This window comes from Triticum urartu, chromosome 6 (genome assembly GCF_003073215.2).
Source record: "Triticum urartu cultivar G1812 chromosome 6, Tu2.1, whole genome shotgun sequence".
Lineage (NCBI taxonomy): Eukaryota > Viridiplantae > Streptophyta > Magnoliopsida > Poales > Poaceae > Triticum > Triticum urartu.
In genome coordinates, this window is record NC_053027.1 from 5,141,100 (window position 1) to 5,205,606 (window position 64,507).

The window sequence follows — 64,507 nt, forward strand, 5'->3', positions numbered from 1 at the left end:
CCGAAACAGCATTTCCTATATATAATTTTTTACCTCCGGACCATTCCGGAACTCCTCGTGACATCCGGGATCTCATCCGGGACTCCGAACAACATTCGGGTTTCTGCTTATACATATCTTCATAACCCTAGCATCACCGAACCTTAAGTGTGTAGACCCTACGGGTTCGGGAGACAAGCAGACATGACCGAGACGATCTCCGGTCAATAACCAACAGCGGGATCTGGATACCCATGTTGGCTCCCACATGCTCCACGATGATTTCATCGGATGAACCACGATGTCGAGGATTCAATCAACCCCGTATGCAATTCCCTTTGTCAATCGATATGTTACTTGCCCGAGATTCGATCGTCGGTATCCCAATACCTCGTTCAATCTCGTTACCGGCAAGTCACTTTACTCGTACCGTAATGCATGATCCCGCGACCAGACACTTGGTCACTTTGAGCTCATTATGATGATGCATTACCGAGTGGGCCCAGTGATACCTCTCCGTCATACGGAGTGACAAATCCCAGTCTTGATCCATGTCACCCAACAGACACTTTCGGAGATACCCGTAGTAGACCTTTATAGTCACCCAGTTACGTTGTAACGTTTGGTATACCCAAAGCACTCCTACGGTATCCGGGAGTTACACGATCTCATGGTCTAAGGAAAAGATACTTTGACATTGGAAAACTCTAGCAAACGAACTATACGATCTTGTGCTATGTTTAGGATTGGGTCTTGTCCATCACATCATTCTCCTAATGATGTGATCTCGTTATCAATGACATCCAATGTCCATAATCAGGAAACCATGACTATCTGTTGATCAACGAGCTAGTCAACTAGAGGCTTACTAGGGACATGTTGGTGTCTGTTATTCACACATGTATTACGATTTCTGGATAACACAATTATAGCATGAATAAAGACAATCATCATGAACAAGGAAATATAATAATAATGCTTTTATTATTGCCTCTAGGGCATATTTCCAACACTTTCACGCAGGTCAGTGATCGTTGTGTGATGGCGTTGGACTGATACTCTGGAAGTTGGGAGCACGGACTACAGTATAGAGGAATTAATTTTGCTCGAGTGTTGACTATGGTCAAGAAAAAAAAGTGACTACAAAAGTTGCAGATGGAGTCATATGAAGTCTTTGAAGTAGCAGCGGTACTTACGGGATAAGCTCAAATCCAATGTACATGGAAGTTTGACGCACTAACGAATTCAAGGTGGTGGAGAATATTCGCCAAGATGGAGTTTGTTACAGTTGTGTCGAATATAGTGTACAAGGTAGGTTACAGTTGGACTTGTAGTTGTATTGTGTTTAGATAGGATATGGTGTCGTGTCCAATTAAGACACTTGTATCCTAGACCTCTCATATATAGCGGTGATAGACACACGATGTAACCTATGCCAACATAATAGCACCGGAACGCAGGGGAAGCCGGCGGCATGTGCCGGCGTCCAGGATGACCGGGTGCGGTATTGTAGCGGTGTCATGGGGAGGAGCACCATAGTCAGGCCCCGAAGATGTAGCCATATCGATGAACCTCGGTAGCAAATCTCGGTGTCGTGCTATTGTGATTGCTTGGTCCTTGGTAGATCGACGGAGCGCCTGTGATTTATTCTAACACTGCATGTGAGTGCCGCAGCACGCCCCTCACCTCCTTTTGCGCCGCCGCCGAGGTGGAAGGTTGACGAAGTGGACGACGCCACAGCCACTGCTCCTGCTCAGCGTCTCCATTTTCAACATCATCAATGAAGAAACTTGTCATCCAGAAGCATGTCATGCAAAACTTCACTACGAGATATCAACCAATCATCCTCACAACACCGCTGATGTACTGTCATCTCACTACTAGGAAAAGGCCTACTAATGGCGCACCAGTTTTACCTACTAATGGCGCATCACTGGTGCGCCATTAGTATCACGCCACTAGTATTTATTACTAATGGCGCACCACTGGTGCGCTATTAGTATATAACACCATGCGCCATTAGTATGTCTTCCAGGGGCCATATTTAACCATGTGCTTTGGCACACTAATGGCGCACTGCGGATGAATGCGTCATTAGTATACTTGGCATACTAATGGCGCATTGTTTGGTGATGCGCCATTAGTATACTTTGGCATACTAATGGCGCACTCTGTAGTGATGCGCCATTAGTATGAATATTAGGTTTTATTTTTTTTACTTTTATGATTTTTGCACAGGTTACAAAATATATTATTTGACAGAATATAGACAGTAGCACACAGCAACAGCAGATTCATCGAATACAATAGAAGATTAGTCTCCGAATACAATTTATCATATTAGTCTCCGAATTCAAAAGACCGAACAAAGATAAAACATTACAAGTCTCGAGACCGCGAGTATCGAGTTTGTCTTCACATTACAAGTCGATATCGATCATCTAAAATACCATCACATAGAAGAGAGCTGCGGTCATCACGATGAGCATCATCGCGATGAAACTGGTCTTCATCCGGTTCCTCCAATGCTCCCACCTCTCTCCCGCTAGATAGCGGACGTATCTAGATTCCGCCTCCGCCCTAGTGGTGTACCCTTTGTAACTGTTACCGCTGAAACGATGAACCTGTCTCCGACACTCCTTCCAGTCATCGTAGACATCAGGAACCTTACCCTTGTACACGACATACGACGGCATCTCTATGCACAAGCCAAACAACAGACAATACATACATAAGCAATATATAAGTATGCAACAAAAGGATCGGAAGAGAAAAGCAAAACATTAATAGCACGATTCATGGTCCTACTAATAAATAGCATCGATTACATCTAAGTTGAACGACTATCCAAACCAAAGAGACATACAATTCATTATAGTTTAATTACAACATGAGCCAATCAATGTTTCAGAACTACACATCACTACTTTCAACTCGACACATGGACAGGAGCGTGGATGAAGCCGCCGTCTGTCGTGATGGTCATGAAATCGCGGGCGTTGTTAGCCTGCATTTGTAGCATTCCGTCTATCTCAATGTTGGACGGTTGATATCTAAGGAAGAACTGCCCCGAGGTATGAAGGACATCTTGATGGATGATGTCCCCAAACTCCGACTGGATGCGAAAGAATTCTTGTCTGATGTCCGCGTCCTGGATTGCCGACAAGCTCGCGGCCCAATCTTTGAGATTATTTGGTAGCAGAAGGTGATGATGGTCCCTTACGATCGCCCGCATGTGATGGAGGGCGTAGTAGGCATCCTTCTGACCGCCAGGCGGCTGCTTGACGCAGCAGAACGTCGTATTGTGGGCGAACACGTGCTTGCCGTACTTACGAACTGCCCTGGTGAAGGTGCCTCCAGATTTGGCATAGCCGGGGAGAACATCATCAAGAACTTTCTTGATATTTGTGTAGTCTATCTTGGAGTTACGGTTCGGGTCGAAATACATGGCCATGGAATATTTCGGGCTTAAGAGGATGAGTGTGCAATGTGTGTCACTGCACAGAACACAGAATGTTAGAAAAAAAAGAACGATCGAACTCTAAGAAATCATATGTTACGGGGCGGTTAAGGGATGACTTACTTGGGAAACTAAGCCACAAGGAAGTTATCCTTATCTGGGTTTGCCAGAATGACGTCTTCGAGGTGTGAACTCGCGACTTTGCGGTCCCCAGCGCTGCTCAAGAGCTTGGCACGCATGTAGAAGGGGTCGACGATCACGATGTCCGGGGTCTTGTCTCTAATGATCCGCATCTCCATACTCAGCGAAAACAGCCGAACGAAGGTGTAGTGCAGCGGATGAAGGTTAAACATAGCAAAGATGTCATCAAACCGCAGGGCGATCGTACCCCTGATGTCGCCATCCACAAAGCCCTTGCCCTCTGGCACCTTGGCCACGAAAACCGGGTATGCCACATCATTCTCTCTGAGACGCCGCTTCTCCAAAGAAAGAACACTGTCATGCAGACTCCGCATAGCACCGGTTGCAGCATTGAGCATATTTGTCGGTAGCATCGCCCTACCCGCCACATGCACCCTCCTCGAGATATCCTTAGGTGAAGGTGGCTCGTCCTGAGCACGGATCGTACTCGGTGCCGGCTGGCTCGCATCGGCGGCCTTATTAGTCGTCCGTTTCCGGCCCTTCTTCTTGATCTGCTGTAATGGGACCGAGTTCTGCTCACAGACCGCCTTCTTGAGCGTGTTGGGGCTGATAATATTTGGCACCTCCGCTATATGAGGCTCGGTGAAGGCGGCAGCTGGAGGCGTCTCCTGAGAACTGAACGCCGGACGACGCCTGTTGCAATTGGGTTTCTCCGCCGTACCAGCTAGATCGCGGTCGTCTTGTTTGGGTTCTTGAGAAGGAGGCCCGCAGAACTCGTCACCGTACCCATGTTCAGCAAAGTACTTATCGACGTTGGTAAATGTACCATCCTCGTTGTCGTCGTCGTCCGGATCCTGTGCCATAGGGATGTTCGGCATGTCTGGTAGCGTTGCGGCGTTCTTGCCATGGCTTGGCGCCGGCACGACTGGCGGTCTTGTCTGTGGGGTGGTGTCCCCCGCCCCCAAACGAATCTGGCTCTTCGGCCAAAGCAGGGGCCAGCTTACGCAGGCGCTGAGGGTCATCTCATCTTCTTCGTCGGCCCCAGCGGGTCGAATCGGAGGTAACAGCTCGTCGCAGCCTGGCAGCACCCGAACCACTTCAACCCTATACATTGTGGGTGGCATCGGATTACCGTGGAACACGGGGTTGCCCGGTTGAATGATTCTGCCCTTGGCGACATCGACCAACTCGCCGCCCACGAAGTGCAGGAGAGTGCAAGGAACGTTGGCGGCGCCCTGCGAAAACATGTAGCGCGTCAGGGATGCCCAGTCAAAGGCAAGGAGATGAAGTCCTCGGCCGAGAGGCTTAGTTACCGTGATGCCGTCGAGCTCGGCTAATGTCGAGGCACCGCCGACGGCGGGCGTGCAACTGACGGAGGGGCCGCTTGCTGGCGAGGTGCCGGCCGGCGTACACCCGGGTGCATTAAGCTCCAATGCCGGCGTCGGAGACACCAATACCGCCGCCGCCGGAGACACCAATGGTGCCGCCTGCGCGTTGTGTGAGTTGCTGGCCGTGAAGCTGGGAATCGGGGGCGGCCCCTGTTGGCCACCCGCAATCCACGTCGTTATCCCATGAATCAACGTAGGCATAATGCCGGTAAGCGTCGATCCCAGTTGTTGTTGCACTTGCTCTTGGACCATCTCCGGAATCCGCGCCACTTGCGCCTTGAGTGCTTCAACCTTGCGCGACTGGCTTTCCGAGCTGGTCTTTTTCTCCTTTCGCCCACCAGCGCCATAGTATGACGACCATTTTGTGGACAAGTCTTTGCCGGCCACACGACCAGCTGACGTCAGCTTATTGAGCTTATCCCTGTTTTTCATTACGTTCAATGCCCTATTCAAAGGGGTGTCGAAAGGGGAGCTCTGAGACGACCCCGCGCTACTGCTTTCTTTGTCCTGCGGAAGGAACGTGAACCATTTAGAAATATTGGGGATTAATTAGAATGCAACCATATGGAGCTAATTACGCGGGGGTGTATTCCTTACCAGAACAAGCTCAAGCTCCTTGGTCTTCGGATCCGTGGTAAGCTCCTTTGTTACCGGGTCCTCCTTGGACCGGGCCCTGAGAAAGTTCCTGGTCTGCTTGTCACTGTATTTCTCGGAGAGGGGCGGTAGGCCTTGCTCGGCACGCTCCGCGTCCTCCTTGTCCCATACAGGCTCCGCCACTCTGTAACCGCCGGGACCGAGTTGGTGGACCCCTATGTTCAACTGCCGCATTTCTTTCCCCCACTTACTTGATTCGGAGGTTGCGGGGCTCTTGCACTTGATCTTGAACTCCTTGTAGTCATCTTCGCTCATCAAAGGATATTTCGCCTTGATCTTCTCATAACTATCACCTTTGTCAATCATTGCCTTCACCATGCTTTTCCAAGTAGACAGGGCCGTGCTCATCGTCGTGAGGGCGGCACCGTTCACTTTATTACCCGAGAGGCATGTGTTTGCGAACTCAGCGGGGAACTTGTATCGTTCGTGCAGCTTCGTGAAGAGGAGGCTGCGCAAATTCCCTCGGTCCTTATGCCTTAGGTTCTCGGTGTTGATCGAGGCGGTGCTCCGGAGAATGCACCCGAGCTGAATCGAGTACCCCTTGACTACGTGTTTGGGCGCCGTCGGATGCCCGTCGGAGTTCACTTCAGTAAATTCCTCCCTGACGGTGCCGAGCACGTTCGGGCGCCGGTCCTTCCGTTGCCTCTTCGGTTGGCTACCATCTATGCGTGCGCCGCCATCATCAGTGGTGGCATCCGTGGCGCCATCATTAGTGGTGTCATCCCCGACGTCACTAGGGGTTGTGTAGTCAGGATCGGTGTCTTCCGCGGCATCTTCATAGCGGTGAGGTTCTTCCTCCAACTCCTGGGATAGCTCCCAAAATTGCTTGCCGCCCGAACCGTCGGCCTCATCGTTGTGGGCCATGTTTCGCTCTAAATAGGAAAAAAGTTTGGTCAAAAAGTTGGTTATTGTCAAGGAACAAGATCATGGTCTCATCATTTAGGGTTTGTCGACACCGAGGCATCCTAAAATCTAAGCTTTTATCATTTAGGGTTTGTCGACGCCGAGGCACCCTAAAAGCCTAAGCGTACATCATTTAGGTTCTCATCGACACCGAGGCACCCTAAAAGCCAAGGTTTCATCATTTAGGGTTTGTCGACGCCGAGGCACCCTAAATGCTAAGTTTTCATCATTTAGGGTTTATCGATGCCGAGGCACCCTAGGTTGGGCCTAATCACTTGGCACTAATTAGTTGGCTCTATTGCCACCTATGTTGGGTTTATCATCTAGGGTTTATCGATGCTGAGGAGAATTTCTAAGTTGGGCCTAATCACTTGGCTCTATTGCCACCTATGGTTTAATGCAGCAAGAATAAAGGGGCAGTTGATCCTACTTAATTAAGTACTAAGATACCCCGGCCCATGCATTAGTAGCAAGTACCTCATATGTCCGATTTTTAGCAAAGTCATGCTAAAATTCACGGAAAATTTCAGCATAACCTTTGCTGAAAATAGGACATATGGAGTACCCGAATTTGCCGGAATGGAAGTTAATCGACATTCCGGCAAACTCAAGGGCCTCTTGGGGTACCTGCAAAATCATCACGACACGAAGGGCCTCTCAAAGGCCTCAAGCAGCAGCGGCGTCTCCCAGGACCCCATTTTTTTGCTAAATTTCTTTGAGCAACAATCGGAGCAGAAAATTCAGCATATTTCTATACAATTTTTTTGGTATATATCAGGTTTTGGCTGCATTTGCAAATGCATTCCATGTACTACAACCCTCGAGAATTCCTAGCATGAGGTTTGTCCATCACTTTTGCCTCACTTATTAATCTACTCATCCTATGTCAATATCCACATGCTATGTCATCTGATGTTCCTGAATCATTGTAGTTTAGGCACCATACAAGATTGTTAGTTCAATGTGCTTTATATCCTAGTTATACTACTGCAGGAAAGGAGGATCGTCATACACATATATATGTATAGCAATTGACAGGAGCTTCATCATTTTTAGTAACAATAATACATATATAGCAATTGGAAGCAAACAGATGTACACATAAGATAGAAATGTAGTGTTGAAAATTTAATGCTTACAAAAGACTTGCTGAAATAGTGAAAAATATGGAGTCACCAAGCTGGCTAAGAAACTCCCAAAGTCCACTAGCAAATCCAAGATCTAATCATGTTACACACATCATAACAATTTAAGATAATTAGGATAAGGATAGTAGGAAATGAAAAAGAGAGAGCTCAAAAAACAATCACAACAAAAAAATAATAAAAACCTAGTCCTAGAAGAAAATAAATCCTAAAAGAAAAGAAATCTTAAAATCTGGAGCAAGTCCTAGCAGTAGTAGTTCAACTAGATGGCCACCACTACTACTCCTATCTCTGTTTAGCATCATCAATACAGGCTTTGTACACACACGCACACAAAGTCCATATGGCTTTGTACACACACGCACACAAAGCACACTGCCATGGCCATGGCCATGACCGCCAGTAGCTGCAGCGCTAGTAACATTAGCAAGCAGCGGCCGCGGTGCAGCTAGCAATAGGCGGCGGCAATAGAGCGGCAGCGGTGACGGGCGCAGGTGACTACAGGAGGATGCGGGCGAAGCGGCCAGAGGGCGCGGGGGCGGAGTGAGCTCGGGTCAGGCGGGCAGCAGCGTCTACGGCGATGGATCCACGCGAAGGAAGAAGGGGATCGACGGATGGGCTCACAGGGGGGGCGTAGGCAAACTCGGCGAGGTCGGGGGCGGTCGAGGCGGCGCGGATTGAGGCGAAATCGACGACGGCAGAAGGAAGAAGACGATCTCGATCCCGTCGTTCGGCGGTGCCCTAGCTCGATCTGGACTTGTAGACGACGTGGAAGACGAAGGGGAAGCCGAGGGACACACTATCTTGGCGTGGGGACGACGGTGGCCGCGACAATGACGACGGCGAGCCCGGTCACCGCACGAGCCCGAGGAGGGAGGCGGCTCGATGGGGAAAGAGGGGGAATCGGGCGAGGGGTGGTCTCTCTGGAGGCGGCGGGGGTGTGGAGTCCGGCGAGGGTCGGGGCGGCAGGGGTGGGGGCGCGGGGGCGGCGGGGGGGGGGGGGGAGTCCGGTGAGAGTCGAGGCGGCAGCGTCGTGGGTCGGGGCAGCGCGCGGGTGGATCTGGTGGCGAGGGAGAGAGGGTCGAAGGGGATCTGGCGAGGGAGAGGGAGGATAGCTAGGGGGAAGCTTACTAATGGCGCACCACACCTCGGTGCGCCATTAGAAATCTTTTTTTAGATAGCAATGGCGCACCCCGCAGCGGTGTGCCATTAGAAATCTTTTTTTTAGATAGCAATGGCGCACCCCGCAGCGGTGCGCCATTAGAATGTTTTTTTATAACAGTTCGAGCACAGGTTATATTGCACCTAACCCAATCCACATTAGAACCTGCCCACTAGCCTGACTGGTCACCACGCAGCACACACACCAGGAGGTCTTGGGTTTGATTCCCAGGCTCCGCATTATTTTTTTTGCATTTTAAATGTTGTTTGATATTTATTTGTGCTTAAATATGTTCAAACTTGTTTAAATCATAACAGTAAAAAAATTATAAAAACAGTAATATTTTTTAAAAAAAATATGTTCAAATTTGTTACTTGAAAATATCATCGGCGGCGGCGGTGGAGCGGGGGAGGGTGCGGGGGGTGCCCGTTGGCGGCGGTGGAGCCCGGGAGGGTGCAGGGGGGCCGGGTGCTCGTCGGCGGCGGTGGAGGGGGATCGAGATCGAGTGTCCTCATGGATTCAAAAAGTGTCCGTGAAATTTAAAAATATTCATGATATCAAAAAGTGCCCATGAAATACAATCGAGAAATGAAGACTACGATTTAAATACAATCGATCTTAGCTAGCTATCTGTTCACAATCTTCTTGCCCTTCTTTTCGCAAATGGAGTTCTTCTATGGAACGGACGTCCTTTAGGTAGGGTGGTCCTGCTTCTTCTTGTGGTGTGTGCTGCTACTTCATCGTCGTCATCATGTTCGATCTTTGGGTCGCCGTACTTGTCGAAGTCTTGCTCATTGGCTACTCCATCCATTCCGATGATCTTCCTTTTGCCTCTCCTTACAACAACATGACTGGGCTTTGACGGGTCGGTAATGAAGAAGCATTGGTCCACTTGAGAAGCCAGTACCCATGGCTCATTTTTCACGGTGACGTTTGCGCCCGCGGTCTTGGATTTGGCTTCGGGTATAACCATGGTGGTGAAATACCGGTCTTCTTTTAGGACGCTTTTGGCCCATCTGACACGGAATATCGGGACCTTCTCTCCAGCGTAGCTCAGCTCCCAGATCTCCTCGATCCTTCCGTAGTATCTGTCCTTGTCGTTACCGGTGTAGGATTCCATCGTTACCCCAGAGTTCTGATAACCATCGCTCTTCATGTCCTTGTTCTCGGTGTAGAATGTGTAGCCGTTGATATCGTACGCCTCATAGGTCATCAGGTTGTGCTCGGCGCCCTGTGACAAGGCGAATATGAGTTGTTCTTCCACGGAAGAATCCTCATGTAAAGGGTACGACAGAAGCTTCTGCTTGAACCAACGCGTGAAACATGAGTTGTGCTCTTTGATTATATCTCCGTTCGTCCTCTGTTGGCCTCGGTCATTGTACGTCTTCTCAATAAAGGTTTTGTGCTCTACCACCCAAGGATCAACCATGTCTATGTGTTGTAGCACGACTAGGTTTGCTCTTTCAAAGTCGGCGAGTCGACCTTCGAAGTCGACATGCATTTCACGGCGACCCTCACAGTGACCCCATCCAGCGAGCCTGCCGAGGTGCCTGTTGACGGGCAGACCAACGGGGTTCTCGATGCCTAGATAATTCGTGCAGTAGGAGATGCACTCTTCGGTCAGAAAGCCCCTGGCTATACTTCCCTCTGGACGTGACATGTTGCGAACGTATCCATTGATGACACCATTCATCATTTCGAACGGCATCATGCTGTGCAGGAACGTCGGGCCGAGTTGGATGATATCCTTCACGATATGGACCAGCAGATGCACCATAACGTCGAAGAATGCGGGCGGGAAGTACATCTCAAGCTCGCATAGTATCACCACGATCTCTTCCTGTAGCCTTCTGACTTGCCTCACGCCAATCGACTTCCGAGAGATGACGTCGAAAAAGTTGCATAGGCCAAATAGCGTTTCACGGACGTGCGCGTCCATGATCCCACGGATTGCAACCGGAAGTATCTGCGTCATCAGCACGTGACAGTCATGAGACATCATCCCGCTGAACTTCTGCTTTGCTGGGTCTAGGTATCTGCTTATCTTCCCCGCGTAATCGTAAAGAAGTTTTACTCCTACGAGGCAGGTGAAAAACTGCTCGATCTCCTCCTGACTTAGAGTGAAGCACGCGGGAGGGTAGTCACTTCCGGTCTTCTTGGCCTTTTTGCCTTTGCGACGAGTTTCTGTGTCCTGCTTCGCCTCATCATCATCATCACCATCATCATTAGCGTGAAGCTCCTGCCTGATGCCCATTGATTTCAAGTCTGCCCTTGCTTTCGGCCCATCTTTGGTCCTCTCTGGCATGTTGAGCAGGGTACCAAGCAGACTCTTGCACACATTCTTCGTGATATGCATGGCATCAAGGCTGTGAGGCACACGGTGGATCTTCCAGTACGGCAAGTCCTAGAAAACAGACCTTGTTTTCCATACCTTCAGCAACGGCTCTGGCGCCTTTCGCTTTTTTCCCGGCTCTGGCGCCTTTTGCTTCTTTCCCGGCAGTGGGCAATCTTTCCAATTTTTCAACAGCTCGTCTATTTCCTCGCCGCTCCTCGTACGCGGGCGTTTTCGGGGTTCGGTTTCACCATCGAACAGATCCTTGCGTTTCCTCCACGGGTCATCATCGCGAAGCCACCTTCGATGTCCCATGAACACGGTTTTCGAAGACCCTGGATCTCTATCTAGCTGGCGATACGTTGTGTCATCCATGCACCTTACGCATCCAGAAAATCCGTGGACTACCTGCCCCGCGAGATATCCGTAACCGAGATAGTCGTGCACCGTCGTGAGCAGTGCGGCTCTCATAGGGAAATATTCTTTCTCTGCGGCGTCCCACGTATTGGCTGGCGTTTTCCACAGCGTGTCTAGCTCCTCTTTCAGCAGCCCCAGATACAGATTTATGTCGTTCCCTGGTTGTTTCGGCCCTTCAATTAGCATACTCATGTGAATGTACTTCCTCTTCATGCACAACCAGGGGGGAAGGTTGTACATCCACACAAACACAGGCCAGGTACTATGTGTGCTTCTCTGGCTGCCAAACGGATTGACTCCATCGGTGCTCGCCCCAGCACGATGTTCCTTGGATCCTTCCCAAATTCTGGGCATTCGAAGTTCAACGTTTGCCACTGGCTCGCATCCTTAGGGTGACCCAGCATCTTGTCTTTTTTATTTATCTTCGGATCATTTCCGTCATCTTCCCGCTTCTTCTCCTCCCTATCCGCGTGCCAACGCAAGAGCTTTGCTACCTTAGGGCCCGCGAAATACCACTGCAGACGAGGAGTGATCGGAAAGTACCACACCGATTTTCGAGGAGCTTTCTTCCTCTTCTTGTATCGAGTGACGCCGCACACCGGACATATGGTAGACTCCGCGTGCTCGTCCCGATAAATGATGCAATTGTTCATGCACACATGGTATTTCACGTACGATAAATCCAGAGGACACACGATTTTCTTCGCCTCCTCGAAACTGGTCGGGCACTTGTTCCCCTTGGGAAGACGTTCGTGCCAGAATGACATGTTCTCGTCGAAGCATGCGTCGGTCATTTTGTGTTTTACCTTCATCTCCAGAGCCATCAGCGTTACTTTCAGGCGGGTATCCTCGGGCCTGCATCCTTCATACAATGGAGTAACCGCGTCTATCTCCAGTTGATCCAGCTTAGCTTTCTCTCGGGCGGCAGCTCTTGCGTTATCCGTCTGCTTGAGAAGCAGCTCTTGAATATGAGGGTCCTGCACCCAGCCTCCATCGTCGTCTGCTCCGGCATCTTCATCTTCATGATCATGCCCTTCGTCTTGATCTTCCTCATCATCATGTACGACATCTTCTACATGATGACTGTGTACAGCATCACCGTCGTGATCATGTCCTGGAGATTCTTCGTCTTCTCGCCCGCCCTCGCCACGGTGGTACTTGTCTTGTTGCCCTTCCTCATTTCTTGCCCGCCCCCATGGACGACTTCATAGTCATCTTCATCACCTTGCCACCGATAGCCATCCATGAAATCACGCAAGAGCAGGTGGTCCCGCACCTGCCCGGAATCCGGGTCCGCAATAAGGCTCTTCAGCTTGCATCTTCGACACGGACATCTTATCTCCGTCTCGTTCTTTTGAAGCATCTCGGCCTTCGCGGAGCTCAAAAACCTATTCACGATGCCTTCGGTCATCGTGCGGACCATGGTCGCCTGCGGGGTAGAGCAAAACGATATTTTAGAACCAAGAAAAAATTTGGCATGACCTTCCCTAAAAATAGGACCAAAAAGAATGCATAGTTGCCAAAATTCTCGCCGAAACGAAAATGAATCAACATTCCGGCAAAATATTGGCAACTATCGCATTTCAAATACCGGTACCTGCAAACACAAACATATATGCAACACCACAAACATACATAGATCTAGCTAGGCCACAAAAAGTGCATGTGCACGTTGTTGGAGCGAGCTAGGGAGAAAAAAAGTAGATCTACATCATGAAGATAGCTTTCCCCTTACTTACCTATCAAAAAAAGGTAATTTCACCACTTAATTTTGATGAATCTATGGTGGAAATGAGGTGAGGAGGAGGCAGCCGAAAGCTTGGAGAAGGAGGTGGGGGGAATGAAGTGGGGAAAGTGAGTGGGTAGGTGTGGCTGTCCAAAATATCTTGTTGGGGTCCTAGGTTACTAATAGCGCACCACCTGCAGGTGGTGCGCCATTAGTAGTTTTGCAGAAAAGTAAAAAAAAAAAATATATATATATATATATATATACTAATGGTGCACTTTTACAGGGTGCGCCATTAGTAGTTTAAATTAGTAATGGCGCACTGTGAGGCGGTGCGTCATTAGTAGTTTTGCAAAAAAAAAATTCAGTACTGACGCACTCCATGTCTGGTGCGCCATTACTAGTTAGAACTAGTAATGACGCACTTCGGTAGGATGCGCCATTAGTATGTATGTAAAAATGAAAAAAAAATTATCAGTAGTGGCGCACCTATTTTCTGATGCGCCATTAGTGTCTTAGTATATAGTAGTGGCGCACTACTTCCCTGATGCACCATTAGTGTTAATCCTATCTATAGCCCTTTTTCTAGTAGTGTCTAGTCAATCGGATCTAAGCACTACCAGTGGACAATGGCGTGATTGGCGGCACGGCCGAAGGAGAACAGCCTATTCCCTGATTGTTCACCCTGCGGAACCCCACGTTCATCCCCATCCCTGTACCTCCACCATCCCCAGCTTCGCCAGCAATGGAAGTGTCAGCTCCGGCGAGCAGTCATCGGTGTCAGAGGATGGGTAGGTCATCTGCGGGGTCTTCAAGAGAGCGCCGGTGGCATCATGGGTTCCAAACTGGCTGGGTCCGTGACCATGGAGCACAATGTGAATGACAGCTCCGGCGAGAGCCGCCTCATGCGTGGACTGACCAAGAGAAAGCTGGGTACGGGACCTAAGTGTAAGTGAATAGAAAAATGGCCAAAGTGTCCTTCAAGCTTGAATATACTACACATTCTTGGATGTAGTATTGTTCTATCTCCATTGTTGGATCACAAAAATGAACGGACAAAAATAGTTCGATTTACTGTAAAAGGTATTTTCCTTTAACTACCATTAGAACGGACCAAAATAGTAAAGAGAGGCACGAGACATGGCATTGGCCAAAGAAATTCCTTTGATGTACGTTCGTGTAATTTATTTATGTAAATGATCCTTGGGTAAAACCTAAAACTACTTTTATTCTGAAAGGGAAAACGATGGTGGCCTTACTCGCCGCCGGTGGTGGAGTTTTAGCCAAACGAGCACATGGTTGCCGGTTCACACGTGAAATCAGCGATCACATGTGGCATCGGATCACTCCTGGTAAGGGAAGGAGGGCAGATCATAGCCATAGTCTCGGGTCCAAATCCTTCTTCAGTAGTCGAAGGTCAGATTGACGGCGTCGGCCTCTGTCCCCCTCTTCACTTCTTCTCCTCATCCGGCGCGCTCCGTCGGCATCGCCAGGAGCCCAGTTCCGCCTCCTGCTCTTGCTTCTTCTTCTTGCATCCGCCCCTCTGCCGGGGCCGCCAGTAGCCCAACTCCTCCCCCTCTTGCTACTTGTCCTTTTTTGCACCGCTCGAAGCAGGCATTGTAATTTTCCGCGTGGCGGCAGCGCAGGTGGCAGTTTGGTAGGTCTCCCAGACGCAGGCGCCATAGGCACTCGGCGTGGCAGGGTTTGTAGTCCTCCTGGCCGCTACACTGCGCCTTGCAGGAGGAGTTTGGGCTGTTCCTTGCCGCCGCTGTCGCTGGCCCGACGAGGAGCAGGGCTAGGCATATGACTGCGAACGACGCAACAAGGCTGCCGCTGCTGCTACGCTTCATCTTGGAACCCATACCCATGGCTACCTAGCTAGGTGGCTGGCTGTGTAGCTAACAATACAAGATTCTGGGTGGATGCATTGAGCAGAAGGGGATACACACTTATATAAAGAGGCAAGTAGAGCTAGCTAAAGCATGTGATGAATCTGATCCATCGTATCCTGTCGGCCACCACCACAAGGGCCACGCGAGAGTTATGGATCCAACTTCTGCTTGCGTGCATTGCATGTGCGTAGATGGATCAGATTGTACTCTTTATGGTAGCGTATGCATGTGCAATGCATGTACTATTTTCTGAAAGAAAAACATAAACAACTGGTTGCGCACATGAGACAATTAATGCGTACGATCTTCCTTGTTTGACCAGATCGCGCAATTTAAGACAATATACGTGGATCAGCGCCGACGAGCTTCTTGTTTGACCGGCTGCATGCACGCCACCTGCTCACCTTGTTTCAGAGGTGGAGCCAGGATTTCACGAAGCCTAGGGCTAAAACTAAGTACCTACAAATAACGCTAAAGAACACTAACTGGAAAAACAAAAATCTCAAAAAAAGGCCAAATACAACACATCTTGGATTTATAATTTTTTTTCTCTGTTAACAAAAGTCTACCAAAACGTCCTATATTCTGGAATGGAGATAGTAAAAATGAAAAAAAAGTTGAGGAACGTAATTCAATTTAATACCATCAATTCGTTGATTTCGTCTCATACAAAAGAACTAGGGATAATTAGTAGATACGACAAAAAGAGATTACCTGATTTACCCGTCCAACCAATCGCGGAGATGACGCAGAACAGGAGGAGAAATAGGAGGGCTGCTCCTGCTGCCAAAACATATATGAGGGCAACCCCTATGATGCGAGATGATCAAAGATCCTAAGGGAGATGATCTGGAGAGTCGTAGGTCTAGACGTTCGACCGGTCGAGTAGGGAAACACGTTGGGGCGGCATTGGAATGTTTTGATCGACCGGAGCAATGCCCTAAAAAAAGGAAAACACTAGCAGTTGATTCCTTTGGCGATTCGTGAGCCCTCGGAGCTTGGTTTGGCTGCGAAGATATGTGGGCCTTTAGTTTTTTGAAAAATAGAAGCTATGTGGGCTGAGGCATGGGGCTGGGTGAGCACGCCTATGGCTGGGCCTGTATAGGGCTACAAATCTGGGCACAATTCCAATTAGATGCACAACACTAGTTGGGCCATGCCTCAGGCCATAGCCCTAGCTGCCCCATGCCCAATTCTACCCCTGCCTTGTTTAGCCTCTCCATCCGGACGGGATTGACAGCGTGTTTGGTAACAACAGGGAGAGGGAATGAAAGTTTAGAGACAGGAGTTTGCAAGGGGTTAAAACATGGGAAATTGATTTTAAGTCCCATTCATCTGTTTGGCATGTGTCGGTAATTAGAAGTGGGAATTTAAGAGGGAGTTGACTGCCCCTGTTTGATTGGTGGGTTTAGGCAGGGAAATGCCATCCTCACGTACATGCTTAGCTAACAAAATGTCCCTCACGAACGTGCACAACCAATGAACGTTTTTCCTTTTACTAATTCCCAATCCTCAGTTCAATAAGTAGGGGTCCCCTAGGGAAGAGATCTGAGGGAGTTGGTGCTCTTAATTTCCCTTCCCCCTCCCTTCTTAATTCTCATGTCCCTGAGTCAATCAAAGGATTAATTTCCCTTCCCCCTCCCTTCTTAATTCTCATGTCCCTGAGTCAATCAAAGGATTTTAACCCCCCCCCCCCCCAACCAAACAAGCTGTGAGGGAGAGAGGGAGGGAGGGTAGAGCTTGTTTCATTCAAACGAAGCTTGTCATCACCGACCATTTCGAGTGTTTTATAGGACACGGGTAAAAGTATGTACTGCACACATATAGTGGTACAGTTATTACAATAGAGTAGCCTAATGCATGTGCAGCATTTTCTAATAAAAATAATGCCCACACACATCGTCCAGTACTTTGTACACTAGGCAGTTTGGCACGTAGGACAAATGATGATATGGATAAAACATTTAGTATATCAATAAAGTTTGATAACTCAAATAGGCAACTGAAACACGACAAAAAAGATATAGTACAACTATTTCCTCTGTCCCATAATATGACAAAAAAGATATAGTACAAATATTATGGGACGGAGGGAGTAGTTATGAATAATTTAACAACTTTTATCTTTTTTTTCTCCTGAGCAAAGTATTTATCTTGGATCTAAAATTCACCGACATAACAGATACATTGTAGTATCATTCATGCCATAACAATTCAGAAAATGAGACTGAAACATGACACTCCTTTTTTTGCGGGAAAACATCCGTTGTATTCATCTTCAATTATGGAAGTACAATGAACACCAACAATAATAAAAGTTACATCCGGATCCATAGATCACCTAGCGACGACTACAATCACTAAAACATGACAGTAACAATTAAGGATAAATAATGCTATGAGTATCTGGTTAAAATTAGGATATAAATTTGGCAAATTAACAATGTCGATGGTTATGTTACATTTTGTTCTAAAATTTTGGTGCCATCTGTCTATATTCCTCAGTGGTGAAATCAAAGTTCAGAGATACATGGGGGTGGTGTGCGCTGCAGCTAGCGCAATCTTTCATTGACACCTCGGTGTTAAGGGCATCCTTAAACGGTAGTCAAAGTATCTGCCGAAGCCGGAAAAATTCTAGGATAGATGGCTTGACAAAACAGGCGCACACACACACAAACACACAAGAGGGGTGAAGTTAGCTATATGTTCCTATGAATCTAATCAATCTAGCTTCAGATCAGATCCGGCATCTGGGAGTGTGCAATGCACGAGCTTCCATGTGATCATCCTCTGTTAGGGAGATACTGTGCTACATATCCATGTGCATAATACAATCCACATGCTTTAAAATCAACTAGCCACTATCCTACTACATCGCTAATTCATGCCTACCCTTAATTGCTGCACGATCGACGTTCCTCGGTCATATAGAGCTAGCGCACCGACCAGTCTGTGGTGGAGAACTGTTCTTACGTGTAATCTCTTTGGAAATATTAGCACCACCATGTATCCATCTAATTGCTCGATCTCCACTGCATGCAGTTCGGTCCTCAATCAACATATGCTGTTTTTCCTTTTGGTTCGGAACAATTTCCATTCACTGCATACGTGTTGGCTACAAAGGACAGTACTGCACGCATGCTGCCAGCCATGTATACATGCTGCTATGGTATATTGAAATTAAGCCAAGCTAGGTACTCCCTCTATCTATATATGACATGCATATACTGTCTAATGCGTTTTTTGAGGCTAACTTTGACCACATATTAGAGCAGTAATATATGACATGCAAGTTACACAAAAGTATACAGTCAAGTTAATACGTGAAAAGAGCTTCGAATGATATAATTTTCACATTATACATCTCATATACTATTAATCTTATCAATAGTTAAAGGTAGTCTCAAAAAACATACTAATCCTCCTACTCGCAGTGCACGGCTGTCAATCCATTTTCGTTCCATGTTTGACTGGCATGCCTCGATGCATGCATGAGCTGGTGGCATCTTGCAGATGCGTTCACCAAGTTGGATACATATATATCCACTTGCTTGCTTCCATCAACAAGCTAGCATCGGTCAACTAGAAGTTCACTCCTCTATATATCTCTTGCATGCATGCAGTTAATGCTCCGGTCAGCTAGCTTTGTCTAATCCAGTAAAAACTATCATGTTTTTGATTAATAAAGTCATGTTTTATACTAATGGTAAGTAAAAACAGGTAAACTGATCTCCATCAAATGTTCATCATATATACAGTATACACATACATTGGGTCATGAACAAGTAGACATTGCTTCATTTGTACTTCAACAACATCGGGCTCGAACGAATGAGTGGTGGCCAGGGTCAAATGTGAAAAGAGTTAATGGTATGAACATTCCAGTGTTAAGAAACTTGTATAAGGTGATAATAACACCAAGTATTTCATACAATAGCCGAAGGAAAGCATCATAAAACGGGTATCTCTAACGTGCATCAAGATGATGGGGGTCAGTAAAGATGCCCTTACTTCAAAGATTATGTGACGAATTATTACAAAGATCTTTTCGCCCCGCCGGAAACAAGTCATGTTTCCTTGGCAGAGTCGGGTAGAGATGACAATGACATCCCTAGAGATGTTGTTGACAGTACCTAGCTAGAGGTCACCTTTTTTGTTTCTCCCCCATCTCGCCTGGCTAGTAGTAAGTACTAGGAAGGTGTTGTCTTAACCAGAAGGCATTACTCTAGTTTGTTTCTGGATAAAGTTCCTTTGCCATGCCCGTACACTGAAGGTCTCTTTTTTTTAGAAAAGGAGGATGTACCTCCGGTCTCTGCATCTGGACGATGCATGCAACCATATTATTAATTATTTATAAAAATCATAGAAGGTGATATATCAATAAGCCTGAAGCCACCATCATCTTGGCAACACCGTTGCTACTCCTATCCCTTTGATGAAGGCGTGCCGAATGTCCGGGCCTAATACAAAACAGACATCACACCAAAGTCTAACATCGAAAGCCGGGTGTCCCTTCCAAGCCACTACTTGGATTGAGTCCCACACCGATCTGGCACACTCCTAGTGAGCACCGCACGCTGCAAGGGCCATCACCTTCATCATTCCTCGGTCCATCCTCAGAGCAGAACTGAAGCACCAACCTTGCCAGGCCTCTCTGCCATCAACGCCACCATGAAGCCAGACAGCTTCCTCCTCCTGCGCGTGTCCATCTCCGCGCATCAGACGCCGAATCTCCACAGCGCCACGCCACCGAGATCCGCCACCATCGATGTGTAAGATGAAGCACCGCTCCACCAAAGACGCAGTCCTCTGGTCCCTCGAGCCCATGTGCACCTCCAAAAATGACGCCCCAAGGGGAAAACGACACCAGAAAGCCGCCGTCATCCGATCTATTGATTTAGGGCTTCCCCCGGAGGTAGCAAAGAGTGGCCTTAAACTTCTCCTCGACGATGCCTTCAGGAAGGGAATGACGCGGACAGCGTCGCCATCGTCGGCCTTGGCAATAGTCAATAGCAGGTTTTCACCCAGATCTGATCGAAGACCTCCATCTCTCGTGCACGGGCGGCCGCCATCCTTGCCGGGATCTGGATGATCCAGGCCGCCGCTGCCAGATCTCAGCAAGGAGAAGTCCCCCCACCGAGACTCGCCGGCCGAGCAGGGGAGGCAAGACCGCGCCCGCAGGACCAGATCCACGATGGATCTGTGACCGCGCCGCCGCCCTGAAGCCAACCCCTCGTGCAGCTGCCACAGCCTGGCCACCCGCTCACGCCGCCGTCTGGCCGCCGCGCCGCACGACGCGCCCTCGCCGCATCAGGCAAGACTCCGCCGCGCCGCCGCATCTCGCGCTACAGCCGCACACCGGGAAGAGAAGAAGGGCCCCGCCGCCGCCGACGCGCATCGGGCTTCACCCGGCGGCGCCTTCTGGCGGCGGCAAGGGGAGGGGATGGTGTAGGAGGCGGGCGCGGGGTGGAGGCTAGGGTTCCCCCGCCACCGCCCATGAGAGCGATGCGAGGGACGAGGGTTGGGGAGGTACCAATGCATGTTAGAAGATAAAAGAAATTACATGGATTTTGTGCTGCACATACAGCTTTTCTCCGGTACTTCTTATTACAAATGGGAAAACGATGGCGGCCTGAAAAGTCCGGCACACACACAAATTTACGGTCTCACAAATGAATTGTAAGCAAAATGAAAATAACACACTAGCTAGCAATGTCAAATCCTACTGCAGATAATCATGCACTCCGAGTAAGAGGAGGAGGATGTATCGTATGCTTCGCTGCATTGCTCTTCACACCGCGAGATGGACAAGTGGATGGTGTCGATCTCTTGCTTCATCTTCTTGCTTTCTTCCCCACTAGTACTCCGATGGGCTTGCGGACGCACGCCGTCGCCGAAGCCGAAATCGCAACCAAACATGCACGCCACATAGGAATCGGTGGATGGATCAAATTGCTGCCCGCACATGGGTTCACAGGAATTGCCGATGTCGACTAGGCCCTTGGTGGTCGCCACGTCTAGGAGAAGGGCTAGTCCTAGGGCTAGACACCAGAGAACAGCGAAGCCGCCGCTATGCTTCTCGGTAGCTGGCTAGCTTGCTGCTGCTGAACTAATTTGCTATAGCTAATGATGCTGGATGTTGATGGATTGGTGTGATCGGCACACACACGTATATATAAAGAGTCTCGTGTCGCTAGCTAGTGGGCAGCTCCTCTGATGGATCCAATGCACTAGGTTCAGATCAGATCCGGCAACTACGCATCTGCAATGAGCGTGGGTGTAACCTTGTTTGACCGCACCACTTGCTCCACTTGTTTGTTGTTTGCGCTTTTGCCTAAATGGCCACTTGCTTCAACCAAGCCGAGCTCGTTGCCGTGTAGCATTTTCGTGTGTTGATTAGCATGGGGTAATTTTTTTTCCAAAAAATATCGAGTAAAATTGTTCATACCACTAGAACCGAACTTAGCATGCTCCTCATCCGCCGTCACCCCGAACCAGACCTACATAATGAACAGTATTAGCAGTACAGCACCGTCGTAGCCTACCACACCATGCCATGCCGATGTCCGGAGCAGGCCAATACCGAACCCGTAGCTTGATCACGCGAGAGAGGTATCTTCATCCATCCATCCAATCAGACAAGACCCGACCTCTGCGCATGTGCAGTGCATGGTCTTCCATGTAGGTTTGACTGCCATCAGGTGCAGGTGCAGCTTGTTTACTCCTCCATGGCCAATTCATACATAAGCTAAATTGCTTCAGTATGGCTAGATACTCCTCGGTTAGATGGATGTAGACTACAACAGTGGATCAAATGGCTCACCTGCTATGCGCATGGTTGCCTGTGGACGCACATGCAGCCAGATTATGTTAGCATTACCACTGTCTGTCCATCCAGTGCAGTTAGCGCCGCGACCCATGCATGACGTGGCCCCCTTCGTTCACTCTCTGTCCATGCTGCAGTTGGTTTCATTATATTCGAAGCTAGTGAAGCTAGTTTGCTTGATTCCTTCACATCTTGTAACCAATTTCAAAACATATTGGGAACAGTTACTGTAGATTTTGTTGTATCACGCATCCTTTTATTCAGAAAGGGAAAACAACGGTGGCCTTAAAAGCGAGGCACACGGGTTATGGGATTCAGCCATAAAATGAGAAAAGATACACGCAGAAGTGAGGATCTTCATATGATCGATTCATCGATGAAATCCAATTGGCTCTGGACTACCCGCTGCTGGTTCTGCTGCGCTAGTTTTGAAGCATGGCCACATAACTGAAGGCGTTAGGACGATTTTGTGCCGCAAATTATTGCAATTTTCTTATGTCCAAAGGAAAAAAAATGCATGCCTGCCACGACGATCCTAAAGATCCATACACACACGCACACACACGAGATGCTGAAGGGAAGGCTTATACATGTGAAATAAAAGGTGTACCAAGATAAGCAAAATGGAAACAACAAACTATAGCTAGTAATGCTAAGCCTGATAGATACGCATGCACTTCCTGAATTTGGCAGAATCTGGCTCAAATACCTCACGACAATGGTCTTCACAGGAGAATGGGTCGCCTTCGCCAGCTTCTCGCTTCATCTTGTGTTCTTCTCTTTCTGTGATCCCATCGGTCGCCAGATGCACGCCGCCATTGCCGAATACGCACACTGCCATGCACATGAAGTAGGAGTCGGAGTGTGCAATTCAGAATCAACTTGCTTCTATATGTGCATCCACTTGCTTCAGAATCAACTACTAGGCACACCTTGTCAGATTAGATTGAAGTTGTTGCGAGATGTGATGCCGCTGCTTGGTTGGTTACATGCATATAGTCACCAGCGTCGGGTCTAGTGACTCACGGTGTAGCAGGCAATTCACCCATCATGGGTGGTAGTACAGTCTTCGGATCGATCCGGCTAGCAATACGAATGTTTCATCTTCTTTCCATGACATTAATTTTAAAATTTAAAAAATTAACAAAATTCAATTAGTACAAGCATGGTTCCACACACTTGGTACCAAGTCACCACTAGGACCGAACTCAGCTAGCTCTGACCTAGCCCGATGTGATCTGATCTTACTAACCAACGCAGCAACTACTGCCAAGGGCCGTGCCATTAATTGGAGATATGGAGGTTAAAACACTTAGCATCGAAATCATAGTAGAAAATACTACGTAGTAAATGTTTAAGGCATATATACTCTATAGCCAAATGATGTTCATTATTTCACGATGCAAATGGAAATGACATATCTATTAATTTTATGTCGACTTTAGGACTATGAAGATGAAAGATCTTGATAATTTGGCTTGATGGATGGATCACGTAAGAGAGGTATCTTCATCCATCCGATCAGACCAGACCAGACCCGACATCTGCGCCCGTGCAGCGCATGGGCTTCCACGAAGTTTGACTGCCATCACGTGCATAAGCTTAACTGCTTGAGTCTGGCGAGATGCTTCTTGGTTACTTTTTTTTTATGAAATCTCGAAACTATATTCCCGTTAATTTATTTTTCAATTCTATGACCTGGTCGAACTGATATTGGATGACGAGTTACTTTTCTCCTCCTGAGGGGTGGTCAGGCCGACCTAGCGCAGCTCATAGCCGCCGCGCGCCCCTACCAGGCGTGTGGGGTTTCGAGTCATCAAAAGCGTCCGCCGGATTGCTTGCGTACCACGCTTCCAGACGGGTCTCCTTCGACACAAGCTGCGCCTCCTCTTCTCTTCTCCATCTCCTCACCCAATGCGCCCCGTCAACATCGCCAGGAGCCCAGCTGCATCCATCAACATCGGATGGATGAAGATACCTCTCTTACGTGATCCATCCATCAAGCCAAATTCTTCTCCTTACGTGATCGCCAGGAGCCCAGCTGCATCCATCAACATCGGATGGATGGATCACGTAAGAGAGGGCTGGTATTGCTTCTTCTCCTTGCTATTGGCCCTCTGCTGCCGCCATAGCCCAACTCTTCCCCCTCTTGCTTGTGGTTGTTTTTTGCACTGTTCAAAGCAGGCATCGTAGTATTTCGCGTAGCTCCAGCGCAGGTGGCAGTTTGGTAGGTCTCCCAGACGCTTATCCCACCGGCACGCGGCGTGGCAGGGTTTGTAGTCCTCCCGGCCGCTGCACTGCGCCTTGCAGGAGGAGTTTGGGCTGTTCCTAGCCACCGCCGCGGCGCCGAGGAGGAGCAGGGCTAGGCATATGACCATGCACGACTCAACAAGGCTGCCGCTGCTGCTACGCTTCATCTCGGAACCCATACCCATGGCTAGCTATCTAGGTGGCTGGCTGTGTAGCTAACAGTGTACCTTCCTGGATGGATGGATTGAGAAGTCGGGGATACACACATATATAAAGAGGCCGGTGAAGCTAGCTAAAGCCTTTGATGATCTGATCCATTGAATCCGGCCGGCCACAACCACAACGGCCACGCAAGAGTTAGCAATCCAAAATTGCTTGTGGAATGCATGTGCATCGATGGATCAGATTATATTCAACTTCCTCTTCATGTACTACTTGCTGGATTAAGAGGACGGAGTTATGCCCTTCTGAAAGAAAAACCTAAACAACTGCTTGCGCCCATGAGACAATATATGCATGCGTACAAGTACAATACGTGGATCAGCTGCATGCATGCCACCTGCTCATCTTATTTATTTGCTCGTGAGCTAGCTAGTGGGCGAATGCAGTCTAGGTTTTGTAAAACATAGGGTTTGAGAAACTGGCTCGACACCCTAAAACGGGGTGTGGCTATCTCATTATATAGATGTACCAAGAGGTACAATACAAGGCCTATACAAGACTACGTATATACAGTCTAACACCCTTCCTCAATCTTAACTATAGCCTGAAGTACAAAGTAAGTTAAGATTGCGCCTACAGCCTACAAACTGTGGTTGTGGAAGAGGCTTCGTGAAGATGTCAGCAAGTTGATCTTTTGAGGAGATGAACTTGATACAAAGTAGTCTCTGTGCAACACGTTCCCGAACAAAATGATAGTCAACCTCAATGTGTTTCATCCTAGCATGAAACACCGGATTAGATGAAAGGTATGTAGCACCAATGTTATCACACCACAGAACTGGAGGATGACCTGGAGAGATTCTCAACTCCCGCAATAAGGACTGTACCCATATGATCTCAGCGGTAGCATCAGCAACTGCTTTATACTCAGCTTTAGTACTGCTACGAGACACGGTGGCTTGCTTGCGAGCATTCCAGGCGATCAAGTTAGGACCAAAGAACACTGCATATCCCCCCGTAGATCGCCGATCATCAGGACTTCCAGCCCAATCCGCATCAGAGAAAGCCGAAAGTTCACAAGACGGTGCAGACTGAAGAAGCAGACCATACGAAGCAGTGGAAGAGACATATCGCAAGATGCGCTTAACTGCCGAGAGATGAGTGGTACGAGGTGCATGAAGGTACTGACACACACGGTTGACTGCATAAGAGACATCAGGCCTGGTGATAGTGAGATATTGTAGACCACCAACAAGACTGCGATACTCAGTGGCGTCATCAGCAGAAAGAAGATCTCCATCAAGGGCAGACATCGATCAGCATGTTTGCATTTGAGCATCCCAGCACAGCGCAACAAATCCATAGAATACTTTTTCTGAGTCAGAGTCAACCCAGTAGAGGACCGTGATACCTCCAAACCAAGGAAGTAATGAAGAGCACCCAAGTCCTTGACAGCAAACTCCTCACTCAATGCGGACACAAGGCGATCAGCAGAAGCATCAGAAGAACTGACAAGGATGATATCATCAACATAAACCAATCGATACATCGTCACCTCAGGACGCTGAAGGGGGAACAGTGATGTGTCAGCAGTGGAGGGAATATACCCAAGAGCCCGGAGAACAGAACCAAGGCGTGCATGCCACGCACGAGGCACCTGTTTAAGTCCATACAACGCCTTGACCAGACGACAGAGATGATGCGGACGTGTAGGATCAACAAAGCCTGGTGGTTGACGCATATAAACCTCTTCCTCAAGAACTCCATGGAGGAAGGCATTTTGTACGTCAAGCTGACGAAGAGACCAACCACGAGTAACAGCAAGAGACAGCAGTATACGAATAGTAGTAGGCTTGATAACTGGACTGAACGTGTCTTCATAATCAAGACCATACCTCTGCTTGAAACCCTTGGCAACCAGCCGTGCCTTATAGCGCTCAATCGAACCATCTGCATGTCGTTTTACTTTAAACACCCACTTGGAGTTAATGATGTTGAGACCAGAAACCGGAGGAACAAGTTGCCAAGTGCCATTTTTCAGCAAAGCCTGAAATTCCTGCTCCATCGCAGCACGCCAGTGAGGGATACCCAATGCGGCCTGAAAATGACGCGGCTTAGCCGTCGGATCCGCAGCAGCATGAGCAACACATGCGGCAAGCCACGCCACAGTCCCGTCTGTGCGTTCCTTGGGGCAAAAAACACCAGACCGACTGCGTGTGTGTGGTCGATGAGAGACCACAGCAGGCGGTGCCGGCAACACGGGGCTTGCCACAGGAGACGAAGGTGAGACCGATCCGGGGCTGGAGGAGCCAGAGTCATCAGACTCAGCGCCGGACGACGTGGCCGAGACGGGGCTGCCGAGCCCAGCCGACGACAAGGCCGGCTCGCGAGGATCCGAGGTGGCCGAGGCGGGGCTGGCCGGTGTAGCTGTCGTGGCCGCTGGGCCAGCGGTTGTTGGGCCACCTGCCGCTGGGCTAGGCAAGGGCGATGCCTGCGGCGTGGCGGGCAAGCCAGGCGAGCCGGGCGAGCCTGGCGGCGACGCGGGCGAGGCGGGCGCTGCCGACGCCCGCGGGTCGGCTGTGCATGCATCGGGCTGGCGGGCACGACCCGCCATGCATGGGCCATGCACCGGATCATCATGACCATCGTGAGTGTTGTTCATAGCCTCATCATCCAGGAGTTCAAGACGGGCACCACGTCCAATACCTGCAGCATGGTTAGAAAGCAACACAGGAGCATTTGCAACATCCACAAATTGATCAGGCGAAGGTGTAGAGGACTGCACAGGTGGTAAACTAATGGTAGAGTGGTTCGGAAGAGCACGAAATGGGAACACATTCTCATCAAACACAACGTCACGAGAAATGTAGACACAATTGGTGGGAACATGAAGACACTTGTACCCTTTATGGAGAGAACTGTACCCAAGAAAGACACACTTCTAAGACCGAAACTCTAACTTACGCTTGTTGTACGGCCGCAAGTGCGGCCAACACGCGCACCCAAACACTTTGAGAAACGTGTAGTCTGTGATATCATTGAGCAAGAGTTCAAGAGGGGTTTTCATTTTCAGTAGTCATGAGGGAAGCCTATTTATCAAGAAACAGGCGGTGGAAAAAGCATCACTCCAGAACCGAAACGGGACAGAGGCATGAGCTAGTAAAGTAAGTCCAGTCTCTACAAGATGACGATGCTTACGTTCAGCGGTGCCATTTTGCTGATGTGTATGAGGACAAGATACGCGATGCGAGATCCCAAGCTTGTTGAAAAACGAATTGAGGTTGTGATATTCACCCCCCCCCCCAGTCAGATTGAACATGAATAATTTTGTGCTTAAGGAGACGCTCAACATGTGCTTGGAACTGAATAAAAACATCAAACACATCAGATTTATGCTTGATAAGATATAGCCAAGTAAACCGACTGTAAGCATCAATTAAACTGACATAATAGTTGTGACCACTAACAGACGTTTGGGCATGACCCCATACATCAGAAAACACAAGCTCAAGAGGATGTTTCACAACACGACTAGACTCTGAAAAAGGTAGTTGGTGACTCTTGCCCTGCTGACAGGCATCACAAATAGTTTCAACACTTTTATTGGATACAACTGGTAGTTCATGGCGATGCAGCACATGACTAACTATAGGAGCAGCAGGGTGACGAAGGCGCGCATGCCAGTGCGTAGGCGACACACGAACACCACTGAACACCTGAGGAGAAGACGGCTTAGGAGATGCAGGTGGTGCGTCAAGTGCATATAAGCCATGGCGAAGACGACCACTAAGCAGAACGGCCCTCGTGTCCCGATCCTTGATAAAGAAACGAAAAGGGTGAAACTCAGCAAGGGCATTGTTATCACGAGTAAGTTGAGGAATAGACAACAAACTATGCGTAGCAGAGGGAACTCGAAGGACATTGGAAAGATGCAGTTTGCGAAAATTGTGTGCAAGAAGTGATGCCTGACCAACATGGGAGATGCACATACCTGCTCCATTGGCGGTGTGCACCTGATCATGTCCACGATATGGTTCCTGAGTGGAGAGCCTGCCCATCTCGCTGGTGAGATGATTCGTCGCTCCTGTATCCATATACCACGTCGGATCAAAAGAGTAGGACTGGGTGCGCCCATGCTCGTGCCCCGTCACAGCAGCTGCAGCCTGCTTATCATTCCCTTTTCCATTGTTACCAAGGCCAAGGAAGTCTTGCTTGTAGCGTCTGTGGCAGCGAGAGGCGAGGTGACGATCGATGCCACAAAGCTGACAAGCCTGAGGAGCACCGCAACTAGAACAACAAGCAATTGGGCGACTCCCTCCAGTGATGGTCGGTGCGTTGCCCCGCGAGGCCTGCGACGAGCAAGCCGGTGGTTTGCCACCTGATGCGGCCGGCTTCTAAGGTTTGCCGCGTGTGGCGGCATTGGCGGAGGCGAAGCTGGGGGAAACACGGCGCGCCTTGATGCGCTGCTCATGCCCAAGGAGGCGCGCATAGAGCTCACGACGCGGGAGCGTATCCTCTCGACCATGGACGTTCTCAATGAGATTGTCATAATCATCATCAAGCCCGTTAAGCACAAAAGTGGTGAAGTCCTCGTCCTGAAGCGGCTGACCAACAGAGGCCAAGGTGTCGGCGATGCTCGTCATCTTGTTGAAGTACTCCGTGATGCTGAGATCGCCAAGCTTGGTCTCACCCAGCTCGGTGCGTATAGAGTGTGCACGCGCCTGAGACTGAGAGGCGAAACTAGTGTGGAGGGCCGCCCACGCCTCCCTGGACGTAGCGGCGAAGATGACCATCGACGAAACACTCGCGTGAGCGAAGACTGGATAGCGGAGAGAATAGCCTGATCCTGCGCCACCCACGTGTGATATGCCGGATGGTGAGAGGGTGGACACGGGATGGATCCGTCGACGTAGCCCTCCAAGTAGCGGCTGCGGAGTAGAGGCAAGACCTGAGCACGCCATGACAGGTAGTTGTCCGGCGCGAGCTTCACCGGCAGCAGTGTGCGAGAAATAAAACGGCGGCGGCGCCGCGGTTTGAGCAGTGTACGCCTGCGCCAGTGGGCATAGGGATCCATGGACAGGCATCTCTGGACGAGGGACCATCGCATAGGCGCCAGGGGAGGAGTAGGACCCGGCAGAGGCGGCAGCCAAAGCGCCGTGCCCGGGCGCTGCAGGAGGACCGTAGGTGCCCGGCGCGGCGTAGGGGCCAGCACCCGCAGCAGCCGAAGCACCTTGGCCGGGCGCTGCAGGGGCACCGGTACGGCGAGGAGGCCACGCCCCCATAGGACGGCGACGGCGCCTGGTAGTAGTGGTGCGGTGGCGGCGGATGCGGCACCGCTGTGTAGGGTTGCGGCGGCGGCGCAGCATAGGCCGACCCCGGCCAGAAGGATGACGGGGGCGCACCATAGGATGGCGCGGGAATACCGCACCACGGATGCGGACTCGGCGGAGGAGGGCCGCCAGGGGCCGGCAGCGCCGCGGGCTCGGTCGGGACGATTGGAGCGTCCGGAGGCCCCGAAGCCTGCGGGGAAGTGGGCGGCGGCGGCACGGCACCGTACGTCGTCGCGAGGGGGCGGGAGGCCATGAAGGGCGACATCCGGGCGAGGGCCGGCGCGGCGGCTGCGGTCGAGATCGGCGTGGCGGCGGCGGGAGGTGGTGCAGCGGAAGACATCGTAACCTAAACTGATACCATGTAAAACATAGGATTTGGAAAACTGGCTCAACACCCTAAAACAGGGTGTGGCTATCTCATTATATAGATGTACCAGGAGGTACAATACAAGGTCTATACAAGATTACGTATATACAGTCTAACAGGTTTTCTGTGCTGTCTAGGTTTTCGCCCCATGACATTCGTTTCGATGGCGGGCGAATGCAGTGGGTTTCCTAGCAGTGCCCGGACTCGCTCTACTTCTTTCCCTTCTTCTGACATGTTTCTGAACTTTGTATTTCCATTCATTTGCAATGGAAAGGGGTATAGCCCGGTTCGAAAGAAAAAAAGCTAGTGGACGACTCTGATGGATCCAACAACTACGCGCGTACGTGTGGGCATTCCCTTGTTTGACCGCACCCGAAAATTCTACACTTACGGAGAGAGTGCCACGGACTGATTTTACATGGAGATGTGTCCTCTTCTCCATCACAAATTCATCCCACCTTGATTTTAGCTGACCCCATCTTTTGATTTTAACTGGGTCATGTTAGTCCGTAACTTCCTTTCCGTGCGAAATGGCCTGTAGATGTAGCAAAGCTCGACCGCACCACTAGATCCCCTTGTTTGTTGTCTGTGCTTTTGGCTTGGATCCAGCCTCCGCAGAATCACAAGCTCACCTAAATAGCCACTTGCTTCAACCAAGCCGAGCTCGTCGCCGATTACCATTTTTGTGTGTTGATTAGCACGGGGTAATTTTTACCCCAAAAATATCGATTAAAATTGTTCATACATATCGTATAAATTATAAAGTAAAGTAGTGTGTGTTAATTTGTCCAACATAAAATCAGAGTACATGGGTGCTTGAATTCGATATACTACATCTTGATGAGCTACTAGTTGTTGGGGCTCGCCCATGGCGCGCCGCCTGAGCAGAAGCTCGGCGGTGCCAGGTGGGTCACGCCTCTTTCTCTTTCCTATTTGTACTAATGTACACATCCATTTTGATTTGCATTTTCTGATTTATATAACACAGTTGCATTAACTTAGTTTAGTGCAACAAACTGATAGTTATAAAAAAACTGATAGTTGTTGCACTGACAATTTATTCTTTTAGTAAGGAGTAGAAATTTAGCATGGAATCATTAATACATAAGCAAAATATGCGGACATATAAAGGTAGTTCCCATCAAACAAACCACTACAAATATGCTGGCATACAAAGATGGTTCCCCATCAAACAAACACTACAGTGTGCCGCACTTTCAGCCCCCAGCCTCCTTTGGCCATCTCTTCAACACCGCGCGCCGAGAGAACGACGATGAAGATGCCACAGTTTCCTTGGCCTCCTCGTCTGTATCCTCAGCTCCTCACGGCGAGGGAAGAAGACAAAGGCAGAGACTGCTTGACCTCGTCCATGTCTCCGACACCGCGTGTGACGGTGCGAGGACGACGGTGGCACCCAGATGGGAGGACTCTAATCACATAACAACTCACTGGGCAGGATTAAGGTTGTAGTTCATGTGTGTGCTGGAGAGACAAACAGCCATATGATACATACCTGATCTAGAAGGTGTATCTGCAGTAGGTGCCCTGCAAGCAAGAACTGAAGGTGCCACCGCCGTCGCAGCTACAAGATTATTTGCAGCCTGCGATACAAACACAAATAAAAATCTAGCTAGTTGGATAATATAATTAGTATTTAACAGCGATGATAGGAATAGCAACCCATAAATTAAGTGGCTCCAAACTGGCAACCCAACCCATGAATAAAGCGGCGTCTTTCTGAAACGCAATGCCTCAAGTAACATGTATTTAAAAAAGGCTTGTGTTCCGTTTGGACACGAAAAACCTCGTGATTCTCTAGTCGGACCAACATAACGAGATCATAACAAAAAATCAGCACAAGGAAAGGAGAGAAACATATTTATTTATACCCTAGCCCCAAGGGGTACTCCCAGTCTTATTTCAGATGGGTCTGTGTTATAACCTGAGATTAAAGCACAGTGACATGGAGGGACGCAAGAGAGACGCTCACCCACGCGATGGCATCCTCGAATTCGGAGGGCTCGATGCCCTTGTCCTTCTGGATTTTCTTCCTGGCGGTGTACATCTTCATTCCCTTCCGCCAGGCCCTATGTACAACACACATGAGAAGGACAATCACTTACTGCTGTTTGGACTGTGATTGTTAAATGATATAACACTGCATTGAAAATGACAACGCCAACAACTGGTGCAAGGATCAGAGATGCCGGTGAAGTACTTGCATATGTTGTTGGGACTGTCCCCTGACCACTGAATAATCAAACAGTTCTTGTCAAACTGATGCTTGCAAAAACAGAAAGCATTAATAAACTTACGGAATGCTATTGTAAATAATCTTCGTTTTTCTGTCATTGGGATGTCACTTGCTAAGACTATCCTTCAGCCAGCTTGCATGTTAACAACTTATTTCTATATGGCCTCTTGGTGGTGCGGCGCATCTTCTTTGCAGCCTCAGCATGAATATCCTGCAACCACACCATGAAGAATTACAAGCCAGAACTTCATATGCCCTACGATTTGTAGTTGCTTGAAAAAACACGAGTACATGGAGTATTGGTTAAAACACATCTAAACAACGATGAAAACTGCCCAAACAATACACATCCATTTATAACAGAGCAAAAGGAAAGAAAACTACACATGATTAAGCAGTATATATCATTCATGTTGTGAACAGCAAGCCGACTAACTGACAGTGTGGTAACTAAATCATTCAATCCCTGAGACTGATTAGATGTCACTTTCTTTGGCTGCCAGTAGCTATTGGTAAATGAAACTATTAATCACAAGGAAACATTTAAGCAGCCCAATCACCTACCAGATCATTGTATATCTTGGCACCACTGAAACGGCAGAGCTCTGTCCTATATAAACACAATTGCAGGTGTAACTAAGATTGTAGCAAACAGTTTTGCAAATCTCTAACATTCCCACACAGAATCAAAGAGATGCCTAGCCATTACAGAAACCTATTGGGAATATCACATTAAGCCATGGGACATGGCTACTGGCGTTCTGGTCCCTTTGTACCCCGTGGAATCGGGTTTATTAGATATTTATCGGTTTGGTAGAAAAAGGGACTGGCCTATTATAGAGGTAATCATAAATGTCTCATTGAGCAGTTCTGAACTAATTTCTGAAAGCAATCAATTTCATTTTATGAAATCAAATTTACAATTTGCTTAGTTAAAAGATATCAAAGTGATGTTTGTATGCATAGTTTCTGCCTATTCTAGTTAGAAAAATATGACTGCCAATTTTGTCAATCATGTATAGTTCCTGCCTGCTTTCCGAATTTTTTCTAGTAAGGAGTAACAGTAGGACATGCATGTGTTATTTTCCAAGACTTGTTCGAGATAAGGACCCAATGAGTCCAGAGATTAAAAAAATATGAGGTAAAAGAAGCCACTTACATTTTGTACATTAAAATTGTATTTACGACTACAAACACAACCTAGATGCATCACGCAGGGGAAACTATATCTGCAAAGCAAACATGGTTGCATTTGCATGAAATAGACAGTGATGCGAACAACACATGCCTAGATTCGAAGAAGAACAAGTATCTACTGAATTTTTTCGTGCAATAGTGACAACTTGAGAACGAAAATATTAACTCATAATTTTGAGCAAGTGACTTAAAAGCATGGGAAAGTATAAGGGCATCTGACATGTGGATCATGGATGCAATGAGTTGTCCCAAAGTCAGCTGTTTATTTTCATTTCATTCGGTGACCTCAAATTGTCGATCGGCCGTCGATAGGAGTATCCTTGGCAGGAGAATTGGTAGGCGTCAGACTCTTTTTATTTTTGAGGTGAAAATGTCGAGCGGCGTCAAACTCTTCCTGAACCAGCAATGCCAACAAAGCTCACGATTCACGATAGGCAAGTAGCGCCGCATTGGACACGTCCTTAGAAGAAACAAAATTAACTCATTTCAGCAACAAAAAGAAAAACTTGACCATCTAGTACTGGTGACATAGAAAAAACAAAATATGATCTCCAGACCTTTTTTAGATGTATCTCCATACTTTATATTGACCCTATATTGTTCTCAGCAGACAAACTAATCTCAAGGTTTTCAGGAGTAAAACTTGAAACAAACTGAAACAAACAAATCCTAAATCTCAAGAGCCCAGTGCTTTCCAATATTGTTTATACAACACCATGTTCCCTTGGGGACTGAACACAATACTGAGCAAACAAAGACGATATAACCAATATAATTATATAATCAATCAACTGAAAACAGATGAATCATCTGCCAACCTAGAATTAGACGATGGCCTTTCATAGATAAGCATGGACTGCACATTTTATTTGCACAGGGCGGGAAGAGTCAACTTGTGCCCAGATTTTCTGTTACTTTTTCTGCTGAAAGTGTCATGCACACATCAAAACAAATTGCGGGGACACATCAAGTACTTATAAAGCCAAAAAATTGGAAGAGAAAGCATTCTTCAGCGACTCACAAAATTTAGAGCAAGCCTTATAGAGCATATATATTGTTCTTGTTTCTAGTTGTGTGTTCAAAATGTCAAACCAAATGGACCTGCCCCATTTCATTGCACTGTTTCCTTGAGGGTAGCAGTTCCCATTGATGTTGTACCAGGGGCAGAACCTTTCAACGTTTGGACCATTGAAATCACTGCATCTGACATCCACGTACATAACCTACTTTCCTAGTACCAAAATAATCTAGTGCCCTCTAAAACAACGGCACATCAAGATGCCACAAGTGAACATGTCTCCCTTGTGGCTAAGCCATTTTGCTGTTGGATCTAGTGTTGCTCCGACATGTCTCAAATGCTTCAAGTCCTACCTCCATCTAGATTTTCTACCATCTCTCGGTACATCTAGAGCTTCTTGCAGGCCAATTTTTTTTTAGTTTTTGTACTTACATGTCTACTTGGTATGAGCAGTCATGCATAACATGTATCAGCTATGCTAACAATATTACAAGAGTTCGATTCTATCAAGCAATTAAGAAGCACAAAGCAAGTGTTTCTTTACGCACCTGCATAAATGTTATTTGAGTGTAACTCAAAGCTTTCTTTTTCACTTCTCCATTTGTTCCATCCTGCGATTGGAAGAAGCAATGTAAAAATATTCTTCATACACACTTAAAGTGACTGAGAACAAGAACTGAAATTGCTATTAGCAATACTTGTGATATAAAAAGTAGAAACTTTGAGGCAACTGCTTTCTGGAACCTGGAAGAGTTATCATCCATTATTTATTTAGTCAGGAAGGGTGTTCTACAAACTGAAGCTACATAGATATGGAAGAAGCAAATAGCTTCATAAAAAGATTAGGGAGTAATACTATACAAGTTTCCTAAGAGATGTTGTATGACTGGTGAGGTGATAAAGAGTGCAACTTGATTAATTTTTTTTCACATATAAGTGACAGGTGTCATCAACTGAATGTGCTCTGGGTGCCATTAAAAGAAACAGCAGACGGCGGAATTTATCTTCTTTTGGGAAATGAAGGGATGGAGAAAACAGAGCGTAATTGAGGATAGATTCAACTGTCCTCTGCAAATAGTCTGGTCGATTGCAAGCCATTATGACAACAGCGGCGACAGGAACCTGATGTGCAGAAAGAGATCAGGTTGATCCTGTAGAGCAATAAAGGTTAGCAAGATCACATAATACCACGTTCTTGTTTATTAAGGTCTGTAAGCTCCTCTCTGCATCCCAAAGAAATGTTAAAAGTAGAGTCAGATTCTTCAAGTCTCGATGTCTCGGTAACATTCTGGCATTCAGCCCAAACTGAATGTATTGTACTAATTGTTAACCCAATACCATTTATTGCAGTGCCATATTTAAACAATATTCCCAAATTTATTTCTACAAACATGGCCAAGGTCATAATACTTTCACCTTTAGAAATTTGGAAAATAATAGTTTGAATCTGCCTAAAAAACAGACCAATTCGAAGATGAAATATCAGAGTATTGTCAACGTTCAACATGGTTTGGATGGATAAAACAGGTGGTAGTCTACGACCTAATATGCATGTACCATATGATGAATAAAACAACAGGGAGCATGAAAAAATCAACTACGGTAGCAGAGACACGTCAAAAAGAGGCATTGTAGCTGAAATCAACAAGTAAAGCTAAGCACAGAGGCAATGATTCCTTCCATACTTACTTTCAAGATCTTGTACTAAAATCTTGAGTTGCACATGCTCCTCATATTGGCGTACCTTCATCTCTGTTGCATCAAAAGACCGGGTTTAATGTTGTGAACTGAGAGCGGAAGCATTACAGTCAGGTTATTGGTGATCGTAGTAGTATGGAACAGAAGAGCTCTTCCCAAAAATGAGGGGAAATTTCATAGAGCAAGGAAGAAAGACACCTGTAATGCCTATCTATCTATGTTGAGAACTAACTAATTATGTGTTTCAAGCATTTGAACCTTGACGAGGAACAGCATCAGGAGAGACAGAATTGTGACAGCAGATTGGAGGGCCAAGGTGTAAAAAGTAGTAGTAGCTGGTAGCGGAAGTAGGTGGGTAGGTAGGTACTACCTTCAAGTGCAGCGATCTTCTCCTGCTGGGTGCCCCCTTGCGGGAAGCTCGGCGGTGCTTATGAAGCTCAAGTAGTATTCATTAATCTAGATTAGTCAATTATATTGCACAACGTTTTAGCATTTAAGTGGCATCATCTTCACAAAAATAAGACATAATAGCTTTGAAAGCAGGTCCAGTACACATGGATTAGCCAAATTCGAATTTTCAGAATGGGCAGAAAGGGAGAGAGAGTGATACAGATTAGAAGTGAAGGGGGGAGAAGGACTAACATAAGCTCACCTTGACACCAGCCATCCCTCGATGACGCTTCCCCTGCAGATCCATGACACTACTGCTCCTTGTCCGTATTGTCAACCTCTCCTCTACCCGATGAGGCGTCCACCGCCTGGGTCTCCGACCTCGCTGCTCCAACCCCACCGCAGACCTCTTGGACCTTCCCTCATTGGCCAATCAGATGGAAGGGGATCAACAAAAAGGAGCACGGCGGCAGGGCGTCTCTGCAGTCCACGCTATCCTTCTGCGTCGAGGATGAACACAATGCTGCAGAGAGGAAGAGTAGGTGGGCAGCGGGGCATAGTAGACGGCGGAGGGAATGGGGATTTTTTTCATATCTTTCCGATGAACCCTAGCCTGGATAGCTTGCTCACGGGGACGACTGCAGCGGCGAGACGGCAGAAGATAGGAGGAGGAGGAGGGGCGCCGGCGAGGCGGCAGCTCACGCTCCAGGGAGGAGAGGCGACACCGCTGGATAGAGGGGGTGGGGTGGCGGCGCCGGAGAGGAGGACGAGGCGGAGAGAAGGGGCTGAAGGCGATTTTCTCCTCCTGTCTTTTTCTTGTAGAATAAAACGCGAACGACGTGGTGGGCCTGATAAATCCTTTTTTGTCTCGTACCGTTGCCGACGTGGACATCGCGAGTGCTCGCCCTTGATGCACAGCTGAATGTGTTTAATTTAGTTTGGTTCATGTTTATATAAGCATGTTCTTTTTTTTCTGCCGTTTATAAAAGCGTGTTCTTTCATACATACATACATAAGTACACACTGTAATTTTTGTCGCATCTATATGACAGATTATACCAACGACGTGTCAAACATTGTTAGAGATGAACTAAGATGGTGTGTGGTAGTTCAATCGACGATTAAGAGGGCCCACATCAATACAGTTTTGCACCGCGAGTACAAAATATGAATTATATGTCAAAAAAGTTATAGCTACTGGAATGGCTGTGCTTATGTCATTTTTACATCAAAACTGGTACGGCACTATGGATATCTGGCTACAGCGAGAGGATGGGTGGATGTTAAACTTTGTATTTTGTATCAATGACTCTGGTGATATGTTGGAAATCTTCTACGTGTCCCACAAATATCGTTGATGCATGAGTACAGGCGCACATGGCGTTGGATATATGCACTACCATGCATTGATGCACGTTTGAGCTCGTGGCATCTCGCAGATGCATCCCCAAGTTGGATACATATATATCCACTTGCTCTCTTCCATCAACAAGCTAGCTAAAAGAAGTTTACTCCCCTGTCTTACGCTTTCATGCATGCACTTAATGCTAAAACAAATTCAGTTGAATCATCAGTGTTTAAATTACATCTTGTTTTGTATCACCTTACAATCAATGCCACAAAACCAGTTGTCAAACATATTGCAGCACAACAAAAAGGGACCACATATACCTGCGGTTTTCCTATATCACCTCCTTTTATTTCAAAAGGGAAAACGATGGTGGCTTCAAAAGTGTGGCACACACAGAAGATTGTGTGCTCACACTGTCACACATGGATATGGGGAAAATGGAACTACTCAACAACCATGATAACAACGTACAAGCTGGATGACCTAATTAACATCTTGTTAGGAAAGCAAACGATGTAGTCCGGTGCAGGAGGCAGCACCAGCTTCTCGGCAGAAATAGCTCAGGTTGACGGTGCACCCTCTTCTCTTCGTCCAGTTCCGTGCCCACCGCTGTCGACGCCAGGAGACCAACTTCTCACCCTCTTGCTTCGTTTGGCGCTGCCTCACACCTTCTCAGGCAGTCCTCCTTTTCATGTATGTAGCGGCACACGAAGGAGCAGATTTCTGGGTCATATTTCAGCTGGACTGGGGCGGCATCTGCTTGCTTCTTCTTCTCTCCGCCTTTCCTTCCGGCACGCTCCGTCGGCATCACCAGTAGGCCAGATCCTCCTCCTCCTACGCTTGCTTCTACTGCTCCTTCTCTTGCTTCTTCTCCCTGTATCCCACTCTGGCACTGTTTGACGCAGGCGGCGATGTCGTCCGCGTGGCGGCAGCGCACGCGGCAGGTAGGTGGGGCACCAATTCCTCCTACTGCCGTTTCTCCTTGTGTCCTCCCATGGGATCCCAGATGCACACCCCACAGGCACGCGGCGTGGCAGGGTTTGTAGTCCTCCCGGCCACGGCACAACGCCTTGCAGGAGTTTGGGCTGCTCTTGGCTGCCGCCGCCCCAACGACGAGCAGGGCTAAGCCTAGGACGACGCACGACACAACAACGCCGGCGCCGCCGCTCTTATTGGAACCAACACCCATGGCTAGCTAGGTGGCTGGCTGCTGCTTAACTATCTAGCTGTGTGTAGTGTGTAGCTAACAATGTAGCTGGGATGGATCCAAGAGTCGGGGACACACGCAGATATAAAGAGGCCGGTGAAGCTAGCAAAAGGTTCCTCTCGTGAATCTGAATATCTGATTCATCTTAGGTAATAACCCGTGGCTACCACCACACGGGCCACGCAAGAGGTACCGATCCGACATGTGCGCGTGTGCAATGCATGTGCACAGATGGATCAGATATCAACTTGCTCTTTATGTATATGTATGTCTACTTGCTTCAAAATTAACTATCTACTACTTGCTACATTTGATTAGAACAACTGTCTAAGACCACTAAGTTACAAGCTTCCTTGTAAGGCGGTGTTATAATCCCTCAAACTCTATCTTCTCTCTTAATTAATATATGAGGCAAATCTTTTGCCTCCTTTAAAAAGAAAAGCTTCCTTGTCAGACGGTTTGGATGCTTGCCAATTTTTTGCTAATTTATTTTTGCTTTTCCCATGGGTCTAGCCTCCCCTAGAAGCAAAAGAGATCGGCTAGATAGCCACTTGCTTCAATCAAACCGAGCTCACCATCTTCTAGCATTGCTTCTTGTGTTAATTTGCAGTTGCCAGCCAGCAAAAATGATGATATATATGAATTATGTATGTAAACGATGACACAATAACTCAATATGGAACCGAAACTGGTCACTTGAAAAAAGGGATACATCTAGTTATGAATAGTTGAAAAATATTTGTTCGTTTTTTTATCCCGAATGATTAGTGCCACACGTGTGGCACGAAGCACTCCGGCCCCGACGATTTTTACAACTAAAGTTGCCATCCGAAAAGTGAAAAAACAAACAAAAAAACACTTAAACTTGCCATCCGAAAAGAAATTTTCCATGCTTGACAACTAATGTTGCCATCCTCGCGTCACTAAATTTGCCATAAAAAATGTTCGGAGTTGCCATGTGTCCGTGCCACACGTGTGACACTTATCAAGGTCCATTTTTATTACTTGAGATAAATATTGAGTTTGGATCAAAATATTCAGCAAAATAATAAATATGCACCATGCTTTAACTGTACTTAGCATTCCTACCCCAAGCAACTTGAGCACAATGAAGAGGAGGAGAAAGAGATTGAGCGGCCTCTTGTGATCTTGGCCTATCACATGGAGATTACCACCCCAAGCGATGGTCCATAATGTACAGTCAAATGATGCTTATTATTTTACGATGTAACTGAAAATTGCATATCTATTAATTTTAGGTCGGCTTTAGGACTATGAAGATGAATTGTCCCCATAATTTCTCTTGATGGATGAATGACGTGAGAGAGGTATGTTCATACATTCGATCAGACCAGACCCGACATCTGCGCCCGTGCAGCGCATGGGCTTCCACGAGGGTTGACTGCCATAACGTGCATAAGCTTAACTGCTTGAGTATGGCGAGATGCTTCTTGGTTACATGGATGCATGTTACCAAGGATGAGGGGGCTCAGCTACTACGTACGTGGTGAATGCGTGTGCATGCAGCCTTGCTGCCAGATTAAATTAGCATCACTCTGAGTGGATCTAGTGCAGTTAGCACAGCGGCCCATGCGGGACGTGTCGTCTTTCATTCTTTATCTTTTGGCGACAAAAATATTGGGAGCACTGTGAGTCGCTCTAGTGATGTTAGGCAAAGGTTTCTACTAGACAGCCACTGAGAGTCTCTCCCACGGACACGCTGCGGCAGATGCATGTGCATGGCTGCATTATATATCAACTTGCTACTTATGTCTATATATAAGCACTTGCTTCCAAATTAACTAGGTACTCGCAGGATTAGATTAGCAGAACTGTACTGACAATTAGAGCGACGTGTCGAGTTTCATTATTTGATGGCCTGCATGTGCGACACTTGCTGCTCTTGTTTGTCTTTTGTGCAGTAGATACATGTGCACAGCTCAACCATATCAAGTTGCTTTTATGTATACATATCCATGTCCACAAATTCAACTTGGTGCATGAATGCTATCGCATGTGGTAGACACAATTAGGGCATCTCCAACACCATCCCTTAAAACGGACACATTATTTGTCCACAGACTGGCCCTGTCCAGTCCGTGGACATTGATACCGTTGCCTGCGATCCAACCGCATCCCCTAGATGTCCATCCAAATATGCCGAAATTCATTTGAATACATGGTAATATGGAGCAAATTGAAGTGAGCGTTCATAGCGCCCGATGAGAATCAGAAAGAGGCGGATGTTCATAGTTTTTACATGCGTCTGATCATAATAGTTCCTGCCCGGCACTCCATGCAAGAAACCGACATTTTTGCCCTACCAGATCTGTTGTCCGAGCCATCTCACTCACTCTACTACCAACTCCTCCTAGTCAGCCGCTTCCTTCTCGGCCTCCTTTATCTTTGTTGCCAAGCGCTTCAACATCTTGACACGACCGACGCGCAAGATCATCGCAGCTTCGGGATCCAACTCATTGATCCTCGTGGTTAACATTTTTGTCTCCTCCCAAGTAGCCGCAAGCTTAGCTCTCCTCTATTCGAGGTTACTACGTGGCTCAGCTACTACGTGGTAAATGCATGTGCATGCAGCCTTGCTGCCAGATTATATTAGCATCACTCAGTGGATCTAGCACGGCGGCCCATATATGCGTGACGTGTGCACTGTGAGTACTGTGATATTTATTTTTTGGCGACAAAAATATTGGGAGCACTGTGAGTCAATCAGTGAAGTTAAGCAAAGGTTTCTACTCGTACTAGACAGCCACCGCATGCACACCAAGCGAGAGCCATCTTGATCCGACATTTGCGAGTGTGCCATGCACAAGCTTCAAAACGCGATCATATGTCAACTTACCATTTATGTGTATAGATAAGCACTAGCTTCCAAATGAACTAGGTACTAGCTGGATTAGATTAGCAGAACTGTACTGACAATTAGAGCGATGTGTCGAGCTTCCTTATTTGATGGCCTGCATGCATGTGAGACAGTTGCTGCTCTTGTTTATCTTTCGTACAGTAGATACATGTGCACTGCTGAACCATATCAACTTGCTTTTATGTACCGAAAAAAACTTTCGCCCCGCTTTATATTATAAAGCAACTGCCCAAGCCAAACATCCAACAAAATTAAAACACACACACAAAAGTCACACCGAGACGAGGAATCCAAGGGTTAGTGCTTTTATGTATACATATCCATTGCCACAAATTCAACTTGGTGCATGCATGCCAATGCATGTGGTAGACACAATGATGGCATCTCCAACGCTGTCTCCTAAAATGGAGACACTGTTTGTTTGCGGACTAGTCTGGTCCACTCTATAGACATTGATACCAGAGCCAGCGATCTAACCGCAACCCCGATGTCTGTCCAAGTCTGGAGACATTCATTTCAAATACATAGTAAGATGGAGCAAATGAAAGTGCAGCGTTCATAGCGCCCAATCAGAACCAACAGGAGGTGGATTTTCATAGTTTTTACATGTGTCCGATCATTATTGTTTCGGCCCCGTTGTCCGTGCAAAAAACCGGCATTTTTGTCCTGCCAGATCAGTTGTCTAAGCCTTCTCGCTCACTCTGCCGCTGCCGCTGGCTCGTCCTCATGCGCCGCCGCTTTCTCAGCATCCCCCATCTTGTCCGTCAAGGAACTCAACGTCTTGACACGGCCCACTTGCAAGATCGTCGCTGCATGGGGATTCAACTTATGGATCTTCATAATCAACATTTTTGTCTCCTCCCAAGCGGCCGCAAGCTCATCTCTCCTCTTTTTGAGATCGGTCTTTTTCTCTTAAAGGTTCTTCTTCTCGGCCGCCGACATCAAGATGGTAAACCTCTCTATCTTCTTTTCCTCCTTCTTTCCAAGATGCCCTTGAAGCTCTCCGTCATCTTTGACGCTGACCTCCACTCCAAACACGATGCGAGGAAGACCCCTACCGCCGTTGTTGGCCGCACGGGCTTCACATGGCGGCAGCCTTTGGTGTCACCACAGCAAACTAGGGATGCAATGGTGGTTCCTACAGTTTGAAAATGGGCGCCCCGCCTTGGGCTGGGGCGACGTGATGGAAAGAGGTAGCTCTTCATATGGCTTGATTTTCTTCGGTATATCGGATTTAGATATATTTAGATGAAAGATCTCGATAATTTCTCCAAAAGGATGGATCACGTGAGAGATCTATCTTCATAAAAAATGCTAGACCTACTTACGACCTACGTAAAGTTAGGTAACTTGCCTTAACTTTTCTCAAACGGGGGTGGGGCCCCTTCCCTTATTTCCTCTACCAAAACATGGCACCTAATCAGTTATGTTAATTACATAGAAATCCTTACATAGATGTAGCATTACTGCCATCTTCATTTATCCGATCAAATCAGCCCGACATCACTTGCAGGTGCAGCTTGTGTACTCCCGCATGGCTAGTCCATGCATAAGCTTAACTGCTTGAGTATGGCGCCATTCCCCTTGGTTACATGGATGTAGACAAAAGCGGTGGATCAAGTGACCTACGTAAATATATTAGCATCACTCTGAGTGGATCTTACTGCAGCTAGCGTGGAGGCCCACTGTCCTCTTTCATTTTTTATTTTTTGGCGACCAAAACATTGGGAGCACTATGTGTCGATCTAGTGCAGTTAGCATCAATATATTTAGAGCTAGTTAGTTTTTCTTGCATCACACCTCCTTTTATTCTGAAAGGGAAAGCGGTGGTGGCCTTAAAAGCGCAGCACACACAGAAGAGGTTGGCAGTTTGAAAAGGGGTGCCTCCGCCCTGGGCTGGGGCGATGCGAGGGAAAGAGGTAGCTCTTCATATGGCTTGATTTTCTCAAGTATATCAGATTTACAAATGTCTAGATGAAAGATCTCGATAATTTCTCTAGATGGATGGATCACGCGAGAGATCTGTCTTCATCCATCCGATCATATCAGCCCGACATCTGCATGGGCTTCCACGAAGGTTTGACTGCCATCACGTGCAAATGCATAAGCTTAACTGCTTGAGTATGGCGACATGCTCGTTGGTTACGTGGATGTAGACAAAAGCAGTGGATCAAGTGGCTCAGCTGCTACGTGGTGAATGCATGTGCATGCAACCTTGCCGCCAGATTATATTAGCATCACTCTGAGTGGATCTAATGCGGTTAGCGCGGTGTCCCATGCGTGGCGTGTCCTCCTTCATTCTCTATTTTATGGCGATGAAAATATTAGGAACACTGTGTGTCGATCTAGTGCAGTCAGCTTCATTATATCTAGAGCTAGTTAGCTTCATTCCTTGACGCCATTCATATAACTAAAATTGCTAAACACATTGGGAACACTAGTGCAGCTTTTCTTGCATCGCACCTCCTTTTATTCAGAAAGGGAAAGCGGTGGTGGCCTTAAAAGCGCAGCACACACAAAGAAGGTTGTGTGCTCGCACATGCAATACTAGGAGGAAAACGGAAATGATAATTAACCTTGTGAGAACACCTAGTTAAAACAAGATCGACCACCTAGTTAAAACCTTGTGAGAACAGACGATGCTGTCCGTTCAGGAGGCGGCAGCAACTTCTCGGCGACAATTGGTTTGTCAGGCAGAGGGTGTGTCCTCCGCTTGCACCCTCTTCCCACAGCGCCAGACGCATGGTGTTACACTACAGTCGCGGAACCAGTCGCAGTGTGGTTTCCCCACCGCCGTCAGCCCATCAACAGCTCCTCCTCTTGCTTCTTCTCCTTGTGCTACCCCATGGACCGTCAGACGTGGGCACATATACTGGCAGTGCCTGTATCCGGGTGAGCCCACATCATAGTGTTTGCGGCAATACTCATCGCAGTTGCCCCCCGACAGTGCACCTGCAGCAGTCACATGCAGCACCGTCGCCATTGGGACATCAACCGCTCCTCGTCTTGCTTCTTCTCCTCCGGTTCCTCCATGGGCCACCAGCTGTGCGGCGTCCGGCATATTCTCAGCGTAGCAATCTTTGACACATTGGGTGTAGTCCAATTCCGGATGTTCACGGCAGGCACTGTAGCACCAGACTGGGTCGCTCAGACGGGCGACGGGGTCCTCTTGCTTCCCCTTCTCTTCTCCCTCGCCTCCGGTGCCCTCCGTCGGCATCGCCAGGAGACCAGCGCGCCCTGCAACTCCACCACCTCCTCTCGCTTGTTCTTGTCCTGTCACCCTGTGGGCCACGAAACACCATTTATTTGTAGCTATCATAAGTTCATAACTAAACGAAACAAAACTGATCCTGGCGACGCATGAAGCTCACAGGTCACAGCTTGACCGTCATTTTTATTTGAAAAGGAATCGAGTTAGCTAAGCTCATGCCGAACAAGGGCAGAACAGTACTACCTACCTCCCATACAAGCACTGATTGTAGCACGGTCCGAAGTCCAACCGTCCGGTGCACAACGCGGAGCAGTAGGCTGCATCCCCATGCTCTTCACCCAAGTGCCCGGCTTGCCCACCACCTTCCTTGCCCGCCGCATCGACGGCGACGAGCAGGGCTAAGCCCAGGACGACACACCACACAGCAAAGCCAGGGCTGCTGCGCTTCTTGTTGGAACACATACCCATGGCTGGATGTCTGGTGTTGAACTAATTTGCTATGGCTAACAACCCAACCCAAGATGGATGGATTGTGTAGATGAGCACACCGGTATATAAATAGGCCAGTGAAGCCAACTCGCTAGGTTTGGATGAATCTTGCTGCCGGTGTCCATCCGATCTGATCCGAACCGCCATCTGCGTGCGTGCAGTGCATGTGCATAGCTGCAGGAATCACACATCTACTTGCTTCAAAATCAACAACGTACAGTACAAGTTGCTAGATGATTAGATTAAAAAAATGTTTGCGCGCAGGGCCGGCCCTGGGGTATGGCCGCTGGGGCGACGGCCCAGGGCCCAGGCGAGAGAGGGGCCCATGATGGAGTATATACTATAGGCAGCAAAAAATAAGTAAAAAAAGTACAAAAGAAAAGAATAAGATGGGCTAGGCCCATCAGATAGCTAGCTAGCTATCGCCGATCGATTAGCGAACGCGAAGCGCCCTGAGTCGCGCTAGTTAGACTGATCGTTTTCCTTCGTAGGTTCGTCGACCTTGAACCATCGGCCTCCTTGCTCCGCGCATTACCGTGTCACCCTCGCCTCGGCCGGCGCTGGAGCTGTGCGCGCCGCACAGCAGTCCGGCAGCCCGACCATCCGGCATTCGGCAAGGGGCGCAAGGCGGCACCGCGACAATACCTATACATCCGGCTACATGGCCCACTACAAGCAAGTCTGAAGTCTGCAACGCTGTCCGGCTGTCCCCAATCCGAGGGATTGAATCCCTAAAAGTCTGCAAGTCAGTATGTTTGAACGTTTCGACGATTCGATCCATGTTCCTTAGTTCTTGTCCATCCCCCCAAACCCTAATTTGACAATTTCAGCAGTTTATTTTATTCTTTATCTAGCATGTACACATTCAATTATACATCCATGATCCATCCTCCAATTTCGGTATGCACGAAGTTTTAAAATCTTCTAATCCAATCTATCATTATTTTGTCATTTTATGTACATGTCTACTGTTCCAATTCATCCGGTGTTCTAAATTCCTAATTCTTTTCTTCATGATTTTAGGACATTAGTCTGCCATGTTACCTAAAAATGCCTGAAGAAACTTTTTTTGAAGCACTGAAGTATTATTGTTGTCGATGGAGTCAGCCTAATTTGGTTCTTATTTGAGGTAATCATGTCATGTTAGTTTCATTTTGCGATCCTTTTAGTATTATTGTTGTTGATGGAGCCGGTTCGGATGTGGTTATTATTGTTCTCGATGGAGGCATTTAAATTATCATAGTCAAATTTTAAATTAAAGATGTGTGACTGAAAGTTATTCTTAATAAGTTATCATATATATCACGCATACGCAAAGGGCCCATGTCATTGAGTTCGCCCAGTGCGTGCGTGCAGTGCATGTGCATAGCTGCAGGAATCACACATCTACTTGTCTGAAAATGAACTACGTATAGTACAACTTGCTAGATCATTAGATTAAAGAAATGTTTGCACGCAGGGGGCAATTGATGCGATGTGTAGATCGATCAGCACGTATGAGCGTCCTTGTTTCACCGCCTGTATGTTGCAGATGCCACTTGTGCGGTTGCGCCCCATGTTTGTTTCTCGAAACAGGCTGGCGCTCCACTTTATAGATAAAGCACCGATCAAAGTACACGGCCGAATCGTACATAGTGAAGAGGCAGCCCTCTTATAAAGCGGATCCTAAGATCTCGCTACCACGCAGAAGCTATGCAACCGAAGAAGAATAAGGGGAGATTAGAGTACAACGTCACGCCATGTCCTAGCACACCTAGGCTCCACGACATCACCCTCAGGAGGGAGAACGGCGCAGAGCGTTGCCACTGCCGAGTCCGGGATGGACAGGGGTCTTCATCCAGAGCCCGGACACGGAAAGGAAAACCACAACAACGTCTTCAAGAAGAATGTGGTGCGCGGGGGCGTCACCGTCGCTCGGCAGCTCGCCCGTCTCCCAAGATAGACCCAGGACATACACGACGAGCTCCAACTCCTCGATACAGATCCGGGCACCGCCGACAAGGGCGTGCCCGAGCCACCTGCTGCTAGACCCCCCACCGCCCATACGACCAAGAGGAGAAGCCACCACCGTCGGCACGAGACCTGCCGGAGAGCCAATCATGGGGACCGCCTCCTGGGGCGGCCACTCCGGCATCACTGTCCCAAGACTCCACCACCCAGTTGCCACACGATACACCAACCCCGACGGTTATGGTAGAAGAACGTCCTTCCACACCTCCACCGTAGGAGGTGCCGATGCCTGCATCCCTAACCAGTCCCCGTGGACCTGGGGACATGACCCTAGGACCGTCGAGAGCCGCCGTGAAGCAGAGCTTGCACAACGCCAAATCCGAGATCACCGATACTGCACGGCATGACGAGTAGGCGGTGCCATGACCACCTCCACAGCCCACCGCACTCGCGAGGACAACGGTCATGAGCACATCCCGGGCCGGGCACGAACCACACCTACTCAGAGAACACCCCGATCTACCCAGGCCCAAATCCGGCCTGCCCGAGCGCAAACCCTAGGTCAGGGGAGCCGCCGTCATGAGCCAACCAGCCCCGCAGACCACCGGCTCCAACCCAGGAAAAAGAAGGCCGCCACGCTGCCACCTTGTGCCACCAGCAAGAACACGGCCACCGCGTCGCCGAAGCCCGGACCAGCTCGCACCTTCGCTCCAGCCCACCACAGCCACGAAGACCGCACCTTGAGCAGGAGCCGCCGCTGCCGCCAGCCAGCAGGATGATGACCTCCAGCCCGTGCTGCCCGGCGGCTAGATCTAGTTATCGCTGCCCGGGCACTCCCCGCCATCATCAGTGCCTGCCACGATGTCGCACCAACGCGCCGCCGCTGCCACCACGCCCGCCCGACCCCGCGCCGTCACGCCCATGTTTGGTAGGTGGACGTGTTTGTATATTTGTATTTATTAGTGCAGCAGATGGGTTTGTATAGCTGGATAATTAACATTGTTTGTAAGGCGAGTATCATAGCTATTATCATGCATGCCACCTAAACAATTTTGATGAGGTGACATAGAAATAAATAAAAAATGGAAGGTTGAGTATCATATTATAATACCATATCATAATAATTATTGTACTATTATATCCTGCATGGCAATAAATGAGATCATCTAAGATACTAATTCATACTAACATCATCTTGCTTTTATGTACGCCAACAAAGTTGCCCGCCCAATTGGGCGTTTAGCGTCTTCAATTGTCTATTTGTTTTATTGTTATTATTAAAAGACAAAAGGCACTGTCCGAATCACTAGAGGAGTTCGAACCTAGCCACTTATAATTAACAAAGCCATCAACCACCCAGAACTACAAGGGGAACACAATACAGAGAAAATAAAAGCAAAGCGAAAAAAACAGATACAAGGAGTTAAACACAACAACTAAAATGCAACAACAACAATGTGCACAATCACATTGCACTGTTGCCTACAATAGCATTGTGCCAACACCAACTAACAAACTAAGATCTTGGGATGAGGGCACCACCGTGCAAGCATCATGTGGCAGACTGCATCCAAAGGGCCAAAGATACGAGCAACACACAATCTGTCCCCGTCATCGCAACGGGCTATAACCCTTTCACCAACACTCGATGTGTGCCGCAGCGGTGGCCGAAAAGTGGTTTCCACTAGAATCCATATCAAGGTGCCCAAGCTGACAATGTAGAAGCAATAGGAGCAGACCCATAGGCATGGATGACCGACCATATGAGCATTGTCGCCGGAAGGGCAATACAGAGCGTCAAACGAGAGTTGTCCAATGATGGAGCATATGCATGAATAATGCGGAAGAGGGCATCACCATGCATCGCTCGACGATAGCACATAGAGGATCAGGTGTAGCCGATACACCAAGCCACCTCGCACATACTTCCATGAGTGTTTGCATATGATTCGAACTACACTCGGCCTCTGATTATGACCATTAGAGGATCTTTGTCAAGCTCTAATTGATCAACTAGGACCAACTATAAATAGAGAAATACAAGAGACTCTAAAACTTGTGAGTTCAAAAGTGCCAAATCCTCTAGTATATATAGGTTGGAAGGCAGGAAGAGGAGCGCTACAACAGGAAGGAATCCCACCCCCTTTGGTCGGCCAAGGAGGGGGGAATCACCCTCCAATTCGGCCCCCCTTCCCCTAGTATATATGGAACTTTTGGTTATCATGTGATATTTGCTTTTCTTCATGATACTTCAAAAAAACCCGAGGTGGGATGTATCGGTATCCTCTTGAGTGATACACATGCTCACCATACCGGTCTTCTCGTTACCAGTTTTCTTTTCTTTCTTGTTGAAATGTGTCGGTATCCCCATGACATAGTCACTTGTGTTTGGCCTGACGATGAGGGATGCAAATTCCACTCTTGAGCTATGTAGTCTCTTGTCGAACTTTTCCATGAACTCTAAGTTACCGTTATGATCACCGTCTTACACATGACGTTTGAGCAACCCCAAAGCTCATCATACCGTAAGAAGTGACTGTGATACTCTTATTGTCTAAGGAACTAAAACACACATTAACACTTCATAATATAACAATTAAATTCTGACGATATTATCTCAAAATATAAGAAATGATTTTGGGTCGATTCAATATGATAGTTCTTCTAAGGTCATGTGCTTAATGTTATTTTAGGATTGTCATGACACTTAAGATATCTTAAGATCCGGAAAATGTGATCACCAACAACATTTGATCCAGTCTTAGAGTCAAGACTATGAATCTAATTTTACTGTTTATCATTCACACGTGCATAATAACAACTATAACATGAAATATAAACTTTTAAATGAACACAGAAATATAATAATACATATCATTGACTCTAGGGCATATTTTCAACATAAACACCGCTGGCTGGTAAGACACACGTGTCTGTCAGTACTCAGTCTTTCAGCATGGTGCTCTGGTACTTGGGTGAAAGAGTTTTAAGATTGGTTCTACGAGCTGACGTGTCAAAATCATAGGTGGCACTTTCCAATATCATACCCCGTTCCCAAGCTTAACAAGGAACTTAGCCGCGGTCGACCATACGATACTAGGCAACAGTCACACCAAACACACACACACACACACACACACACACACACACAGGTACGCGCCGGCATGAACCATAACATCCCACGACACGGATGCCTTGTTTCTTTTGGTGCTCGTATTTCTTCCTGATTTATTTTAGGATATTCGGTGATGCGCATTCGGTGGGAGGAGACGTTCCTGTCGACTACGCGAGGCGCCTTTAGTGACTTCATCAATCTTAAGATGATATACTGGCTCGGTCTCTCAGAATTACTCATAGGGGTACGGTGTGCGTGTGGTGACCTAGACGATTGATTGACGCAGAATGCAACCAAGAACGACCATAGTGGACGAGAAACTATATTGTCTCGCATCCCCAAATCTCGAAAGAGCTATGCAGTTCAATTACGAGAAATATAATTGGCTAGTTGTTACTTCATCATGGGTAAATCGGCTGAAAAGCGTTTGGTGTAGTAAGTTGTGAAAATTTTCTTGTTATTTTATCATGGTTTACTCGTTGCTGAAGTTGGTAGGCTAACATCGGCTGGTCTTTGCAGACCAACGGTGAATAAATTTATCGCAGAGAAAAAATACCAGTAGACAGGATCCACCCAGCTCGCTTCATCTGGGCCTGAACTGGGCCGGATGTGTGTATCTTCCGGAAGGGAAACTGCTGAGACCGACTCGAGAACCCACGGACGCCAGCCGCCGCCCGTCCCACATCCCACCGGCGGCGACGCGGGGTTCCAGCCGTCAGCACGCCGCCGTCGACTGTGTGACGGTGGAGCCACAGGGGCGGTGGTAATAAGTGCGATCCCACGCCAGGCGCCACATCGATCGGGCCTGGATCGATGAGCCGCCGTTCCTCGCCAGCGCCGCTGGATGACGGCGACCTCCTGGAGGAGATCCTGCTCCGCCTGCCTCCTAAGCCGTCGTCCCTCCGGCGCGCATCCCTCGTCTGCAGGCGCTGGTGTGGCATCCTCGCCGACCGCCGTTTCGTCCAACGCTTCCGCAAGCACCACCGGAAGCCTCCTCTCTTGGGCTACTTCGACAGACAATATGAAGGGGCCGGCTTCACTGCGATGTCAGGGTTCACCCCCGATATCAGCTCTATCCCTCGTCTTCGCCACCTCAACCTCGTCGACAGCCGCCACGGTGTTGCCCTTTTTCTTGATCATGAACTCCGCGAGATCCTCGTGTGGAACTCTATCGCGGGCGTCCAGCGCCACGTGGCTTTTCCACCTTGGCTCATCAATCGCTCTGATTGCGTGGTCGAGACTGCCGCAGTGCTCTGCTCTGTCTCTGACGATCTCCCGGTGCAGGGTGATTGCCATTTGAGCGCATTTACACTAGTATTGGTTGGGGACTATCCTAACCTAGCAAAGGCATTCACATGTCTCTATGAATCCAAGTCTGACACATGGGGAAAAGTTATCACGATAGCAGCTCGATATGCAGTCTACATGAACAGGCCCAGCGTCCTAGTTGGAAATACACTTTGCTGGTTACTTTACAATGCAGACCTCCTTCAGTTTGATTTTGGAAATCAAACGTTTGGTGTGATTGAGAAGCCAGCAGACGCCTATGCTGATGTCAACTGTTGGTATTTTCAGCCCTTGCGAAGAGAGGACGGTGGACTTGGCCTGGCTGTTTGCTCAAAAAACCTTAGCATGCAACTATGGGCGAGGAAATCCGACTGCGGTGACGTTGTCTCGTGGGTGCTAGAGAAAACTATTCAACTGGACGATCAAATTTCACATCCCTTATTTCCGAGCTTAACAAGATCGGTTGTGATGATGGGGTATGACGAGAACACAAATGTGATCTTCCTATGTTTTGAATCTCGTCATCACTTCATGTTCCAGCTTGACTCAATGCAGTTCAGACATATTGGTACAAAAACGTACTGGGATTGTCAAATGTGTTATCCATATAGAAGTTTCTATACTGAAGGTAATACGAGTTCTCTGCATTGCATACATAACAGTCTTGTCAATTATTTTGCTAAGAGTCATTCATAATACTTCTGATAACTGTTTGAAGGGATATTTGTTGGTGTCCTCAAGGGTTAACTAGATATTTTAAAAATAGATGGAGTTGCTTGTTTCTTTCTCAGGAGGGTGATGATATTGAGAATTAATTTTTTTTCTATATCATTATTTATGCTTTGTCTAGAGGGTTATCATATTACTTTCATTTTTCAACTTACCCACATGCATCGGGCCAAGGTAATAATCAGACTTAGCTTGCGTATTGTTTCCAAGCGTGCTCATTAGTGCAAGCCTGTTTGGCTCCCTTGTGTTTTTGCTGAAGATGATAGAGGACTTGTCCATGTTAATTGTTTGCCCGAGCATGGTAATCCCTAAGAACTTTTCAAATGTTGTTGTACAATAGAATCAATTTTCCATGTCTGTATGATGAAGCATATTGTCTCTCTAATATATTTCAGTTATGATTATTATAGTTTACACTGCCATCTTTGTTATTATTCATGTTTTCTGATGTAGTTATACATGGAAAGTGTATACTGCAATCTATCTAAATAGCTAAAAAAAATGTAGGGTACCTGGGTGACATTTGTGTTACCCTCTTATTATGTGTCCAATTTTGTATGTCTTAGTGGGTAAATTGTTAATAGATCTGTTTGGGGTATCAATGCATTTAGTATCTGTACTGTTAGAAAGATTTTATCTTTCTGACATTCGAGTGTCGTGCAACATTTGATTTTCATTGTACAGCTAGTTGTCCAGATCTTGTCATGCTAAATTATGTCTCTATCTTGATCTTTGCTCTGCTTTTCCTGGAACAGAAGCCCCACAATAAGATGAGGAAGGTCTTGGATCGAAGAAAAATGAGCCGCGGTACAATTCTGATGTGGCAGCTGGGTATGCGGTAGGAGGAACTGTCTTAGGGAATCCAGTAAAATAGTATGAGTATTTATTAGTTGAGTTTTGAGCCAGTAGCAAGTTTGGTACCGGTTTAGGATGTTAACATAAGATGTACATCCAAACTATTTGTTAGACTCCTGGTACCTTATGTTTGAAAAGACTACGACAGCAGTGGCAAAGGGCTCGAACCCTAGACAGCGAGAGCTAGACTCCGGATGAGGCGTTCGTTGCTTGGGTTCGTGCATGACAGTGTTAGGATTAGAGATATTTATTTCTTCTTTTCTCCTCTATCCTTATCTGAAGTTCTGAACTAGTTTTTTTCTTCCTTGTTTATTCTCATAATTATTCATTGTCTCCAAAATTCATATGTGCTCCATTGTGCGCAAATGTATAGGGAATTTTGATCTTTGCGATGAGGTGACATGAATCACGGTCTCAGATTCTCCGAACATGTAATTGTCTGAAAAAGTCAAACTTGGTCAACCTACACGACGTATTCCATAATCGTGTCTTAAATTCCGGGGTATTATATAACACACGGGATGCGGCGGTGGCTGGCAACATCAGTGAGCTAGGGTCTTGAGAGACGTAGATTCAGACGGATGAGGCCGGTGCCACCAAAATGCTAGTGAGCCAAAAGTCGATAAGGTGCAGCTTCCCAAGCATCGGAGCTAGAGCCACTATGGGAGAGAATGTTAGTGAGCCATCAACACTAGAGAATACCGGTCCAGGCCAACCGGGACGGGTAGCGAGGGCAAGATCCACCGTGTGCACGACAACACGCCCGGCGAAGACCGTGAGGTCCTTGGCAGAACGTACCAGAACACTTGTAGGCCTGGCGTAGCACCAGCGCACGAAGTAGCCACCGATGGACCATAGCAATGGCCATGGTCGGCGTATATGCGAACATGCCGCAAGACACGTAGCGCTTGCCAGAGCCCTCCGTCGTAGCACCTATGGCTAAGCCCGCCGCTCGACCTCACGCGCGTAGCCAGGAGGGAGGCGCTACCATAGACGGGAGTGCACGGGAAGGCGCTAGTGCTTAGAGCATGCCCTGAGCTCAGAAGCCATTGTCCCCGCGCAGCAATGCCATGGGAAGGCGGAAGCGCCCGATAGTTATGTTCCTTGGGCATGCACGACCTTCGCCGGGGTCCCCTCCAATGGTGGCGACGCAATCAAGGGTCGAATCTAGGAGTTGTGGCGGCTTAGTAGGGTTTCCCATGTTGCCTGGGGCCGACGCAAGGATCGGGCAGTCGGTTCTTGTTATGTTATTTTCTGTCAATAGCATTCCTGTGCAGATCATTCTTTTTCCACATATTCTAGGGCGGGTGTTCTTTTAAAATGATTCTGAGAAGCAATTGGTGGTGGCTCATCAGTTCAGCTAACACTAAAGAGGAAGATGGCTGCCATTGTTTTTTAAGCGTCACGAGGGGATGGGGATTGTGATGATGAGCAGAGATGGCGACCACAGTAAGTGATGGATTGATGCAGAAGGCAACTAAGAACCACCATAGTTGAATAGAAACTATAATAATGTCTTGATGTGCCAAATCTCAAAATAGCTATGAAATCCAATTGCTAGAAATATAATTGGTGTGCATGGTAAACATTCCTTCATGTTGTGAAAAGTTTTTGTCCAAAATGAAGTTTCCTCATTGCTGAAGTTGGTATGCTAACATCAGCCGGTCTTTGGTCAAGAACCACGAATAAATTCATCACAGGAAAAAAGTAAACAGTACAGGATCAGATCAAAATAGGAAAAAAGAAAGGTAAAAACAGAAAGGTAAACAGTACAGGAACAAAATAGAAAAAAAAAGGAAAAAAAGGAAAACCGTAGACGGGATCCTCTTAGCTCGTGCATCTGCGCGCCTGAACTGGGCCTGATGTTCTCGGTGGCCCATATCCGCGGGTGTATGTATGTATTGCCGACACTGCCGAGACCTCCCGTGCCGAGCCCGAGAGCCAACGCGCCGGCGGCCGCCCGTCCGACCGCAATCACACCTCCCACCGCCTGCCCGCCTTGGCTATCTCCGGCGGCCTCACGCCGTCAGCACAAGCACGCCGCCGCCGAGTGTGTGACAGTGAAGCCACCGGGGTGGTGGTAAGTGTGGTCCCACGCCAGGAGCCACATCGGGCCTAGATCGATAACGATGAGCCGCCGTTCCTCGCCAGCGTCGGCGCTCCCGCTGGACGACGAGAATCTCCTCGAGGAGATCCTCCTCCATCTGCCTCCTAAGTCGTCGTCCCTTCGCAGCGCCTCCCTCGTCTGCAAGCGCTGGCGTGGCATCCTCGCCGACCGCTGATTCCTCCAACGCTTCCGCAAGCACCACCGGAAGCCTCCTCTGTTGGGCTACTTCGACAGAATATATAAAGGGGCTAGCTTCACTCCGATGTCAGGCTTCACCCCCATTATGAGCTACATCCCTCGTCTTCACCACCTCAACCTCGTCGACTGCCGCCACGGTGTAGCCCTTTTTCTTGATCACGCACTCCGTGAGATACTCGCGTGGAACCCCATCACCAACGTCTAGCGCCACGTGGCTTTTCCGCTGGGGCTCAACTATGGCATTGATTGCGAGGTCGAGACCGCCGCGGTGCACTGCTCCGCCTCTGATGGTCTCCCCGTGCACGGTAATTGCCACTTAAGCGAATTTACACTAGTATTGGTTGGGAAATATTATAACCAAGCAAAGGCATTAGCATGTATCTACGAATCCAAGTCTGACGTATGGGGAAAAGTTATCTCGACTGCGGCTCGATACACGGTTTACATGCACAGGCCCGCCGTCCTAGTCGGAAATACACTTTGCTGGTTGCTTCTAATAAGCACCGACATCCTTCAACTTGATTTTGAAAGGCAGACGTTTCTTGTGATTAAGAAGCCGACAGACGTCTACCGTTATGTCAACTGCTGGTATTTTCAGCCCTTACGAACAGAGGATGGTGGCCTTGGCCTGGCTGTTTCCATAAAACTGAGCATTCAACTATGGGCAAGAAAGTCCAACAACGATGACATTGTTTCGTGGGTGCTACAGAAAACCGTTCAGTTGGATGACCAAATTTCACATCCTCTGTTCCGGAGTAAAGGAAGATGGGCTGCGATGACGGGGTATGACGAGGACACAAATGTGATCTTCCTATGTTGCGAATCTGGTCATCACTTCATGCTCCAGCTTGACTCGATGCAGTTCAGACATATTGGTATGAAAAGATGCTGGGATTGGAGAATGTGTTATCCATATAGAAATTTCTATACTGAAGGTAATACAAGTTCTCTGCATTGCATACATAACAAAGTACGGTCAATAATTTTGCCAAGAGTTATTCATATTACTTCTGATAACTGTTTGAAGTGATATAGTTGGTGTGACCAAGGGTTAATTAGATACTTAAAAATAAATTGACTTGCTTGTTTCTTTATCTGCATGGTGATGATATTGTCAATTTATTTTTTTCTATATCATTATTTGTTAGCAAAGTATTTAATGATATAATAAAAAATTCATATAACTGTATGTATTGTTGCTTGGCTATCGCTATGTGTGTAAAGAGTTGATACCATTATGTCCTTGATTTTTCAACTAGTCTTTTGTTTGGCACTTCAAAAATTAAAGCATGCTATATTTATTTAATTAATATTTTTCTCAAGGAAAAGTTACTCGATTGGCACATTTAGTAGTATTTCTCTTGACTGATCCTACTAATAACCATTTTCCATACTAGCGTGTATTTATCTATGATGGAAGCCTCTGGTAATGTTAACTAATACTTAAATAGTTATAGTACTAGGGACTGTTTTGTCATTGAACTTGGTCAACTCTAGAATGTTCTGTTTCGGCCCATTCGGCATAATGGAACAAATTCCTCCGGAATAATTCTAGATGAATACATCTTCTCTAAACATCTAAAGTTCCTTAAGCCCATAGCATAGCCTTCATTACTTGGTAATTGATTATTATCGATTTATCGCCTTCCTTGCACCTCTCAAACTGACTTTGCGGAGAAACAACCCTTCGGATCAGAATATCAGGGTCAGTGATCTTCAAAACTCTCATACGATGGCAGTGCTAAAATATTAGTTGTGTCTTGAGGTCAGAACAAGTCGTTAATAAGCTCAACATCCCGTGTTTCACTGTTGGGGTTTATCAACTCTGAGACCTTGTCAGGCAGGATCTATCCATGACAGCGAGTCTAGTTCAGAAAGCAGCATCCATCCTTGATTTGCCAACATAGCCATGTTAGATGAGTGTAGACATTTGTACCAAAACACAATCATTCTCTGCAAGGATTGGCTTCTCTTTATTGCAAGCTTATCCGGCTCCATTGTGTGTTTGCTGAAGATAATAGAGGACTTGTCCATGTTAATAATTTGCCTGAGCTTGTTAATCTTTATGAGTTCTTCGAATGTTATTGTACCATGGTATCAATTTTCCATACGTGTATGCTGAAGCATGTTGTCTCTCTAATGGATTCAGTTATGAATATTGCAGTTTACACCATCATGCTTGTGATTATGCATGTTTTATGATGTATTTATATATATACTATGAAGGTTTTCCTCTTATATATGATAAGTGTATAATGCAATCTAGCTAACAAGCTAAAGACATGTAGGGTACTTGGGTGATGTTCGTTCTACCCTCTTATTTGTAAACTTTTGTATGTTTTAGTTGGTGAACGGTATGTAGATCTGTCTGCGTATCAATGCATTTAATATCTGTAATGCTGGAAGGATTTTATCTTTTTGACATTCAAGCATCGTGCAACATTTGATTTTCATTGTATAGCTAGTTGTCTAGATCTAATCATGCATAATTATGTCCCTATCTTGATATTTGTTCTATTTTTTTTTGTATCAGAGGCGACACAAGAAGATGAGGAAGGTCTTGGACCGGAGAAGATGAGCGGCGCTACATTTCTGGTGTGCAAGTACAATAGTATGAGTATTTATTAGTTGTGTTCTGAGCAGTGGCAAGTTTGGTACCGGGTTATGTGGACCAGATGCTGCTATGATCTATATCTGTACTGTTTGTTAGAGTCCTGGAACCTTATGTTTGAAAAGACCTGCTTCTAGTGCTGCAGAGTTGCAGCTCATCTGCAAGTTGCTGCCAGTTATGTTATTTGCTTTCATTTGCAAATCCTGTTTTGGTTACGAATGTGCAGCTGCTCTTTCAAAAGGGTTGCTAATTTGAGGACACAATCTCACTACGTACATTGATGACCATGGATGTAACAAGCTCGCATGGACAGTGAAAAGCGCAAATTATGTGACTTCTTGTTCATGTTTCTGCTCAGGTGATCATTGGCATCAATCTGTTTGAAGAGAGAACCTCATTGCTGCGGCAAGGAATGGCAATTGGTAACCAATTCGGTACTTTCAAGAGTTCAGCTCCTTATTCCAATGCGAAGTGCATCTACACTATTTAATTGGAAACCACACACTGCTATAATAGACATACAATAATTGGAGTGTTGTTAAAAAATATTGAGCTAGTTTGTATGTTCATCAGGTTTATGTGCTTACCTAACCATGAACAATTTGAATTGTTCTATTGCTGGTAGCGGACCCTGATAGGAACTGACGGTAGCTCAATGCATGGCACATCGAGGGCCGGCCGGTGATGGCAGTGGTGTTCCAGAGCCTCCTGGGCGACATCTGGTGAGGTCAGATCAGTTGTGACAGTGGCCCTGGTCCCCGGTGGAATGGTGGGGCGGCTGCCAGCGACCTCCCTTGCCTGGATCTCGCCGGCTGGGCACCTTCTTGCCAAGTGGCTCGTTTTGGGGTGGAAGAAGGGGCGTACTGCCCTGCACCAGTCGGTGGCGTACGTGTGCCATCGCGGCGGCCCTGGTGGTGGAGGTCCGTGTGCTCATGGGTGGAGCTCACGGCTTGGGTGTGGGCTGGCTGCCATGGTCGTGCGGCTAGCATGGTGGTTGGTGTTTCGGCGTGCGATGGCGATGGTGCAGTTGTCTTCTGACGACTGGTCATACCACGGTTCAGAGGCAGAGAGTGTGCCTGTCGGGGTACATCCTCTCTGGCTTTTGCCCAGGCCGATAGTAGCGGCGGCAGCGAGCATCGTCTCCTTCATAAATGCGCCATTGTGGCTATGCTCTGTCCTTCGTGTTGCTAAGGGTGAAAACCATCATCCTTTGGATTGGGAGGTGGTACGGTGGTATTTTGGTGGCGTTCCCTTCATGAAGATGACGCCTTGAAGTCCATGGTTCCATGGGTGCGGCTTGTTTCTGCGTGCTGATTCAGTCATGGTGGAAGACTTTGCCAACCTCAAGCAGTGCTTTTATTGCCTACATTTAGATTGCTTCGAGTGGATTGGGGTGGTGTAGATGTTCCTTAGCACCATTGTATCGTGCCTTAGGTGTGTGAGGCGTGGTGCTATGTTGTATGCTTTGGGTTCCATGGTTGCTGATTTCTATTACCTGATATTAAAGGGAGGAGGCTTTCATAGTTCTCCATACGTCATTCATTTATATCCGTTGATTTTATGTTAACCACAAATATTGATGGCTGGCATTTAAAAGAAGATGGTTTATCTATCTTTTTCTTCCGACCGAACGGAATCGCTGCCCAATCGATTTGTCTAGCAATCGAATCGACGAAATCACTAATTGAGGAGTACTCGTTGCAAAGATCATTCCAATTCCCCTGTTTGTGACAAGTGGCCCGCATGCAGCGCGCCACTTGTCGCAACCTGAGAGTTTTTCTTTTTTCGTAGATCCGTTTATTCAAAACGTTTTATCTCTCAAACCGTGCGTCCAAATCTCGAATCGCTTTCACCGTTGGATTCCTCGCGTCGAGATCTTCAAAATTAGATCCCATGTTGATAGGTTTTGACGAACTTTTTTTATGAAAAAAACCGGACGAAAAAACCGAACCGGGAGCACGGGTTTTTTCCCTTTCCGAAAGAGGCATGCCCGTGCCTCTCACGAAATCACAACCGTGCCACTCACGGAAGCAAAACCGTGACTCTCGCAAAAGAAAAAAAAAGAAAAAACGCGTTTTTTTTCGTTTTCGAGAGGCACGACTGTGACTCTCGCGAAAGCAAAACCATGCCTCTTGCGGAAGCAAGACCGTGACTCTCGCGAAAGGAAAAGAAAAAGAAAGCGCGTTTTTCCGCACAATTTTTTTTTATTGAAAAGCTAAGGAAGACTGGTGGAAAACCAAAACATAAAAAAACCGTTTAAAAAGCCGAAAACGCGTGCGGAAAAATAAAAAAAATCCGGAGGGAGCGCCCAAAGCGCGACACATGGCGAATGGCTGGGAGCGTGCTAAGTGACGCTGATCGTTGCGAGGCTTCCGAAGGAGCGCTTGTTAACTAGTTGCTCTCTCGAATCGATCGATCTCTGATCTGGCTGGCCCAGGTGCCCTTGACCGGCCCAATCTGATCTCGCTGGCCCGGTGAACTGGGTCAGCCCAAACACAATTGGATGGACTTCTTTCTTTCTTCTTCTTTTGACGGGAGCATAAGGGCATGTACAATGGTTGATAAGATAGTGTTATCTTAAGTTTTGCATTTAAATTAGAGATGACAAAAAAACATGTCTACAATGGGTTATCTCTTAGTCTTATCTTCAATAATTAGTTGTTACTAAAAATATGGTGAGACAGATTGTGCTAAGAGATCATCTCTTGTCTTCTCTTAAATAAGATAAAAACAAGCCTTCTTTTGTGATTTCTCCTTCCTCCGCCTCATCACTTATCCTATGTGGCACTCTTAAGATAGAACCATTGTACATGCCCTAATGGATCGAACTTTCTTTTCTGGCCGTTCATATAAATATTCGTTCAGATACGCGAGGGTCTACGCGTGGCTGCCAGGTTTCAAGTGAATCATCAGACCGAAGCAGTGGCAACAGGATTTCAGATGGTCAAGGCACGACGCCTTCACGACGAGCCGGCCGGCTTATGGTTACGAGTCGAGGCCAAGCACAACGCTCGCCTTCCACCGACAAGGGGACTTCTCGCCGCCGCCGCCTCCCTGATGTACATGATGTGCGCGGGTGGTTAGCGACATGCCCCGGTGATGGAGTTCCTGCAAGGCAGACCATGGCGGCCGTCACGGTCGACGTGACCGCTGGCCCAGATTCTTTCTCCTCGCTGCAAGAAACCAAAGGGAGATTTGTTATACCCAAGGAGTAGCCATCTGCGTATTTGATTATCGTGTATTTAAGCTGCACAATGTATGTACTGACTCTTACTTTCAAGGTAATTTTGGTGAAACAAGGAGATTAAGTCGTGTTGTACTTCCAGGACTATGATTGTGTTGTCCTGGGATGTAGCCGGCATAATTCATCTGTGGTATATGACATGTTCTGTGTTTTGAGGGATCGGTCATATCAAAGTAGACGAACATGCATGCGTGCTCAAAAACTTTTAGCCAAAGGCCCTTGCCGTGCCTTCTTTTTCCCTCTATTTCTCTTTTCTCAATATCTCACCACACTATTATTACACCGACCTAACAGACCTATGACTCGTAATAGGACTCTAATCACCGCACGGGCGCAATGTCCTAACCCGAATAGTACTAAGCCGGACTCTAATCTTGACAAGAATCAACCTAGACTTTCCAATTCCTACACGCTAGTACTAGGACATACTAGGACACGCCAACTCCTGGCATACAAGCCAGCCACGGAACCTTCATTTGCACTGCAAAGAGTTTTCTGGGTAAATAGTATGGAAAGACCTTGCTCATACAACTAAGACTGTCATGGTGGGAGCATTCCCCACCTGAATTTGATCTAATTTCGAAAGGAAATTTGATCCAGTTTGTATGAAAACAGAATAAGAAAACCAAACAAAGTGACCCATTTTATCTGGAAAACAGGGCCAAAAATCTGCACAAGCAAGTTAGTCTCGGTCGACCAGACAACACTGGGCAACAGTCGCACCAAATACACACACACACACACACGGGTATGGAGCTGCCACTCCGACGTCTCCTGCTCCTGCACAAGCCATAACGTCACACGAAACGGATGCCTTGTAGCTCTTGTTACATGAGACGGCCTCTCGCAGACCACGACCGTCGCGCCAAACATCCAGGGCCACGACCCCGACTTACCTGCCAGACCATTCCCAAAGATCTCCTCGACTGCAGAGACCAACCAGACCAGTCTAGTCATGAGGAAGACCCACCATTTAGAGATTTCTTTGTTGATGACCGCTCTACTGGGCCTATTCAGCTAGCTGCTGATTTGATATGCTTTTATTACGAAAACATGCATCTCTAACTAGTTCCGTGAAACTCTTCCTTGCGCCTTTGATCAGGAAATTCGTCTGAAGGCGTTTCATTCAACCATCGGTCCGGAGAGAAATGAAGAATTATCCACCTGGCAAAACTGCATCTGGGCAGATCGAAGGCTTGAAACCATTTCGTACTTGGTTGTTGGAGGGATATGAAACAACCCTCTCTGCGGTAGCGCTTGGGCGACAACCTCCAGGACTGCAGCGCGAGCCCCCTCTTGGCTGCCGATGACAGTGGTGGTCTTTGTATAGAAACAAATTGATCGATTCTAAGAAAACATTGTCTCTTCATCATTGTTTCATTTTAGTCCTTTCATTCTCTGATATCCATGAACACTAGTAGAAAACAGGGCTATGGTCCAGGCCGGCTCAGCCCATTAGTCCCGGTTCAGTGTAGAACCGGGACTAATGTGGGCATTGGTCCCGGTTCGTGAGCCCAGGGGGCCGGCCGGGCCACGTGGGCCATTGGTCCCGGTTCGTCTGGACCTTTTGGTCCCGGTTGGTGGGACGAACCGGAACCAATGGGCCTCGCTCCTGGCCCACCACCATTGGTCCCGGTTGGTGGCCTGAACCGGGACCAAAGGCTCCCCTTTAGTCCTGGTTCTTGCCACAAACCGGGACCAATGAGGTGCCTATATATACCCTCGCCCGCGAGTAGAGCACTCCAGTGCTCTGTTTTTCTCTGGCCGGCGAGGGGAGGGGTTTGTGGTGCTCTAGCTCACCTCCTATGCACATGAGGTGTTCGATGGAATGCCCGAGCCACACTACTTAAACTTTCTCCTCTCGAAGCTCGACCTCCAAACTCCATTTTCCTCGAGATTTGTCTAGATTTAGCGGTCCGTCACGCCCCGTCCCCGTCTTCACCGCCGTCGATCACCCGCGCTGATCTCATCACCGACACCACCGTGGTGAGCCTCTTGTTCTTATCTTCTTTCTAAAAGGAAAAATATTCTTACTTGTCTGTTTAGATAGATACTTGTATCATTTTCTTACATTTATTATTGCATCTTATATAGTGCGATGGTTTTGGTATCCGCCCCCGTCGGCCCTCGTCCTGTCTATGATTCGGATTTGGTATGTATATTATCTTCATAACTATTGGTTCATTTATTGTTTATGAAAATTATGCCGACCAACGTGACATAGATTTTATTTATGTAGGATGTATGTGAATCGGAAATGCCAACCGACCCTATTGTCGAGAGGTTAAATTTAGTTGAAGAAGAAAACAATTTGTTGAAGGAAAAAATAAAATTGAGGAGGAGAAGATGATATTGGAGTTGCATGTTGCGGATGTCGTCGATGATCACAAGATCAAGATGGATGCAATGCGCTTGAAGATTAGAAAGATTAGAAAATATGCCATTCATACCGAGGCTTGGTATCATTATGCCGTTGGATCAATTGTTACTTGGTTGCGATTATGATCGCATTTGTTTTCGCATTGAAATGTTTTACATAGTTTCAATGTATGGTTTAATTAATTAGATGCTCTGGAGAGCTATA

The 64,507-nt window shown here is 47.5% G+C and overlaps 1 protein-coding gene and 1 long non-coding RNA gene across 5 annotated transcripts; both read right to left on the reverse strand.

Moving 5' to 3' along the window:
• Positions 1-31,195: 31,195 nt before the first annotated feature.
• Positions 31,196-37,486, reverse strand: LOC125515371. 4 transcript variants are annotated; one of them, XR_007286979.1, is made up of 7 exons: positions 36,954-37,486; positions 35,152-36,355; positions 32,953-34,045; positions 32,450-32,599; positions 32,125-32,221; positions 31,648-31,735; positions 31,196-31,563 (listed from the first exon to the last, which is right to left on the reverse strand). It is a non-coding gene; the product is annotated as an uncharacterized LOC125515371 (long non-coding RNA). The 4 variants fall into 4 exon arrangements; XR_007286978.1 differs by lacking the exon at positions 32,953-34,045; XR_007286980.1 differs by lacking the exon at positions 32,953-34,045 and having other exon boundaries at positions 31,196-31,582.
• A 7,073-nt stretch (positions 37,487-44,559) lies between these two features.
• On the reverse strand, positions 44,560-45,871 carry LOC125514714. The gene is made up of 2 exons (XM_048680059.1): positions 45,586-45,871; positions 44,560-45,408 (listed from the first exon to the last, which is right to left on the reverse strand). Exons 1-2 carry the CDS (start codon positions 45,804-45,806, stop codon positions 44,817-44,819), a joined length of 813 nt encoding a protein of 270 aa, XP_048536016.1. The 5' UTR covers positions 45,807-45,871; the 3' UTR covers positions 44,560-44,816.
• Positions 45,872-64,507: the final 18,636 nt, after the last annotated feature.

Bases quoted from the DNA above. Each gene is read 5' to 3' on its own strand.
- LOC125514714 (XM_048680059.1), bottom strand. From the start codon at position 45,806: ATGGGTATGTGTTCCAACAAGAAGCGCAGCAGCCCTGGCTTTGCTGTG. The intron at 45,409-45,585 runs GTAGGTAGTACT...CGTGGCCCACAG, and splicing joins AATCAGTGCTTGTATGGGAG to GGTGACAGGACAAGAACAAG.